The sequence below is a fragment of the Molossus molossus genome, unplaced genomic scaffold (assembly GCF_014108415.1).
Source record: "Molossus molossus isolate mMolMol1 unplaced genomic scaffold, mMolMol1.p scaffold_m16_p_2, whole genome shotgun sequence".
In the NCBI taxonomy this organism is placed as follows: domain Eukaryota; kingdom Metazoa; phylum Chordata; class Mammalia; order Chiroptera; family Molossidae; genus Molossus; species Molossus molossus.
The window spans coordinates 96,504,223-96,576,311 of NW_023425355.1; the positions used below are offsets into that span (position 1 = coordinate 96,504,223).

A 72,089-nucleotide genomic window follows, 5' to 3' on the forward strand; every position below is an offset into this window, starting at 1 on the left:
AGAAAACTTGTGTGCTTTTGATGGGAATGCAGATTGGTGCAGCCACTATGGAAAATTGTATAGAGGTTCCTCAAAAAATTAAAAAATGGAACTGCCTTATGACCCAGCGATTCTACTTCTGGGTATATAGCTGACGAAACCCAAAACACTAATTGGAAGAAATATATGCATCCCTATGTTCATTGCAGCGTTATTTGTAATAGGCAAGAAGCAACCCAAGTGCCGATCAGAAGACAAGTGGATAAAAATTATATATATATGTATATGTATATATATATGTATATGTATATATGTATATATTTTACTCAGCCATAACAATAATGAAATCTTACCATTTGCAACAGTATGAATGGACCTAGAGGGTATTATGCTAAGTTAAATAAATCAGAGAAAGACAAATGCCATATTATTTCAATTATATGTAGAATCTAAAGAAAAAATAAAGGAACAAACAAAACAGAAACAGACTTCTAGATACAGAGAATAGATTGATGGTTTCCAAAAGCGGAGGGGTTGGGGTACTGGGTTATATAGGTGAAGGAATTAAGTAGCACACATTGGTAGTTACAAAATAGTCACCGGGATGTAAAGTACAACATAGGGAATATAGTCAATAATACTGTAATAACTGTGCATGGTGCCAAGTGGGTACTGAAAATATCAGGGTAACACTTTGTAAAGCACATGATTGTCTAGCCATTATGCTGTACACCTGAAATTAATACAAAATTATATTAACTATAACCTTTAATTGAAAAATAAAATTAAAAGAAAAATTGGAATGTCATAACACACCTTTGGCATATGATTGTGTACTCATGTGACCACAAATTAGTTCTGTCTACAAGAAGTGAAAACTAGGCTTGGATGGAAACTGTAATTTGTAAACAGAGTCATCTGGGAAGAAATATCTAATGTAATGGAAAGTGGTTAGTTTATAACTGTAAACGAGTTGAGAGTAAAACAGGCACAGAACAGTTTGGAACTTAATGCAGCCTCTGCTTTTCTTACTTCCTGATACTTTTCTTATTAGCTTTTTCCCTACTGGTATGATTTTGTGTTTGTTTCTTAGAGGTAGGATATCTGAGGGGGTTCAGTATGGATATTATTTGTGTTCCCCCAAAATACATATGTTGAAGCCCTAACAATGTGATTATATTGGTAGATGGGGTTTCTAAGGAAGTAATTAAGGTTAAATGAGATTACAGGGGTGGGACCCTGATACAATAGGATTAATGTGTTTATAAGAAGAGACATCAGCAAGCTTGCTCACTTTCTCTGTGCACGCACAAAGAAGTCATGTGCGCACACACAGGGAGAACATATCTGCAAGCCAGGAAGAGAGCCTGAAATTAGAACATGACCCTACTGAACCTTGATTTCCGACTTCTAGTCTCCAGAACTATGTCAAAATAAATTTCTGTTGTTTAAGTCTCTTACTCTATAGTATTTTGTTATGGCAGCCCCAGAAGACTAAGCCAATGGGAGTTGCAAGTTGTGTCCAAGAAGAGGAATTACAATTTAGAAATATCTCATATTTATGGGCCTGAAACAATGAACTTTCTACTATGAAACAATTAAATAACTTTACTTACTTGAATGCAGAGTAACCATATAATATTGCCTTACTAAAATAGAAAAGTCACTTGACTTTTTTCAGAGTTTTCAAAGCCAAATCCTAAAATGATTTTCTGCACAGCATCTTACTAACAGATTACTACTTGAGTAATACAAAAAATTGACTGTCTATTAAATATGAAATGTCTTATTAATCTACTTTCTTTTTTATTTAATTGTTCTTTAATATCTTACAATGTTTTCTAAACATTGTGTGTTCTCATTTTCTTCCTAAACCCTAAATATTAGGCTTGCTCATTCCTGTGTTACTTCACTTGAGCATTTGCTCTAGATGAAATCACTCCTTCTTTGATTTATCATTTATGGGCTGGCGATTTCTGAATTTCTAACTGTAGCCTGAGTGTGTCTAGAAATTCCAGATTCCTTTACTCAGTTGTTTATCTAATGATCATCTCCACTAAGGTGTCCAGGGAACCTCAAACGCATAATGTCCAAAACTGAACTCACTGTCATTTCCCCTCACTAACCTGTTCCTCCTTCTTTACCTGTCTAAGGAAATGGTATCAACAGCTTATTAATAATGCAAAGCAAAAACTATACAAACACCCATTTGGCTTATCCTGGACTCTTCCCTTTCTCTTGCTTTCCATAGCCAATAGGACACTAAATCTGACCTACAAGGTGTCCCAAAAAGTATATACACACTTTGAATAATTATAAATTCCAACGGGTTAAATCTGAAAAGAAAGAAACATCAGTTGAGCTACCAGCTGTTAAGTGTGTACACATTTTTTGGGACACCCTATATTTTATCACATGTTTATTTCTAACACTGTCCACTGCTCTCCATCTCTACTGTCACCATTGTAACACAAGTATAAGAGGATATTAAATGGGCTATTTACAATTGCAAATGAATTTCTTATTGTGGTCTGTAGTTACAAAAGTCATCAACAATCAGAGCCTGACACTACCTCAAGAGCATACTACAAGCTGGCAAAATTGCAACTACAAATCCCTTCTAGGAAGGATACTGGTTCATTTAGTCCTGGGTCACTAACAGACAGAGGTAAGTTTTGATGAGGAAGTTGATCCCCTGTTGTAGCTTCGAGTTATTAAAGTTTCTATGAGTCATGAAGTATTAATACCTGGCAACTGTGGAGAAAGTGAAGATGACCTGTAGATACGACCCAGCCTAAGAACCATCCAAGATTCTGAGTGCTCTCGAGTGAGGAATGGGATTACACTCAACTGGATTCCCTCAGTTGCCTTGTTACTTCCAATCCTTCACACAAGCAGTTCTAGCTCCTTCAGTCTACCCCCACACTTCAGTCTCAGTATTGGCATAAGGGCTTGGGCTATACAGTAATATCAAATAAACCTGGGTTTGAATTTTGGCCCCCAAATTCAACTCTGATGTTGAGCAATTGTATACTCCTGTCATGTCTAGCATTCCTCATCTGAAGGATTATGGGCATAGTAGTAACTACCTTGTGGGGTGATTGTGGGGATTAAGTAGAATAATGTATGCAAGAGGAATCCTGGAACAGAGAAGCTGCTCAAGAAATGGTCATTATTATAAATACCCTACTGCCGTTCCTCTTCTGTGTCCATGCTTCTTACCTATGTAAGGCACCTACAGGTCAGGTTTGTACATCTACAAGATGCAAATTAGAGTACTCATGCATTAGGAAAGTTGTGAGAATTAAGTGAGATAATGTATTCCAAGTCCTGACTAGACAGGTTCTGAATAGATTATTTAACCCACAGGGACCAATGTCAGAACCTCTACACAGAACAAAAAGCAAGCTGAGTCGTGAGCAAGCAAACACTGGTGCACATGTAAATGGTGGGCACTCACATACATATTGCACACAGACATGCACATGCACTGAGGGGCTGTGTCCACAGGATCTCCCCCTACCTGGTCAGGAAAAGCTCAGGACCTAGGTGAACCTGGCTGTAAATGGCAAGCACACTAAGACTCCAGCTGAGAGATGCTATAGAAGAAAAATAGGTCGTCTCATTTCTACATTCATTCATTCATTCCATCTGGTCTCACTTTTTGAGATCTTTCTAGAGGCCACCATGCCCTATTGAGTTAGCAAGGAGCCTCACACCACACCTAAAGAGTGGGGGCCCACTCAAGAGGAACTTATTATGTTTACATGCAACGTGCAGTTGGATGAGGAGAGTCTGGAGGTGGGGTAAAGTCAGGAAGGAGACTGATACATAAATCTAGATAGGAAACCCTATAAGTCAGAGTGGTAGTAATGGGAACTGTGACATTAATGACCCAAAAGAGGAAAAAACAATGTCTGTGGTATCAGGGGAAGTGAGCCAAAATTCCTGACTCTATCATCTGTCAGGGATTTGATATCAGGCCAGTTATTGTGCCTGTCACAGCATGAGGTGACTCATATTTACATTGGACATTCTAATGAAAGGGACCACCTAGAGATAATGCACATTAAGAATGGCAAAAGGAAGTTACTTATTGTTGATATTATCAATAATAATAAGCTGAATCTAGAAGAACAAAGTAGGAGGGATCACATTACCAGATTTCAGGTTATATTTCAAAGCCACTGTAATCAAAACAGCTTGGTACTGGCACAAGAACAGGCAGATAGATCAATGGAACAGAATAGAGAACCCAGAAATTGACCCAAGACAATATGCTCAATTAATATTTGACAAAGGTGGCAAGAGCATACAGTGGAGTAAAGACTGCCTCTTTAATAAATGGTGTTGGGAAAATTGGACAGCTACATGGAAAAAAATGAAACCAGACCATCAACTTACACCATACACAACAATAAACTCAAAATGGACAAAAGACTTAAATGTGACTCATGAATCTGTAAAAATTCTAGAAGAAAATGCAGGTAACAAAATCTCAGACATCATACATTGCAGAATTTTCACTGATACAACATCTAAGGCAAGAGAAACAAAGTAAAAAATGAACACATGGGACTACATCAAACTAAAAAGCTTCTGCACAGCAAAACAAACAACCATAAAAAATGGAAAGGGAACCCACTGTATGGGAGAGCATAATTGCCAATTTTGCATCAGATAAGAGGTTAATCTCCAAAATACATAGAGTGCTCATACAACTCAACAAAAGGAAGACAAAGAACCCAATTAAAAAATGGGCAGAAGAACTAAATAGACACCTCTCCACACAGGACATACAAATGGCTAAGAGACATATGAAGAAATAGTCAGCATCACTAATCATCAGAGAGATGCAAATTAAAACAACAATGAGGTATCACCTCACACCTGCCAGAATGGCCACCATCAACAAATCATCAAACAAGTGTTGGTGAAGGTGTGGAGAAAAGGGGACTCTAGTACACTGCTGGTGGGAATGTAGACTGGTGCACCCCATATGGAAAACAATATGGTGTTACCTCAAAAAATTAAAAATTGAACTGCCATTTGACCCAGTGATCCCACTTCTAGGGATATAACCTAAGAAGCTTGAAACACCAATCAGCAAGAATATATGTACCCCTATGTTCATAGCAACATTATTTACAATAGCTAAGATCTGGAAACAACCCAAGTGTCCATCAGTAGATGAGTGGATTAAAAAGCTGTGGGATATGTACACAATGGAATACTATGCAGCTGTAAGAAAGAAAGATCTCTTATCCTTTGAGATGGCATGGAAGGACCTGGAGAGTATTTTGCTCAGTGAAACAAGCCAAGCAGAGAAAGACAAATATCACATGATCTCACTTATTTGTGGAATATAATGAACTAAACAAACTGCTGAACAAAATTAACCCAGAGACATAGAGGTGGGGTACAGACTGACAAGCCTCAGAGGAGGGGGCTTTTGTGGGGGAAGAGATAAACCACAGAACTTACATGCATGTATGCATGAACGATGAACATAGACAACAGAGCTGGGGATGGAGTGGGGGGGGTGAAGGGAAGGAGAGTGTCAATGGGGGAAAAATGATAAACATCTGTAACAAAAACAAATTAATAAAAGAAAAATAATAAGCTGAATCTAAGATATATGATGAGGAAAGAAACCCAACAATTGTTTATTGGTTAAGAATAAATGTTGTTTTAGTTAACAACTAAGGGATCTTTAATGTAATTGCTTATTTTATTTTCAGGAGGCAGATTTCCACCTCTTTCTCAGAGTCATTCCAATTCTTAAACAGAAAGCATGAAGAACTAGAATTCCCAGTGGAAAAGGATTTGGGCATGTCCAGCAGTAACTGAGGAGGGTCTCTAAAGCCTACCAGTGGTATGAAACTAGGGTGCACAAGAGCATAAGGGCTGATTTCATGGGTATAGTATTTGGCACCTTTTGTTCATATTATCCCTGATGTCACTTGAGGTGAGTCAGCACCGTGAAGACCCCAGAGAACCTTGGGGTGAATTTTGGGAAGCACCATCACTCCTGTGATAATTTAGAGTTGGCTAATTGGCTCACTTTGGGGTTTTGAGGGGACTTATGATTATAAGAAGAGTCTGTGGGAAGCTCAGTATGGGATTACCTTTCAATCTCTTCCAAGACACAAATTCCATGGACAATATCCAGCCTTCCCACAATTCTGAGGGCTGGCTGTACCCTTGTTTAATCTGTGGCCAGTGTGTTGAGAGAGACTGATCTTAGCAAGGCTTCTGCAGGCATTTCAAATCCAATGATTCTGCAGAGAGTGAACCAAAGGGCCCCTCCAGAGGCACCCAAGAGAAGAGCAAGGCAGCCAACCTGCATCTCTTCCTGCATTCGTAATCTTATCACTTGCTGAAACCAGAACCCTGAGAGGCCCACTTAATTTATTTCTTCCCCTCACTGCCCAAATGTAGCAATCCCAAAGGTTTGTTGATTGTCTCTTCTAATCAGCTCTGATATCCATTCTCTTTTCCTGTTTTTTTCTCCCATCACTCTATCTCAGGTCACCACTCTCATTAGCCTAGATGAGGGCAACAGCCTCTAAACAAATCTCCTACCCCACACTCTCCCATTCCCCCACAATCAAACGACTGCAGTCAAACTACTAATCAGGCCAGTCCCTTGTTGAAAACCATTCAGTAATGTCCCATTTAGTGGCTTTGAGATAATATTCAACCAATCTTATATATCATAAAATTATTTCATCAGGCAAGCTTTTGCTTCCTATTTAAGATTCAGGAAAAATTACCTTGATTTCAACTGAAAAATGAATAATTTTAAATTATTAATCCTAAACATAAATTTGGCTCTCATACTCAGTTGAATATATTGCTCATTTTTAAAAATCCATGTAAATTAATGATTGAACTTTTATTGCAGCATTGTTTGTAGAGGAGGAAATTATTTGGACATATACTGTACCCAGCCAAAAGATGGATGCCTGAAGAGATTATCATAAAACCACTGCAAAGAATGCCATTCGGCCTTTATAAAGAAAACATTAAAGGTACAGGTTGATGAAGTTTTATTGCTAATTAGGAAAAAGAACAAAGTAGAAATTGTGTATAGAATGATATAATTTTTATGAATAAAACAAAACATATCTATAAAGATATACCCAGTAATTTACTTATAGATGGTGATTATAGATATCCATGCACATGTTCTTATAGGACAGGTAGAAAATACTAATAGGAGCATTGTTTGTTCTGTAAAAATGGAAAGAGCAAAAGTCCAGATGACCAGGAGAAAAGTAAATTGCAAATACTAAAAGAAATCATAACAAAATTTAAATGAGCTACAGCTACATTTACCAACATGGTTAAACATCAGGTGAAAAAGGTGAAAAGGATTAAGAAGTACACATTGCCAGTTATAAAGATAGTCACAGGGCTGTACAGTACAGCATAGGAAATAAGGTCAATACTATTGTAATAACTATGTATGGTTTCAGACTTCTCAGGTGAACACTTCATAAAGTATATAAATGTCTAATCACTATGTTGTATACCTGAAGCTAATATAATATTGTATGTCATCTGTAATGGGAAAATAAATTAATTTAAAACATTAATATAAAAATAAATTCACTCAAAAATCCGATATAATGTGTATGGACACAGAAATGGCACATCATCCTCAGTCACCTGGTTGGTGGGCAGAAGGCAATGCAGCAAAGAGCATGCACTGCCCCCAGACTGGATTATGGCTAGGCTTCCCCAACAGGAGGCTTTGGTAGGCTCTGGATATAAAGAACACTTCAGTTAGAAAGTGACTGTTGGGAAGAAATTTTGTTTGCTGCATTGCATTCCTATAAAATCTCATCAGAATGGAGAAGCTATTTGAAAGAATATAGGTAATTTTGCAGTCCTCTAGGCACACGGATTCACAAACAGCAAAAATAAAACAACAAACAACAACAACAACAAAACAGCTGAACTCAAATGAACCTGCTCTAACCCAGGGTCATTGGTATGTACTGTTGAATTCCCAGAGAGCCTCATGACAAGCCTGGCAGACTAGACGGGAGTGATTAGTCTTTTCTTTTTTTTTTTCAGAAGACAAATCACAGGACACAGATGCTAGAAAAATCATCAAGGTCAAGGAGCTTGTAAGTGACACAGGCTGGGCCAAAACTCATGTTTCCAGGCCTGAGATAAGTGCTCATCTCTCTATACCAGGCAGCCTCCTTGTACACATGTACAGAGGACTTGGCCTTATTGGGTGCAATGCAGCTGGCAATTCTGCTTTCTGAACAGGTCACAGTGCTCCACCCCAGAACTTGTTCACCAAACATAGAACTTATTCCACAAATTCTGCCAAGGGTTGGGAGACCTCAAGGGGCTAGACAGGACTCCTTCCCTCAGTACATTTAGTCTGAGGTCCTCACAAGCAAGCATTTACTCTTTTCCAGACAAACTGGTAAAAAGTATTCACTTGCTTTTTATAAGTTCAGGCAAAAACCTGTGCAAAAATTTTTCCGTCATGTATTCCTCCATTCCTTATTAAACGTCACTCTCACACATTGCTGAAACACCTCGAGTGGCAAAGGCTGTGCTTTCTGTGTGATAAGCACTTTTCACTTATTATCTTATATAATTCTCACAATCCTATGAGGCCAGTACTTTAAACAACCCCACTTTAAAGATGAGAAAAGGGAGACTCACAAACAAGTAAATAAAATAGCAACAGAATGATAGATACAGAAAACAGACTGACAGCTGTCAGAGGGGAGGGGAGTTTGGAACTGGGTGAAAAAGGTAAATGGATTAAGAAAAAGAAAGAAAGAAAGAAAGAAAGAAAGAAAGAAAGAAAGAAAGAAAGAAAGAAAGAAAGAAAGAAAGAAAGAAAGGAAGGAAGGAAGGAAGGAAGGAAACTCATGGACACAGACAACAGTATGGTGATTACCAGAGGGGAAGGTAGAAGTGGGTAAAGGGGGGATAAATGGTGACAAAAGGAAACTTGACTTTGGGTGGTGAACACACAATGCAATTTACAGATGATGTAGTATTATAGAATTGTACACCTGAAACCTATATAATTTTATTAACCAACATCACCAAAATTAATTCAATAATTTTCTTAAAAGAAAGATACTCAGTGTTTGCCCTAAATACTCCTTTCTCAGAGGGGGCAAATATTGACTTATTGCCCTTTGAGACAGACCAAGAAAAGCTTCAGGGACAGAAAGGCCTGTGAGCAGGCAGATGGAATTTAGACACTTGGAGAAAAGAAGAAAGGCAATTTGGACAGAGGAAATAGTGAACAAAGGAGTGGATAAAGTTCTGAATATGCTCCGAATTACATTCAGATTAGCGAATGAAAGATAGAAGCAAAATGAATCAGGTATTCAGGTAGACTAGAGCTCAGAAACCTCAGAGCTACCCTACACTCCTCCACCCTCTCCCCATTCCCACCTCACTGGAACTCTAAAGCTTGTCGATCATCACCCTTAAAATGCCTTTCTGCCTCTCCATCCCCATGGCAACCACCTTAAGTCTCATTTTCATTCCCTCTTGCTTCTTATTTTAATTGCTTCCTAAGTGACCTTCCAGACCATATTCGTCTCTTATGTAAGGCTGTACAAACGAAAATCCAATCTAGTCGGTGCTCTGCTTAATAATCCCGTCAATATATAACATTTGAAAGGCTTTGTGCCTCTTGCACACTGTTTGCTTTTGCAGTTCTACGTCCTCTCATGCCATGTTATCTGAGTCTCGGATGGACCCACGAATTAATTAGTATACATATGAATTCCTTCTGAAACAGGGCGAGTGAATGAATGCGCTGTGTAAACCAAGACAGGAAAGAAGAGCTGGGAATGGCTGATTCTTTCCAAGAATACACCCCCCCCCCCCCCCCCCACACACACACACACCACCACCACCACCACCACCACCACCACCACCACCACCACCACACAAACACACCCAGCCTGCTTTCCGTGGGAATGGAGAAAAAGACACATTCCTTCCCAAGACCCGAGAGCCAATCTTGTACTAGACTGAAAAATACAAGATCCCTGTTCATTTTCCTCTGCATACCCCTGACCTTGCCCATCCCTAGCCGACATTTGGACTCTAGTCCCACCCCTGCAGGGTCCAGCCCCCTTTCCTATCTGACAGCGGAAATCGGGTGGAGGAACCACCCACTTCCTTTTGAGAGTTAGGGGAGTGCGTGGCAGGAGAGGCGGAGCCAAGTCTGCGGAGCATTCTCGCGCGCTAGCTGCTGGGGCGAGTGCAGGTGGCGGTTGTTCACGCAAGTCGGCTTGCGTGGGAGTGAGCGCTGTAGCTGAGAACGTCTGGCTTCTTGCTACAAAGACTATTGACGTTGGTGGCTTCAGCGGTAGCCCCTTCTTAAGGTAGAGGTAGTTGCTTTCTGTAGAGGTTATAGGCATCCTTCCCTAGGACTGCTGTAGGCTCAGCGCCCCTAGCAAGAGACATGCCACGGGGACGAAAGAGTAGGCGCCGCCGTAACGCAAGGGCCGCAGAAGAGAACCGCAACAATCGTAAGATACAGGCCTCAGAAGCCTCAGAAACCCCGATGGCCGCTTCTGTGGTCCCCAGCACCCCCCAGGACGACCTTAGCGGCCCGGAGGAAGACCCAAGCACTCCAGAGGAGGCCTCCACCACCCCTCAGGAAGCCTCCAGTACTGCTCAAGCGCAAAAGCCCTCGGTAGCCCGGAGCAATTTTCAAGGCACCAAGAAAAGTCTCCTGATGTCCATATTAGCCCTCATCTTCATCATGGGCAACAGCGCCAAGGAGGCTCTGGTCTGGAAAGTGCTGGGGAAGTTGGGGATGCAGCCTGGCCGGCAGCACAGCATCTTTGGCGATCCAAAGAAGGTCGTCACAGAAGAGTTTGTGCGCAGAGGGTACCTGATTTACAAGCCGGTGCCCCGTAGCAGTCCCGTAGAGTACGAGTTCTTCTGGGGACCTCGAGCACACGTGGAGTCAAGCAAGCTGAAAGTAATGCATTTTGTGGCAAGGGTGCGTAACCGATGCTCCAAGGACTGGCCATGTAATTACGATTGGGATTCGGATGATGATGCAGAAGTTGAGGCTATCCTCAACTCAGGTGCTGCAGGTTACTCCGCCCCTTAGGGAAATCTGGCACAGACCTTTGGCCCTTGGGTGGTGGTGAGGGGGGTTGTAAATAGCTTCACAGGTACCCCAAGGAGCATATCACCTGGGTTCTCAGTTGACTATTATGGGGGAAGAGGGTGCACTGTGTTTGGTATTTGTGATCAGTGCTAATAATTTGAAGTGTGAAAAAGAGCGTTTGCTTTGGATATTGTAAAATTTTATTCATTTTAATACAATGTTGATTAAGGTCACAATATGTTTAAAATATGATTGAAGAAAAGATATTTTTCCTGTTTTGTCATTGAGATTTAATATAACAGTTTTGCTAATGTTATACAATGAAGTATTTCCATCACATTCCGTAATCTGGTACCTATTTTATATCATTGAATAGGCTGTTCTTTGAAACTTTGAAATAACCAGTAAAATGTGAAAGAAGGATGGGGGGATTCATTTATGTCTGACCTTTCTGAAAACCTTTGTGTCTGCTGTTGTGTAAAGAAGACTTAAAACTACCGTGATTTTGCTTAGTTATTGGAGAATATAGGGGGAAAAATAAAAGCCTAATGATGAGGACACCTTGCTCATTTACTGACCACCAGTTATGAGTGAATCATCAGTATACATTCTGAAAATACTCCTTAGTACACAGCCTTCAGTTCTAAAGAATGTTATAGATTATGTGGGAGAGACAAATATGTAAACTGGCAGTGTGGTAAGTGTTGTAATAGGGATGAGCTTGGGATGAATTGAAAATGTAGAAAAGCAAATGTGACCTGTCTTGGGTTGGGACAGGAAATAGGACATCATAGGGAGCTATGAAAATCCAATAGTTAGATTGGGGGAATTTGAAAGGGGCATCAGAGCATACTGTGAAAATATTGTGCATTGGGTACTTTTTGGATATCTAACCCAGCTTGGAGGAGATAGAATTGGCAAAGGGAAGGGAGCATCATAGGGTGCAGTGAAAATAGTAAATATACTTAAATTAGGTTGACAGGAGGGCAGAGGAAAGAGGGGTGGTTGCAGTAAAAAGGACCTTATGAAGGACTACAGAAATTAAAGAGATGTGACTATCAGAAAATTCTTGGTGATATGACAACCTGATGTCTGAAAATACTATTGGAGTTGGGAAAAAGAGTAAATATGGAAGAACTAAAAGCAGCATGGACCTTAGAGAAAACATAATATTCACTGAACTATTAAGGTTATGTCAAGGGAAAGTGGAGAAAAATAAATGAGGTGGAAAGAGGTGAACAGTGTTTAGAATATCGAAGTATAGGAGGTTGGCTAGTTATAATGAGAACACAAAGGATTAATAACAATGATAATTCTGGAATAAGAAAAAATGTCTCCAGAAAAGCACAGATTCGAAGGAGGCAGAGAGAAGATTAGACCTGGGCCTTGTCTGAAAGGTAACCTGGCATTTATCTCAGGAACTACTGTTTGTTAGGGTGGACAAATTGTTTTAAAAGTGTAGTGTCTATGTATCCAGGGCTTTGGGCAGAATTAGCACTCCGACCGTCTCCTTCAGCCAGTTTGGTAAATCCAGAGGGCTCTCTGGCATGGTGGTGGTCCATGGTATATACTAGGTCATGTGGTACCAGCTTTCTACCATCCTCCAGCTTTCATACTCACCTCATTGTACCACGGGATTCAATGCCCTTCCCATCCATCCTATCACCAGGGTCTTCGGAAGCCTCTACATCACCTTGCAGCAAATGTGGAGATGTGGGAGTCATCCCTCACATCTTTATCAGCTACAGGCAAAGAGCACACCTAAGGAGCTCTGGCCAGCCCCAAAGTGACCTCCTTTAGCCCCAGGACTCAGCACTTTATGAACTAATTCCACTAATAGGGAACACCACGGAAGGGTGCCTCACCTAGCTTTGTGGGGCTCAGAGGCAGCAGTTACCACACACCAAAGAGGAGCTGGGGTACCTTCTCATGGCTTTGCCTCCAGTCAGTTCTACTCTGCTTCCAGCTATGAGCAGAGTTGGCTAGCAAATGACTTTCTGAACGAAGGCTCAGGGGCCCATAGACATAAGCCTGAAGGCAAAGGAGGCCTCAAATGAAAGTAGGCACTAGGACCCCCCAGCAGCTTCAAATTCATTCAACAAACAAGAAAATAGAGAAAGCCTTCTATGACTCAGGCAGTGACAGAAACTGGGCTGCAAAAAATCAAAGGGCAGGGGTCTGGCCTTGGAGGGGCCATATTTGTCAAGACCACCTCCAGATGTGGACAGGTGTGAATCTGAGGTTCAGATTAGTAAGTGACTTCCCTGTCTAGAGCCACAAGGGTGGCAAGTGACCTATCTCAGACAAGACCCCAAGTCCATTCCCTGTAAAGCCAGAGCGCCTCCCTGGAGGCCACACTGCCACCGTCCCTCTCTGCCTGCCAATGCACTCACAAGGTCTCTGTCTTCAAAGGAAGCTGGTGAAGTCAGTGGAACAGGCCTCAGTAACCTCAAATGCAGCCTCAAATTTTCTCGGGGACAAAACTGACTTCAAAATGTCCCCCTTTTATAGAAAGAGGCTCATAGAAGTCAGATGGGCCCCGGCCAGGTAACTCAGTTGGTTAGAGCATCTTCCAAGGTTGCAAGTTTCATCCCTGGTCAGGGCACATACAAGAAACAACCATAAACGAGCAGAACAACATAAATGATGCATGAATAAGCAAAACATATAATCGATGTTTCTCTCTCTGTCTCTCCCTCTCTCTCACATCAATAAATAAAAATGAAAAACAAAAGTCAGCCAGCCAGGTCAGTCAATTAGCAAGTGGAGAGCCTTCAGAGCAAAGGTGTACTGAGCATCTCCTCTGTACCACATATTATCTCTGCCAGGTCAGTAAAATTACCCCTCCCCATTTTATAGGAAGCACCAGCTAGCTCAGGGGAAGAAACAATGTCCTTCTAGATCCTGCCTGAATCCATGTTTTCTTTGGCTCTGGTGGGGCAAATCACCCACATGTCTAAAAGGGTTAATTGCAAATGTGGGTCAAGAAGCTTAATTCAGCCAGAGAACCAGGATAGAGGGGGAAAGGGTGGGAGCATACCACAGGCTGCACTGTAAAAGGACTGCTGGACTCCTGAGGGCCTCAGGCAGGAGGCTCCATGGGGAGGCACAAAGGATTGGGTGACCTGGCCTAACCCTGCCAGGAAGCAGTCACTGGCCCAGGCTCTTTCCCCCTCCACCCCTTGGCCTGGAGGTTTAGTGTGTCTCCCACCCCTCCCCACCCCCACAAACTGCATTGGCACAACAAACAGTTGATCTTCATTGATGAGCTCAACACTAAACAAGGGCTGGATTTCCAGTGGCTGTGAAATGGATGGCAGGGCCCAGGGACAGACAGGAAAGGGTGCTTCTGGAAGGGGGAGGAAAAAGAGAATATTCACTATTTCTTTCCATAAATTCTCACATTCTTATTGAGCTTTGTGCAGTATCCAGATGGGAACCAGGCTGGGAGCCTCTTGCTGTGTCAATCAGCAACCTAAGCTGCCCCCACCACCCAGCAGAGTTTCCACAAAGTGAGTTGAAAAGCTGCAGCTTTAGTTGCCAGCAGGCCTCTAAGCGAATTGAGTTTCTGGGTCCTAGAACCCTCCAGTTCTTTGGAAGCTCAGGTACAGAGATGCCAGAAGTCCCCAGTGCATAGCAAGACTAGCAGCTGCCGGTTCCTGCAGCCTAAATTGTGCCAGACGCTCTGATGGCTGCTTTGGTGCACCGTCTCGAACTTTTGCAGCCGCCCACAGGCCAACTTAACAGAGGCGAAACTGAGGGTCAGATATCACAAGCAGGTTGCTAGGGTCCCCTGGTTGGTCGCTGACAGGCTTGGACATAAATTCAGGGCCAGCCAGGTCTAAAGCCTGCACTGTTTTACTAAGACAGCAGACTGCATCACCAGGACTCCTGGGCCTCCACCCAGCCTTGGGAAGCCTTCAAAGTCTACCACAACCCGGGGTGAAAGTAAGAAAGAACATCCTGGGGTGGGGTGGGGTGAGGAGGCATGGGAAAATAAAATTAATAAGCCATTAGGCAGGGGATTAGATGTGGTCGTCCCTTCACGTTGATTTGTTGCGACCCCAATCACCGGGTCTTCTTGAGGGGTTGCTATGTGTGGAATGAGTATTTCTCTCCCAGACATGTATGTCTTTCCCATCACAGCACACTGCTCAGCCACTTGGGCACCCTGACAACTGCGTCGATCCTCAAATTGTAGGTCCTGGCTATATCACACAGTGGATGAACCAAACGGCAAACTTTCTGGGCCTGCGACATGTTTCGCTGATCACAGGTTCAATCCAGAAGGTACAAGGGCTGGGAGAACTCTTATCCTGAGCAGAGTAGAGTGGCTGGGGTAAGACACAGGCAGCGAGCAGTGGGTATCAAAAAGACAGGCTGAGGGGTGTCCTCCTTGGGACAGTGCCATAGCCTTGGCCTCAGCAGACAGGGGCAGAGCAGACCATAGCCGTGGGGAGAGGCAGATACGAATTCTTCCTGGGTTCACATGCGCCTCTGTGAAGTGGGTAGCAGCCAGGATCCTCTGTCTCCTTCCTTTGACAGAAGCACACAATCCCAGCCTTCTGAAGGAATTGATTTCGCAGTAGTGGTGCTGTTGGAGAACAGCGATTGCTATGAAGATGTACTGAGATCTGTACACAAATTACTCCAGGGCTTGCAGTCCCTGAAACAGTGAAACATCAAAGAGTCAAAGAGCCTTACAGAAGAATAACTCTGGAGCCATCCAGGGCTTGGAGAACAAGCTTTGGGGGAAAGAGGACTCTAGGCTTGTACCGCTCACCCCTCACAGGCATAAAGCTCACACGGGGTGGTTGAAAGCAGAAGGTAGAGCCCATTAATGTCTGGCAAAAATCAGGCCCAGTTCTTGACTGCTCAACTTTTGCCACAGCTTGTGACTAATGACACCCTTGCAAGTGTTATCTCAAAAGAGGTAATGCAGGAGAAGTGCCTGAAATCCCCCCTGGAACTCTGACCAAGGACGCTCTTGGTTCATTCTCGGCCTGCCAAGTCTCAAAAACAGCTGGGCCCACATTAGTTTGGATGTTGAGCTTATCTAACAATTTATCCATTCACTCATTCAACACATGTTTTCAAAGGTCTATTTGTGCTGCCCGCAGTTCCCGTTGCCTGGGAAACATATATGAACAAATCACAAGATCTCTTGCACGGAAACAGAAAATAAAAGGTAAATCTTTTTGAGAACAAATTATACAGTGCCTCAGGAGGTCATGAGTGCTCTGGTTGATTGGCGCGAGGGGGGGCTTGTAAGCCCACAGAGAACAGAGAAAGGTGCATTGGAAATGCGAGGAAAGAAAAGGAGCATTACATTCAAAGCTAAAGGGTGGTCAGGGTTGTCTTCGTTGGAGGGGTGACATTTCAGCAAAGAAAGGAAGAAGGTGAAGGCATTCACTTTACTGATATGTGTATACACACACACACACACACACACACACACACACACACCAGTGAGTGCAAAGGCTCCTAGACCCAGGAGCATGAAGCAGGTCTGAGGAACGGTGGAGAGGCCAGTGTGACTGGCATGTTATAAGGAAAGGGACAAGAGTTGTAGGAGATAAGGTCAAAGAGATTAACAGAACCCCACATTATGCAGGGTCTAGTAGGCCATTTTAAGAAACAGGGCCCCTGATGCCAATGGAATGTGGGGGCAGGAGGAGGGAGGGACAGAGCAGAGGAGTAGCATCATTTGACTCCCCTTTCCACAGGACCACTTTGAATGCTTACTCCACTGAGAACAAAGTGAAAGCAGGCAATGATGGGGACACGGAGACCAGGTAGGAAGCCATAGCTTTAAGTCCGGCTAGAGATGACAATTTGGATCATCCTGGTAACAGTAGATATGGTGAGAACGGCTCAGTTTCTGGGTGTAGTTTGAGGGTGATCGAACAGAATTCCTCATGGTTTGGGTGTGGAGTGTCAGAGAGGAGTCAAGGATGACTGCAATGCCTTTCTCCTGACCAACTAGTAGAACGGAGTGACGGTCAACTGATATGGGGGAAGGCTGTGGTTGGAGTAGGTTTCAGAGTTGTGAGGGGGGATCAAGAATTCAATTTGGATATATTGAATTAAGTAAACGTCTCTTTGACACTAGTGGGCGTTGAACGGGCAGTTGTATACAATTCAGTTGTATGCAAGTCAGAAGTTTGGCTGAAAGGTGGCGTCGAAGAAGCCGTGAGATGATAGGCAGTCTGGTAGGAGGCTGAGCGTACACAGAGAAGAGCGGAAGAGCAGAAGATCATGGACGGAGGCCTGCAGCATAAAGGAATCAGGGAGAAGAGGAGGCACTAGCTGACGAGAGTGAGAGCTGTCACCAGTGAGAGGGTAGTGCCCCGGGAGCCCTGTGAGGCAAAGTGTATCAAGGGAGAGCCAGTGGTCAACTTTGCACACAGTGCGGATGACAGGTGGAATACGAGTGAGAATGAGAAGTGACCCTTGTATGTAGTGATGCGCAGGTCCCGGGTGACCTTCATGAGAGCAGCTGCATGGGAAGACTGGGTTGTAAAGCGTGCTTTGGACAGTTAAAGAGAGACGGGGAGGAGAGGAGCCAGTGAGTACAGACAAGTCTTAAAAGGAGTTTTGCTGCAAAGGGGAGGAAAGAAACTGCGTAGCCTCTGGTGCAGGAAGAGGCAGTCAGGAGAAGATTTACTTCCGATGGAAGAAATAACATTGTGCTGCAGGGAGGTGGTCAGAGGAGAGGAGTGAAATCATCAGCACAGGGGAGGCAGAGAGAAGTGCTGGAGCAGTCACTTTGGGTGGGCAGGAGGGCACTTGGACCTTGCATAAAGAGGAGAGCTATGGCATGCACAAGGAGTTGCAAACCCAGTGGGTACTGGATCATGGGGAGGTCAGCTAGAGTTTCTTGGCCCCCGCCCCAACCTCCTCTAGCTGAGGTCAGGCACCTTGCCTCCCTGATGCACCTCCATGTCTACTGAGCATCAGTTATGTGCCAGGCACGCTTCAGAGCACCTTAGTAACATTAAGTACTCCAAACATCTCAACGTAGGTGATGTGGTGCTTTCCATTTTACAAGTAGGAGATGTGCTGCACAAGGTGGTCAGATGGACTGGCAAGGGCACTTACCAACAATGGAGGAGTCAAGTTTTGAGCCCAAACAGGCTGATTCTCAAGGCAGACTTATAACCGTGGGCTCCGACTGGCTGGCAACCCAAAGTGGCAACTCAAAGTGTGCCATTGCGCTTGCTGCCCCTCACCACTGGGGACAAGGCTCCCCACTGAACCACAACTGCTTGGAAGGACCATGTGATACCCAGTCCATCTGTCTGAGCACAGGCCTCAGGGTCTGTATGACAATGCTACTCCAGTGCTGGAGCTAATGCTGAGTTTTAGAGTGAACGTGACAGAGCCCTGGTGATCTTGACTTGTTTAAACCAGACCTCGCCTCTGGAGGCTGGCCCAGCGCCAAGTGGAAGTGAAGTCCCAGAGCCACAAGCTGTCCTCCCCTTAACTATAAGAACATCCTTATCACAGGACATACACCCCTGGGAACATTAGCAACTCTGATCAAACTAAAAGCCACTGTGCCATTTGGGACACTATGCTTTACACTGCTGGGTACACACACACACACACACACACACACACACACACAAACTGTACACCTGTGGGGGCTTTCTCCCATTGGCTTCATTCTGATGTCTCCCCACTGCCTACCGAACCTCTCTGGCAAAAGATCCCATCTGATATCACCCCAAGCGTGAGCTTCACCATGAGGAAGAGGCCCATCTGCAGGCAAAGTCCAGGGCCAGATAAGGCTTTCATAAGATTGGGCCTCACAGGTCACAGGGTCCAGGCCTACCCCAGGGGAAGAATAATCATGTGGCTGATCTGAGCCCGTGAGAATGAGTTCAGACTCCGTGACGAGAAACAAACAAGAGAAGAAGAGATGGCACTGGGGCCATGGGACACCCATTTGGAGTGCGGCTTGTTTGTAGATGGGCTCCTGCAAGGCACACACCCACCTTCTACCCACTCCAATAGCCCTGCCCCAGATATGTCGCTCCAGGCATTGCTGCAAATGGACATTGAGTGTTGACTCACTGTGTTTTCCACTCAAACAATGTTTTCGTTCACATGTTTGAAACAGTGTTCCTCTTTTCAGAGAGGAGCTCCTGCAAGATGCTCCCCAGCCCTGCTGCACAGACTGCAATTTAGGCTATGGGTGAACTGATCCTGACTCATCACCGCTCCATAGGAAGTCTTAAGGTAGGAGGAGCCTCTAGGATTTTGCCTTAGGCACTTTTGAAGTCCTGACAAGATAAACAAGTTCTGGGCTCCAGTGGAGCAGCAGTTGAGATAAGCTATGCAAGTTGAATGGGAACATGCAGCTCCCACAACCAAGGTAATAGCTAAGGGACCTAGTCAAAGTTAGCTAACTTGTGTCAGCTTCAGGACCACTAACAGAAACATGGATGGCGCCTCCCCGCTTAACAGACACATTGTGCAAAATCAGTCAGCTGACCTTCACAAAGCCCTTGGACTGCGGCTTCTCAAACCATCTGCCCTGAAGGACGGTGAAGGACGAGTACTTTTTCTTTACCAAGTCAGTCACTCACGGATCGATCAGCACACATGTACAACCTAAGGGAAATGAACTAATATAAGAAGAGGAATGACAAAGCACAAGCCCTGATGTGCTGACCATCACAAAGATTCTCACTTCATGCGACGGAATTTCCTGGACATGTACTTTCAAACTCTGTGCTTGCCGCAGATCAGATCGGTGGCACAGTTTTGCGAAGCAGAGAGTCCACAGTCAGGCTGCAGGTTCACCCTTCTGCTCTGGCACACTGCCTGGCCCATCAGACACATTCCATCCGTGGGGAGGGGATAGCAAGGGGATTATTTCCAAATATGGTTCTTACCGTGAAGAGGATTAAATAACAAGAAATTGCCAGTAAAAAGAAGACATATTAATGTTTCAATTGCCGACAGAGTGTCCAGAGTTGTGTTCACAAGAAGCAGTTCGGGTGTTCAAGGAGAAGATGTCCCAGTGGTCAAGACTTCCACTGGGCCTGGCAGTCCAGGAAGGAGGAAATTTACTTTGTAGCTTTTTTTTTTTTTTATCCTCACCCGAGGACATTTTTCCACTTTTTGTACAGATAGAGTGGGAGGGAGAGAGAGGAAGAGAGAGAGAGAGGGAAACATCGATGTGAAAGGGACACATCGAGTGGCTGCCACCCGCACGACCAACCAGGGCCGGGGACAAACTGCAACCGAGGTACGTGCCCTTAGCGGGAACCGAACCCGGGTCTCTCCGGACCACAGGGGGACGCTCTAACCGCTGAGCCAAACCGGCCAGGTCTACTTTGTAGCTTTTTGTGTTTCAGGCTAGTAGGGAACCTTCATGCTCATTGACACATTTTGGCAAACCCCAAAGTATAAAGGAAATATTAGCCTTAATCCCCACATCCAGCGGTTACCTGTGCTAACGTTTGTGTGTATACTTTCAATGCGTAGGCAGGAAGATGGTAATAATGAATGCAGTAAAACTTACCATCACAGCTAAATATCTGTATATATACTGCATGCTATACATACATATTTGTAAACATTTACACGAGTCTTCTATATTTTGATACAAATGTGTACTGTGATCAGGGTCTCCTCTATTATCACGGTTGACGTCATCAGCCCTCCTGGCAGATTCCCACAGTTGTGTCCAGGAGTCTGATGACGGTGACACAGATTGCTATCAAGAACTGTGTGTGCACTACAGTCTCCAATGAGCAATCTTGGAGTCTCTGAGACAGCTTCAGTGTAGCCTCCAAGTTAAGGTGGTGACTCTGCTGATGTGGACATTATCCCCAAGCACTTGACACAGCTGCCAGGGCCCAAATCGATGCCAGTGGCCAGCTGCATTTTGTGTGGAGGAGAGTGGGGCGGCCCTGTCCTCAAGCCTGAACGCCAGTGTGGTCCCTAAAGTCCCCTCTCAGAATACCAGGCCCCTCCCCTCCAATCAAGGTTATCTGCAAAGAAGTCCCAATCTCTAATGCAATGCACCACCGGGCCATTAAAAGATCCAACACCCTGATCTGGGCAGTTACAGCACACATACACCACACACACACACACACACACACACACACCAAAAACAGATGAGAAAAACACACACACAGACACTCACTCTCACACCCACAAAACACACTCATGCACAAACATCCAATTTCTCTCTCTCTCTCTCTCCCTCTCTCTCTCTCTCATATCTTCCCCAGACACGGCAAGGTAAGAATGTGCACAGTGGGCTCATGGTTCCAGGTTCTGAGCAGCAGTTATTGTGCGTAGGTGGTGACTACATATTACCTGTAGCCCTGGGGCACAGAAGGTCCCAATTCCTGGCACTCAGCCTGGAAGTCTCCCAAAGCCAGAGATAAGGCAACATGCTTCTCAGCTTCTTCTGTGCACTGTTACCTACTTCCTCTTCCTGTGGTGAGGTCTCCCTCCCATCGAATGACTCTCATGGAATGTAACTATGAAGAGAAAGCAGATATACCTGCTGCTCAAACAGCAGTCTCAGGAATGCTGCCTCAGAAAGAAGAAGACTCGGTGTACATGTGCAGGGGTGACTAAAGAGTACAAACAATCCACGTGCCAGGACAAGAATAGGTGTTCTCCATGCAAAGCAACAGACAGGTGCCTGGGAGGAGAGAGAGGAGAGAGGAGGGATGACCATAGAGTCCTGCCCTGTGACACGCAGCTGACAACCCAGCAAATATTTCCCTGAAACTCCCAAGGGATCACCTGGCACACCTTTTTTCCCTCCAGCTCTGGATAAGGAGACCGATTCTGGAGAAAGCCTCAGTCAATGGCATGTCCACCTTTGATTGGAGGATTGAGACCTGTAGCTAACAAGTGCATGTGCTGAAAACCCCTAGAGATGGTCAACAGCAGAGGCCCTTAATCATCAGCTCATGCTGCTTACAGAGGAGGAATGGCCCTTCCTCCTCACCATATGGCTAATGCCCTTAAAGCCTTCTGCTCTTTCTAGAGAGACTCTCACAGGGTAGGGTGCAGAACTGTAAATGTTGGGAATGAAGCTTTCCAACAATTATCTGAGGCCCATGGACCAGAACTGTGACTCTTTGCTTTCCCAGCTAGGTTTCTAATCCGAACCTATGTTCCTTGACAAGTCCTGGCAGGAATTACATGGATCAGCGATGACATTAGGTGAGAACAAAACCAAGAAGTAGAAGAATAAAAACCACATGATTATATCAATCAATAGGTGCCGAAAAGCCTTCGACAAAATCCAGCACCCATTTCTGATAAAACGCTCAGCAACGTGGGAATAGAGGGATCATATCTTGACATAATAAAGGCCATATATGACAGACCTACAGCCAACATCATACTCAATGGGCAAAAACTAAAAGCATTTCCCTTAAGAACAGGAACAGGACAAGGATGCTTACTTTCGCCACTCTTATTTAACATAGTACTGGAAGTCTTAGCCCCAGCAATCACACAGGAAGAAAAAAATAAAAGGATTCCTAATTGAAAGAAGGAAGTGAAACTGTCATTATTCGCAGATGACATACTATACGTAGGAAACCCCAAAGACTCCATCAAAAATTTACTAGGCTTAATAAATGAATTTGGCAAAGTACCAGGATACAAAATTAACGTCAAATCATTGATGGCATTCTGATACACCAATGATGAACACACAGAAAGAGAAATTAAGAAAACAATCCCATTTACCATCGCGGCAAAACAATTAAGATACCTAGGAATAAACTTAACCAAAGAAACAAAGGACCTATTCGCAGAAAACTACAGGTCATTGAAAAAAGAACTAGATGAAGATATAAAAAAGTGGAAGCACATACCTTGTTCACGGATTGGAATAATTAACATCAATAAAATGTCCTTACTACCCAAAGCACTCTATAGATTCAATGCAAGCCCCATCAAAATACCAACGACATATTTCACAGAAGTAGAAAAAATACTTCAAGAGTTCATATGGTACCAAAAAAGACCTCGAATAGCCACAGCAATCTTGAAAAGAACAAAGTAGGAGGGATCACATTACCAGATTTCAGGTTATACTTCAAAGCCACTGTAATCAAGGCACAAGATTATCAAAGCCACTGGTACTGGCACAAGAACAGGCAAATGGAGCAGTGGAACAGAACAGAGAACCCAGAAATGGACCCAAGGCAATAAGCTCAAATAATATTTGACAAAGGTGGCAAGAGCATACAGTGGAGTCAAGATGGCCTCTTTAATAAATGGTGTTGGGAAAATTGGAAAGCTACATGCAAAAAAATGAAACTAGACCATCAACTTACACCACACACAGGAATAAACTCAAAATGGATAAAAGACTTAAATGGGACTCATGAATCCATAAAAATCCTAGAACAATCTGTAGGCAACAAAATTTCAGACATCATACGCTGCAGAATTTTCACTGATACATCACCTAAGGCAACAGAAACAACGGAGGAAATGAAAACATGGGACTACATCAAACTCAAAAGCTTCTGCACAGGAAAAGATACAATCATCAAAATGGAAAGGCAACACACTGTATGGGAGAGCATCAATTCCAATGATATATCAGATAAGGGATTAATTTCCAATATATATAGAGTGCTCATACAACTCAACAAAAGAAAAGTGAACAGCCCTATTAAAAAATGGGCAGAGGAAATAAATAGATACCTCTCCACACAGGACATACAAATGGCTAAGAGACATATGAAGAAATGGTCAACATCACTAATCATCAGAGAGATGCAAATTTAAAATAACAATGAGGTATCACCTTACACCTGCCAGAATGGCCATCATCAACAAATCATCAAACAACAAGTGCTGGCGAGGGTGTGGAGAAAAGGGAACCTTAGTGCACTGCTGGTGGGAATGCAGACTTGTGCAGCCACAATGGAAAACACTATGGTGTTACCTCAGAAAATTAAAAATTGAACTTCCACTTGACCCAGTGATCCCACTTCTAGGAATATACCCTAAGAAGCCTGAAACACCAATCAGAAAGAATATATGTACCCCCATGTTTATAACAGCACTATTTACAAGAGCTAAGTCTGGAAACAGTCCAAATGTCCATCAGAAGACGAATGGATCAAAAAGCTGTGGTACATGTACACAATGGAGTACTATGCAGCTATAAGAAAGAAAGATCTCTTATCCTTTGAGACGAAATGGAGGGACCTGGAAAGTGTTATCCTAAGCGAAACACATCAAACAGAGTAAGACAAGTATTATATGATCTCACTTAGTTGTGGAATATAATGAACATAACAGTCTGAGGAATGGGGTAGTCCCAGAGACGTGGAAGTGGGGTACAGACTGACAATCCCCAGAAGAGGGGGTTGTGGGGGAGAGATAACCCATAGAACTTATATGCATTTGTGCATGAACAATGGACATGGACAACAAGGTTTGGGACTGGGCAGGGATGGGGGGTGGAATCAGTGAGGGAAAAAGGAGAAACATCTGCAACAAAAATTAATGAATTAATTATATTAAAAAAAAAAACACCAAGAAGTAAATTTAATAAAATACCTCTGAATTATGTGTTTTAAGAAAATTGTCAGGACTGTGAATGCCAGGAAAGGGAAAGAAGCCGTACCTAGAGTAGACCCAGTTAGATGGCTATGCTAGAGTTTTCTTCAAAGCAACCCACAATGCACTACAACATTGATGTCCCCACATGCATGCTGAAAACACCTCCAAGAGTGCAGTTGGTACCAAAGTGGAGATCAAAAGCAATGGGGGAACTAGTGGGGTGCACCATATTTACCACACCAAGAACCCATGGACTGAGTAGCCCTCCCCTTCCACTGTGTACTGCTTTGTTGGAGGGAACAATCACCAGCCACAGTCATGTTCCGGGCTTTTGGATGCTAATGGTGGTAGCAAATTTAGGGGCTGTCGCGTCTCTCTCCTAAGGCAAAGAAGTCAAGGTTGAACTGGCTGTTGCAAATTCCTAGTCTATATATTTACTCCCCATCCTCCAGTCTCACCATAGCTCTGGCAAACTACAGAGGGTGCTCATCTAATAAGGATATGGGTAGGAAATCCCTATCATTCTCTGGCCCATAGATTCATGAGTCTGGACCTTACTGCCAGTTAGATCTCTGCACAGCAAGAGTAAAACTTGCGTGGGTCACACACTGTGGTGCTTGGGAATAGAAGACTTGGGACATCTATCCTCAGACTGGTAGCGTCAACCAGCAAGCCATTAGGTATGGTACTATCTTCTTGACTGTGTTGTGGGAGTCCTAGAGCTAAGGAACATCAGTAATTACACTGAGGCAATTGCCATTCACCTTTTGATAAACATTCTCTCTTTCGGTGACCACACACACACACACACACACACAAATACCTGCACACACACACACACACACCTGCACACAAACACACACATACACCTGCCCTCAACACCCTGGTTTAAGAGCATCCACTTTCTCAATTCTCATGGGTTGGGGCTGCAGGTACCAATTACATATTTTTGGAAAGATCGGAACTTGACATCAAAAGGTTTGACTACCTCATTTTTGCTGGGCTGTGTGACAGTGGGCAAAACCTTTCACTTTTGAAGTCTCAGCATCTCCACTGCAAAGTGGATGTAACAATGATAATACCTACTCGGTGAGATGGCTAGGAAGGTGAAATGAGGTGCAGCGCATGCAACTGCTTTGTGCAGTGTAAGGGTAGGGGCTAAGCAGCTAGTATGAGTCCTATCATCGCTAAATAAAATAATAGACAGGAAAGAGTACTATGGTGCTGGTCCACATTCCCACCAATGTGGGAAGAAGGCCTATCTGTCCAGTGTCATTCTTCTGGAAACCACAGCAGAGACTGTGGCCCGAGAGTGAGTCCAGGGATCAATCCTCTCACCATGATCTTAGTGGAACGCAAGTTCCATGGGTACAGGCTTTTGTTGGTTTATTTGTTTTATTTGCTGATATAAACCAGGTGCCTAGAAAGGTACCACAGGCACATTCAACAGTCATTAAACACTGGGTGTGTGAGTCAGTGAATCCTCTTGAGCATCTAGTAAAAACGATGTCAATGATAGGGATAGTAAACACTTTCATATGATTGGCATATCATCACAAAGAAACCAGGTGACAGTAGAATATTACCTCACTCATCTTCAAATGAAGGATACGGAATTATTTTAAAACATAAAGACCACTGAGGCTGAGGGGCACGTGCAATGAATCATTAAGCTGAGGGTCAATTGTGTAATAGCAAATGCAGGGCACTTGCTAGGATGCTCTGAAGGTGGTGTGAGATTCTCCCCCTGATCCTGGGGCAGATTCTTGAATGAGCAAGGAATGCTATTCATAGCTCCAGCTTGTATTAAATGAGCATCTATGACATTCTGAGTGTGTATTTATATTATTTATGTCATAAAATGTCACCCTCACAACAACCATATCTGATAGGGTTTATAACTGCCCACTTCCCAGATCACATACTTAGAATTCAGAGAGGTTAGCTAGCTTATACACTGCCGTGAAATGTTTCTACCAAATGGCAGATTGAAGATTTAACACCAGTCCTGGCAAGAAGAGAGCAGATGATATTCACTTCAACAAAGAAATGGACGGGCTGTTTTCTCTTTTGGCACCGGATCAAGGAGCAAAGGAGAACCCCATGAGGGAACTTTGCATCCTCAAGCTCTGCCTCAACATCTGTGTGGAAGACAGTGGGGACAAACTGACCCAGGAAACCAAGATCCTGGATCAGCTCACAGGCCAGACTCCTGTATTCTCCAAAGCCAGATACACAGTCAGATCCTTTGGCATTAGGAGAAATGAAAAGATTGCTGTCCACTGCACAGTCCCTGGGGCCAGGGCAGAAGAAATCTTGGAGAAGGATCTAGAGGGTATGAATTATGAAAACATAACTGGCCAGATACCAGAAACTTTGGTTTTGGGACCCAGGAACACATCCATCTGAGGATTAAATGTGACCAAACATTGGTCTCTACAGCCTGGACTTCTACGTGGTGCTGGGTAGGCCAGGTTTCAGAATCACAGACAAGAGTCGCAGGACAGGTTCCAGCAGAAGTATGATGGGATCATCCTTCCTGGCAAATAAATTCCCATTTCTATTCAAAAGGTCAATAATATATTTTCAGTGAAATGGAAAGAAAGAAAGGGAGGGAGGGGGAGGGAGAGGGAGGGAAGAAAGAGAGAGAGAAAGAGAGAGAGAGAGAGAGAAGAAAGAAGGAAGGAAGGGAGGGAGGGAGGGAAGGAAGAAAGGGAGGGGAGGGAGGGAGGGAGGGGGAGGGAGGGAGGAAGGAAGGAAGGAAGGAAGGAAGGCCCAGAGAAGATGAAGGGGTTAGGCAGGGTATTGAGGGACTCTAAGCCACATAATCAACCACATGCAATGTGTGAATCTTTTAAAATCCTAATTTGATCAAACAAATTGTATAAATACGTTTAGGAGACAATTGGGGAGATAGAAACATTATTGGGTAGTAAGTAGATGATGTTAAATCAGTCGTGGTCGTTCCCCTGGGTGTGATATTGTACCGTCCTTATCTATAAAAGTATATTTCTGGATGCAATGAGTTGATGCCTACACTTTGATTCACAGAACCCCAGGAAATAAATGGGTATAATGGAATATACATGAAGCACAAACTGAAAAACGTTAATGATTGTTGAAGTTGATGACTCTTGAACTTAATGGGTACACAGAGTGCATTACTCTATTCCTTCTGCTTTCATGTGTTTGAATTTTCCATAATAATAAAAAAATGAAATGCTTGAATTACTAAGGGCAATGTGGGGGCAAGAGATGAGGAACAGAAAAAAAAAGGAAATAGTCACATTCATAGGAACAAACTGGCAAGTGAAATATGAAAATGACTGAATTATCAGTCACATACTCATAGATGTCATGCCAATTGCATATTCTGGCAGATATAAGCCATTCTTAAACAAATGGTGCTGGAAATGATTCTGCAATTTAGAACAAAGTTTATTTACTCAGAGAAAGACATTTGAAAGAACGGGATATCTTCCCGATTTCTTGAACACGTTATTTCTTAAAAAATTACTATTTTGTTCTTGTTGAAGGACCTATAAGCAAATTATGTATAAAACAATATGCACCTCTGGTAAAATGTTGAGGGAGGGCGGTGTGCTTGAAATCCTCTTCCGAAAAGGGAACCAGGTGACAGGAATTACTATATTTCTTACATGTAAACTTAGTAGAGAAAATCATCTGGGTGCAGACGGTTTTTCAGGGGTCAGAAGCAAGGGCGCACGTCTTAATCTAAGTCATCACCATCTTCAGGGCACTAGAAATATAGTAAAGAATCTTTCATTGGTTAGGAACTTCTGCAAAGGGCATCCTCTGTCTCTGGGGATCCATTATCCTGGTACAGGAGGTGGCAATTTTTCCATAGTGCCCCACCAAATACCAAACCTCTGTTCATTGCTGTGCCACTCACTGGTAGAACACAATGCTGACTGAGACAAGTCCCAAAATTGTGTGTGTGTGTGTGTGTGTGTGTGTAGATGGGATGGGCCCTCCCTGGACAGGGGAGATGAGAAGATGTCCCGTCTATAGAAACTATCTTTTAAAGAAAATAATACAGAAAAGTGATTCAAAAAAGGTGTCATTATTTTCTTTTTTATTGTTGTTGAAAATGATACAGATGTCCCCCTTTTTATTGGGGTGTAATAATTTTCTAATTCTCATTGAATATATAACATAGACAAAGCTCTGTTTAAGGCACCAGCAAAACTGGGACCACTCGCCTGTCCCCCTCCCTCCAAGAAGAGATAGGCAGACGCAGAAATAATCAATCTTTATGTACATAAAGATTGTTAAATATCCAAGAATTTAACATCAGAAATTGGTATTACATTTTCGCATACAGGTTTGGGGACTATAAATTTGTTTTCTATGATGTATGTGTGTGCACATGGATATGTAGGATTCTGTGAACATGGGTGAGTGGTGAGTGTGGGTGAGTATGCATATGGGCCGGTGTGTATGTGCATGGGTTGTGGGCATGTGTGTGAGTACACATGTAGGTGTGCGTATGTATGTATGTGTGGCAGGCTGCATACGTGCATATGTGTGTAGGGTCAACAGAGAACTATATCCTTTTCTCAAGGGTTCTTGAAAGTCATGATCTGGCCTGAGATTCAACCTCTGGAGCTGTATCTGGAACCAGGATCACAACTGCCGCCACCACCACCGCCGCCAGATAAAGTCCACTTATGGGGGACCTACCGCAGCTAGGTGCTTTCCGAACATCATTTCTGAACATCCTCATGACCACCAGGTGACCCCAGCAGTAAAATCCCAAGTCACAGCTAAGGAAAGTGACATCTGTAGGGCTGCAATTCACACCTTTTGCCAGATACCAAAGGTCTGCTCCATCCAGGGCACCACGACACAATGACAGAAGGGTTTTCTGGGTTCTCTGATGGCAGAGCAGTGAGGAGGACCCTCATCAGGGGACGCATTGAAGGGGGGATATTGAACTGTGAGACTGGAGATAAGCAACTTTGTTTGATGAATTCCATGCTAGAGTTCCATAGTTGGGCCAATCTGTCACCAGTTCCTCCTTCGACAGCAGTGTAACTGTCTGGTGTGCAGGATAGGAAAAGAGAATGCGGGCAGGCCAGTCCTCCTCAACCTCTCAAGTGAGAGAAATATAGTTTCCTCTGACTCACACAGACAGGTTCCTGGGGGCTATCTGTCTGGGGATCGGGCCTCCGGGCAGGCTGATTTGAAATGCTTCCAAAGGGATATCATGCTTCCAAGAGCTGGCCCCTGTGGGCCAGAAGCTGAACCTGAGTGTGGGAAGGGGAAAAGAGGGCTGGAATTCGGGCTGCTCTCTCCTCCCCCAAACCCAGGAGGGTTCCTTTAACCCTCAGGGCTGCTGACTTCCTTCCTTGTCTAGGTGGTTTGTGGCTAAGTGGAGCCATATTTATAGAGTGCTCTATGATTCTTTGGTGAACGTTTGTTTTATGAATGAATGATCAAATTTATTAGCAATGAGTAACCAACCCGACTTCATTAATTTTTTTTTTGATAATACAAGTTCATGAGGATTTCATTGCCGTATTTTAAACACCCCCAAAACCCATAATAAATGCACGGGTAATAAAATATCTTCTCACTATGAAAAAAACCCCACAAAATGTAACAAAGGCACATGACCATAATTTGTGGAAACAAAGAAAGAGGACAGGTAGTCAGATATTATCTCATCGCCATAAATTCCCAGTGTTTGTATTGCAATATATTGGTTTCCCTTTTATGTTCCATGAATATGCATGTTTCAGATGGCTAAGACCATGCAAGAAATAGGATTTCATGCCCTGATCTTTTTACTTTATATTGATTTGTGAATATAGGCATATGAGTCCTCACAGAGAGAAACTATCAAGTCGCATTTGCACACACATTAGACACACTGCGGTTTTCAAAATGATAAAATTTGATGCAGGCCGACCTGTCCGTCCCCGAAAATCCAGAGCATTTGATCTCTGTGGGTCTGATGGGCTCTGATGGCACATGGAAGGAGCCTCAAGTCTCTCAATCACTGGCAAACTGTGGGGTGTGGCTCGGAGGAGAGGAAAGGAAGATGGCCTAGGGTTGCCACCTAACACTGGAGCCTCTTGCTCATTTCCCCATCCAGCTCATACAGAGGGCGCCAACCCTGCTCCTTGGTCCTGAAAATGGTTAAAAATGGAGCTGCAATAAGAAAAATCCTAATGAGGAATCAAGGAATGAAGTGAGAGCTGAAGAGAATCGATCCTGATTTCCAGAGCCCCTTCCACCTCTAAATGAGAGCCTGCATGGGAAAGAAACACGAGACCTCATCCATGCAAAGATGATATTCAAAATATTTCGCAAATGGTATGGTGTTTTACATCAATACATGCATCAGCATTGAAGTGATAAAAATCAAAATATATTCCTTTTTGTCTCCTGAATAAACTGAAGCTTAACAGCCAAGCTCTATTAAAGTTCTAGGCACTGCTTGATATGATTTCTAAACTCTTTTGCGTCTCTGTCCCTACAGGGAGGCTGCTGAGGTCCAAGTATTCACTCTACTTTCATTATTTCATTGTCTAGTACTTTAGAATGTTACATCTCTCTGCTGGTTATTTGAAGTAAGATGGTAAACATCAACTTCACTGGGAAAAGACTTTTGAATATTTACTTTACTGCTGTTCATGTGCCAACCGGAGATAACTGAACATGATGACTTATTGCCAAACCGAAGCATTTGCAAAATTCCCTGACAGGTGGGCTAAGATACCGGACTTGCTCCCCACCCTGTCACTGGTAATATCTTTTCAAATACAAAACATGTTCATCTGAGTATTTTCTCATTAACTCCATTCTCTCAAGCAAAGACAATAATGTTTGGTGAGTTATTTCAGGTGGCGTGCCTTCCAAATGTCACATTTCAAGTAAAATTTTGCAAAGCTTTTTGGTTGAAACACTTGCAGGATGACCAAACAACTGATTGGCTCAGGATTAACCCCAATCCAGCACCAAAGGTCCTGTGTCCTGGGAAACCTCTTCCTGGGGCATGAGAAGCCCCAGGTTTTACAGATGGATGCAGGAGGTTGCCTGGAGGTCACGGGGAAGCACACAACTCATGGCAGCTCCCCAGATAGGTGCGGAAAGCAACAGAGCTCTTAGTGTCAAATAGATACCTCATGGATTACAGCCTTCCCTAGCTGCTGAGCTGTTTCATCCCCTGACTATTGATGTTGAGAGGCATGATTTGAGGTTCACAGTAATGGATCGGGTGTTCTTGCATCACTTTGCGTGATGTGAGCTGAGTGTACAACTTAAGCATCTGTAATGCTGAGTGTAAGTCACCAGCCTGGCACTCATTTGACTCACGGGGAACAACTTTGGAAACCATTTCCAGGTATTTGATCCACCAATACACAGGCAGATGTATGAAATGAAGTTGTTGAAGTATATTCTTTGCAGCTTCAGTTGAGATGACAAAAAGTAGAAAACAGCCCAATCATCTACCTAATGAAACTGGTTAAGATGATCAAGGTCCAATCTCATGCATCCATTCAAATGTAAAGAACCTCTAAGTTCTTGTATAAAAAAACTATAATTACCATATTTCACTTTTTGAATGATTTGTTAAATAAATATTGTATAGATTTAAGGTGTAGAACATGATGGATTGATTTGCATATACATACTGAAATGAGTACTACAGTCAGACTAATTAACATGTGTCCTCAGTCACAGAGTGTGTGTGTGTGTGTGTGTGTGTGTGTGTGTGTGGGGAGAGGCCCTGAAATCTACTCTCAGCAAATTTGCAGTATTTCAGTGCTAAGTGTGGTTATTGGGTTCATTAGAGGTCCAGACTTATACATTTTACTCAATTGAAATTTTGTGATTCTTTTTTTTTTTTTATCCTCACCGGAGGACATTTTTGCATTTTTTGTTCAGACAGAGCGGGAGGGCGAGAGAGGAAGAGAGAGTGAGAGAAACATCGATGTGAAGGGACACATCGAGTGGTTGCCACCCGCACGACCAACCAGGGCTGGGGACAAACTGCAACCGAGGTACGTGCCCTTAGCGGGAACCGAACCCGGGTCTCTCTGTACCGCAGGCCGACGCTCTAACCGCTGAGCCAAACCGGCCAGGGCAAAATTTTGTAATTCTTTATGTTCTGATTTGGAATGCTTTCTAGGACACCCTGTTCCTTTTTGTTTGTTTGTTTGTTTCAAAACACTTTAAAGCACAATGTTTATTATTGCTGCCATTTGTGTTAAAAATGAACTAGACGGTACCCATTTAGATTTGTACTTCCGTAGAATAGTTCTGGAAGGATTCTCATGAAACTTAAAATAAAAGTGGCTCTCACTGGCAGGGAGATGGAGAATGGGGTCAGGAGAGGGAGGAAAATATTTCACTATATACAGTTGTGTCCATTTTGGATTTTCTGCCTGTGCTTCCTAAAATTAAATAATTGTGTGGATTTTCATGTCAGATATAGACACTGTCTTGTTCTTTTCAGAATCTTACATGGTTGAAAGGATAATACAAACTACTGCATTTTTCCCCCCACAATTATGTGAGGTGAGCCAGGCAACAGTTCACCTTATATATTACATCTCTTTTATTCTCCCACAAATTCAGAAGATTCATGGCTCTTATATTTAACATCAGAGTTTAGATAATCATCCAAAATTGGTGGTCTCTTGATTCCTCATGTTTTTGCTTTTTTAGTTTAAAAATCTTAAAATTTTAGATATCAAAATTGTACCCATTGGCAACTTGAACAAGAATCAGCAATAATTGAAATTTACAAAAATAAAAGGAAAAAGAAAATTAGTAGTATCAATTATGAAATGTCAGGATAATGAAGTAGTGACTTGCTCCAAAGCACTGCGTGCTTCATAAAGAATGGAAAACAAAACTGTACTTGCCCCCATGAGGCAGGTCAAACCCACAGTCAATAAGCTCGGTGGATGTTTCTCAGAAGTCCCAGTAATAGGATGTCCATTTAGAGGGGTCAGCATGACATGTAATGATTAATGTGAGAATTTATATCATTACTTTACCACTACTCACAGGTACTATTATATACACTTGCTGACATGTAAATATTTCAGTATTAAAAAATAGTATGGCTACCCGTGTGTACTGTCTGTGTATCAGCTGCACATTCCTGCCCTTCTGCTGAGTCCCCTTGGAAGCCTCTCTTTCGGAGTCTCTCCATAGTCAGACCTGAGGGCACCCTCCAGTTATGGTTCTAGCATTCACACTCCTCCTCCACTGGGACATGCAGTCTGTTGGCTTCTTCCATGAATAAAGTTTCCTGACTCCCTCATGCAATTATCAGTATTTACTCAGAACTGTGTGGAAATATAGTGAACCGAGTACATGCCCCCTTTGCACCCTATCTTACAAAGAGCTAAAGCAAATAAGTGATAAGGAGACAGAACATATAGCACTGTGTCAAAAGTTCTGGAGGCTCCAAGGCCAGCCTTTCTCATCTGGGAAATTACCAAAATATCTAGAACAAAGGAACTGTGTAACTTAAACCCCCTATTATTAGCATTTATAGTCTTTCTTTACTTTCCATGTGTACCAACTGTTGTCATTTGTATTAAGATAGTGCTACTTTAACTTTTAATACTGTGCATATTGGGATCATGTTTTCTAAGAATTTAGATAATGAAAATGAGAATGATTATAGTATCTATGCCAGCATAACTCTAAAGAAGGGCTATTGTGCTTTTTTAATGACAGATGGAAGTATCCATACAAACGGATTAGAGAATTAAATGACCAAAAGAGAATATACTACATTAAATCCTGAAGACAATTTTGTGTCAGGCATGGTGTACAATGGGATGTGAACACAATCAAGACTCTCTATAAAGGACGCCAATGTTCACTTGAAAACAGAGGCCGTTGTATTAGCTTGGATATTCCATACTAAATCAACATTCATTATCATTTCCTTTCTTTGATCTCTATAAAACTGAAAAAAGTTACATATCCAGATTCAGTGATTATAAAAACAGATAGATTAACAAAAATGGAAAGTCTGACCACAGTAGTATTGAATCCTTACAGTGTAGAGTTGACTCTGTCAGGTCTTACCCATAATCATAGTTTCTGCAGTATATCAGTAATTTGTCAATTTATAGCAATAACATAAAAAGTTCCCCATAGCTCTTTTGTACTTTGATTTAAACAATGAAGTTTCAAACCATCTTCTTGGATCTTATAAATATCTTAATGAAACCACAGACACATAAAGCAAATGATTGTTCATATCTTGTCCAAATACAAACTAGATTTTGCTCATCTATCTGCATATTGCAAATGCAGGGCAAATTAAAATTTGGCAAATTCCATTCAGTCTACAAACTTCTTACCAAAAGAAGAAAAAGAAAATATATTAGTTCTTAAATGCCCTGTACAATTTGTCCACAATACTGATAAAAGGAGTATGATTTGGTGACCTGAAAATTTGAAGCTTACATAATGAAAGTTGTGGTTACTTTTTAATTTTCTCAAGTCATTCAGGAAACATGTAATGCGATTTTAACGAGAAATGGGTCTACAAGATGGCTGTCATTGATGCCAACCTTAGAAAAGATGCTAAAATGTCAGCCAGCCCATAAAATTATATTGTCAATGTGTGGAACAAGAAGAATGTCCTCCTAATATTTGAAAATATATTGAAGATGAAAATAAATTACAGTAAAGCAGAAATTTATAGGCTGTTTCTCAAAACATGTTTGAAGAGTTCATGAGGAGCCTAGGAAAGTATCCACTGACAGCACCTGATTTTTCAATGTTATCTGAAGGTTGCAACAAAAACTGATGTAGCTAAAAATATTACTTTTTTCTTTTTTTTTTGAAATAAGACTGCTTCAGTAATCAAAAAGTAAAAGTCACCAGCAAAGGGTAACCAAATTTAACAGAACCCCTTGACTTCTTCACTAAAAATGTCACATATGGAATCCAACTTCAATTTTGCAAGTTCAAATTTCGTCTGAGCTATAAAAACATCTTTCCTGAGAAAGAGTGATTTTATGTATAAAGACATCCAATGAGCTTAACAGTGTTTGGAAATTCTGAATAGTTTAGACATGGACAGCCTATAACATGAATTTATAGATGTGAAGAACATGACTGAAAGACAAAAGACTCCTATAGATAGGCTCTGGCTGGGTATCTCAGTTGGTTAGAGCATCGCTCCAATATGCCAGGGTTGTGAGTTCAATCCCCAGTCAGGGCACATACAAGAATCAACCAAAGAATGCATAAATGGGTGGAACAACAAATTGATTTCTCTCTCTCTTTCTATCTAATCAATTAAAAAATTTTAAAACATAATAAAGATGCCTATAGATAGCAAGTGGATAACATTATTGGAGACATAGAAACCAACTCCTACAAATTAAAAATCTGCTGTTTCTAGTAAGTAAAATCCATGCTTAATTGCTTTTGTTGACAGGACTGATACCAGGAATCAGTTTAATGGGGGCTTCATAAGAGCAGAGTTGCAAGTCACAGTAAACTTTAAGTTTGATTGCATGCTGTTTAACCATGACATAAAAGTGGGGGGAAAGTATGTTCTAAAGGCTGCAGGCAGTTTAGAGAAGAGATAATAAAAAAGGAAAAAGAAAGAAAATATCCCCCTGTATCATGGGATAAAATGAAGCAAGTTATTGTTTGTTTTCACTAAATTTAGGTAATAACTGTATAATTATTCTTGCTTTATTTGCATTCTCTTAATAAAACATACTTGTAAATATTAAGAATATTAATATTAATAAAAAACAATAATATATCCAACAAAATTTTTTTAATCCAACAAAGTTTTTATTGATTTTTAGAGAGAGGAAGGGAGAGGGAAAGAGATAGAAACATGGATGAGTGAGAACAACGATTGGCCGCTTCCTGCATGCCCCCCACTGAGAATCGGGCCCACAACCTGGGCATGTGCTCCAACCAGGATTCAAACCAGTGACCTCTTGGTGCATGGGTCGACACTCAACCACTGAGCTACACCAGCTGGGCTGATTTGTAAGATTTTTTTTTTGATAGGTATGATATTTCATTGTGACTTTATTTTTATTTATTTATTTTTGTTACAGATGTTTCTCCTTTTTCTCTCACTGATTCCCACTTCCCCCTCCCTTCCCACCCTGTCCCCAGCTTTGTTGTCCATGTCCATTGGTCATGCATACATGCATATAAGTTTTGTGATTTCTCTCTCCCCCCACCCCCTCTTCTGGGGATTTTCAGTCTGTACCTTCCATGTCTCTGGGACTACCCTGTTCTTCAAAATGTTATGTTCATTATATTCCACAAATAAGTGAGATCATATGATACTTGTCTTTCTCTGTTTGGCTTGTTTCGCTTAGGATAATACTCTCCAGGTCCCTCCATGTCATATCAAAGGATAAGAGCTCTTTTTCTTTCTTATAGTGTAAGATTTTTAAATAGTTGTCTTCTCATTTCGGTAGACAGGTTTTGCAACAGAGACTATTAGTCTAAGTTGCAAAGATACACACATCATCTTGTTTTGAAGTTCCCTGAATATTTAATTGTTGAAAATTGTGTTACTATACTGTAGATATTATTTAAAATTCTGATATTTCTGAGTTTTTTCACTTGTTCTTTGAACTCAGATAAAATATTTTTAAATTTTATATTATTTCAAATGCATTATTGTGTAAAACTCATGCACAATAATCATTTAATTTGTTCATCATTGATGACTATCAATGTTACTTATTTGATTCGTGAATATAACAGAAAAAGACTGTTATTCTGTGGAATGTGTGCATTTAGAAATTTAAACTTTTAGACATATATAACTTTTGAGGACCATTTGCATTCAACATTTACATCATGTGTGAAAATACAACAATTCTGGTTGAGAGTGGAATCTTGGGTCAGATGACCAGGGTGAATCTTAACTATACTATTTATTAGCTGTGTGAGATTGGGCAAATGGCTTCATCTCATCTGTAAAATGGGAAAGTGAATAGTAACCACCTCATTAAACTGTTTTGTTTTGTTTTTTTCATTTAGTCAACTGATGATTTTGAAGGTTTAGTATGTGTCAGGCTTTCTTCTAGGCACCATGAATATAGCAGTAAGCATAGAGAAAACCTCCCTTGGGCCACGTGGACTGTATTGAAGGAGACATGGTGTAAACATATATTATAAAATGGAGAACAAAAACAAGAGGGATAAAGAAAATGTGCCTGAAAAAGGAAAATAGATTGACAGGGTTTTGCTACCTTAGATGGCTGTTTAAGGAAGGACTGTCTGGATATTTAAGCAGAAATCTGAATGATAATACAAAAAGGCAAAATATGGGGAAGAAATGGTCCAGGTAGAGTAATGAGTGCAAAAACCCTGAGATGAAAATATGCTTATGTTTTGAGAGGAGCACAGAGTTTACATATATTTTGCCTTTACTATATAGCAGGCTCTGTTCTGAGCACTTGATATTTATTATCTATTGACATGTCTCCACAACTATAAAAGTTAGGTGCTACTGTTAATATTGGCCTCGTTTTATAGATGAGGAATTCAAGATAGAGTGTGTTTAAGTAACCTGATGAAGGTTACATAGCTAGTGGTGGACAAGCAGGATGAAAATGCATGCTTGAATCCACAGGCTGTGGTCTTAACTACCAAGTGCCTCCTTTATGCCGGTGGCACTTCCCATATGACTGACAAAAGAAGAAAGGCCCAGAAAGGGACATGATTTGCCAACATTCACACAGCAAATCAGGAGAGATGTTGGGACCAACATCTAATCTTAGAGCTGAAACGGATTGTCACTGAGTCCCCTGTTATTGCAAACCTTGTGCCAGACATCAGGCAAGAGGAGTAGAGATGACCCAGAGAGAACAAGCCCTTGACCTCACATTAGAAATGATTTATTTAGCACAACTTTAATTCTTGTGGTTAATGTCTCTCCCCTGTTACACCCCATTTCCCCCCATACTATTCCTATCCTTTCCTGGCTATCACTGTTTGGTGATATATCTGTCTCCCCTGCTGAAGTGTGAGCCCCAGTGAGCTCCCTGGTGGCAGGGAGTAAGTTTGTCTCACTCAGCCTGGCACTCTATAGACACACAGCTTTTGATAAATTTCCAGGTGTTTGTCCCACTGATAAATACATAGATGTGTGAAATAATACAAGGATATTCTTTGCAGCATTGATTATAATGACAAAAAGTAGGAAATAACAATTATCATATGGTAACTGGTTGACATGATCAAGGTCAGAAAACTTATGCAGCCATTAAAATATTAGACTTTATATATTTTTAAACGATAATCACCATGCTATATTTTACTTTATTTCTTTCTAAGACTCTTGCTAAGTTACCATGGGTTTATAGGTAAGAGTTGCTAATAACTCACAGAGTTTTAAAGCTTGCAAAAAACTTTGGGGACAATCTAAACAAACCACCTCTTTTCTTACTTGGGTCAAATGAGTTAAAAATGATGTGTAACTTGCATAAGAATACCTGTCTCTGAACTCCCAGGCAGTTGTAATATTCCCTATATTATGAGGACCAGGATGCCCTGGTAACGGGGAAACAGGTAAACATACAGGTGAGGCCCCTGGTTCCATTTGAGAGGCTTTTGTCCCTATTTTTTTTTTTTTTTAGCCAAACAAGCCTTTACTATAAAGAAACTTACTTGTTTGGGCAGGCACTGATGTAATTCTTCACTGTGGTAGGGTAATCCAGGCTTGGGGCTAAATATCATTATTTCAAGGCCTTGACCTGTAGTGTGGGGATGGGCTAAAGGGTATCCCCACACTAATAGGATACAAAAGCCCTATAAGACAAACATCTGCCCAAAAGGCTGCATCTCATTATGGAGGAAGAACCATGACTCAGTATTAAGAAAAGTTGGTAAATGAACAAATTTCCCATGTGCAAAAAAGGGCAATCATCAGGAATTATTCAGCCACTCTCCTCACCTTTTCCATCACCCTGGATGTTGCCCTCTATATCAGGTCACTCACCCAGTGCCAATCATGGAGCCTCACTCATTGTCAGATCCAGCCATAATTTCTCTGCTGCCTGCCACCTCCCTCAGACCAGAATTATCAGCAGGTTTCCAATGCCCTTGTTACACTTTTGTCTTTGGGAAGAGTTCTGTTGGCAACAGTTAGAGCCACACACTTGCTGATATCTCTTAGCTTTGCTGTCCTTAGGGATCCAGACCCAGCCTAAAGGATGCACATACTGAGATATAACAGGCAATGGAGATAAAATATTTTCAGAGAAACTTGGCAGTCAGAAGGTCTGGCACAGAATAAGAGAATCCCAGGACCTGAGTTCTGCTCCTAGCTCTGCCACTGATCCCGTGTGACCTTGAGCAAGTCACGTCATCTCTGCCTGGGCCAGTGTATTCTTAAAGCCGTAAACAAATCTGAATAAAAGTTCTGTAGGGATCCTCCCAACTCTTAGATTGTACAAGTCCACCAATTCAGAGGATTCAGAGGTATTACCTGGATATTATTCCAGTATAAACAGAGGAATCAAATGAGTTCCTAGGTTGCAGCCAAACCTGGTAGTTAGGCGCCTGGGCTCAGTCCTTTATGCCCCAGTTCTCTCTCTTAATTATTGTGTGACTTGAGGAAAGACATTTGAATTCTTTGTGCTTCATATTCCTTGTTTTTCGAGTAGAGCCAACATTAAGACAGATCCCAGCGAAGTACCTATAGCTCAGGAGAAAAACTCAGTGAGGTAAGGAGAGACCTGGTCGAGGAGGATTTATAGAAAGAAGTCTACCTGGGTGATGTCCTTGTAGTATGTAGGAAAATGGGTTTCCAGAGACCTAGCAGTTACCATATCCTAAGGCTACCTGGGGAACAAAGGGAATGGTTGTACACTGAAAAGTGGGCAAAAAAAAATTACCTCTTTAGTTCCAACCATATGCCCTGTTCTGTCTTACAAACACTAAATGCTTTACAAACACTATTGCGTTTAGACCTCCCAACAGCCCTGAGGGCTGTTCACAAGGTTTTGTGACTGGCCCAATGTCACCTGTTAGTAAATGGTGGATCTGGGATGTGATTTCAATTCAAGTCTGTCTGGTGCCCCAAAGTCATCTTCTCCTCCTGTCTAGGCCTGCCTCACCACACCTCCATCACAGAGAAGTAGAAATTGCAGGCCAGTCCATTTAATTTTCTATCAGAGGTGTGGCAAGAAGCTTTAAAAGATAAGTTTGCAAGTAGAATAAAAGTGTATCAGCCTGACCTCACCAGTTAGGCTCAGCGGTTAGAGCGTTGGCCTGTGGTCCAGAGAGACCCTGGTTCGGTTCCCCCTAAGGGCACATACCTCAGTTGCAGTTTGTCCCAGGCCCTGGTTGGGGTGGTGTGGGTGGCAACCAGTCTATGTGTCCCTCTCACATCGATGTTTCTCTCTCTCTCCCTCCCTCCCACTCTATCTGAAGATAAATAGAAAAATATCCTCGAGTGAGGATTAAAAAAAATGATAAAGGAACTGCATGTAGTGCAGAAACAACAGAAGGTGGACATTGTGAATCAATATTGAAACCACCTAGGAACCGGATCATAATAGGCAAACTCCACCCCAAAAGGCAGGTGGGAGAGATCTGTGGTTCAGGGGCTGGTATTGTGGGCATTCTTGGAAGACCAGGTGGAAGGTGAGTGGTGACCATAGTACTGAAGCTGGAAGGAAAACCTGTTGTAATGATCTGACTATCTGAATCAGCCACTGGCATAGAGGCACATTCACCTGTAGCATGGGCAATTTTGTGTTATCAGTTGATAGATCACTCATTCCACATTACCTGCATCCAGATTTGTCAAAGGCTGTCTGCCTTCTGCACCATTCTGGTATAGGCTTTCTTAAATAGCAACATCAGGAAAAGCAAAAAAAAAAAAAAAAAAATTATTATTGGTATTGGATTGTAATGGAAAGTGCATGGGCTTTGGGGACCTGGGTTTGAATACTGGCTCCATTGGGAGGAGGGTGTCAATGGGGGAAAAAGGAGAAACATCTGTAACAAAAATAAATTAATTAAATCCTGGAAAAAAAACTGCATGACATATTGCCCATTCAAAAATTTAAATTAAGAAAAAAAAAAAAAAAAGAATACTGGCTCCACTACTTAAAATACTAAGCAAATCACTTTTTCATCCTGAATTTCCTTTTTTCAATCTGTCAAGTATGTTCAGTAATGACTGTCTCCCAGGACTGTTGTACAGACTCAGTGAGGTAATAGAGATAAAGCAGTTACCATAGTGACTGGCCTATCTTGGTACTCTTGAAACATTATTACCCTTTTCTCTCTTTAATTGGCAATAACTACATCATTCCTGTCAAGTTTGAAACAAACACCTGCTTGTTAAAGATATGCAGGGACCTGCTCTGTTTTCTGTCTTATATGATGGAGTCCATCCGAGGTCACTCTTCTTTACCTTCTCTACCTTTGTGGCCTTAGGAACAGGATGCCCCCAACTAACCATATAACTTAGCTAGTATGTTCAAAGCTCTTGGCTGCAAGTGACAGGGTCCCAACTCAACTACCTTTAGCAAAACAAAGGGCTTTATTGGCTCAGATAATTGGGAACTTTGGGGTGCCAGTCACAGCTCAATCCACAAGGTTCAAATGATGCTCTTCAGACTTTCTCCCCATCCAATTTTATTTTTCTCCTCACGGTATGGCATCAACCTATCAGAGCCCCAGATTCATGCCCTCCTAGCCTAGAGACTCCAGCATGGGTTGGGGAGTGGGAAGCAAAGGTAGGGAGCAAGACACTTCTTTCTCCCAGTGTCTATATATATTCAATTTAGCAATGAACTCTGATTGCACAGGACCCTGTTAGGTCCTATGGCCATTCCTCAGAAGAATCAGTCTTGTAGGAGGCCTGTGGGTGGAGGAGTGAAGGAATTGAGAATTCTAATCTGGCCTAGCATGAGTAATATACCCAACTCTGGTGGGTGTGAGGAGCAAGGCAAACTGACTAACAGCCCCACTAGAACCATAAAGAATGGAGGAAGGGCTAGAGTGCTAAGCAGACAAACTACAGTTCTCCACTAAACACAGCCACACATATCACTCTTCTGTTGCACAGTCATGATGTGCCATGTACTATAAAACACTGTGGAATGGTAAAGCAGTCTCCTGGGAAGGTAAACTAATATGGTACACCATGGAGAGGTGATACACAGTTGTAAGGTAAGAGAGACTGTTGGGAGCTTAGGGGCACTGTGTGAGGGACAGTGTTGCCACACACACATCAGAGAGCCCAGCTCTGTGTTTCAGCTTCTGCTCTCCCTTGCCTCCTAATCTCTCATGACTATCAATTCTTAGGCCTGTGCTCTTTTCTTTACATTGCACCTGAGACCCCCTCAACACAATCTGGCTATTTCCCCGCTGAGCACCTCCTTTCTTAAGCCACCCCCTGATGCCGCACAGCATTTGATACACTGTATTTGAGGAAGAGAACACTGATCACACTGTATTATAGCACTGGGCACTTAATGAGGGCTTGATGGATGAATGGGTGAGAACAAATTACTGAAAGGATGAACAGAGCAAATAAGTGAACTCATCTTCACATTTAACAACTATTTATTAACACAGAAATGAATAAGGCTTGGCCCCTGCTCTCAGAATGGTTGGTGCAGAGGGGCGGACAATCACAAAGCTGCGGTAGAATCACAGTAGAATAAGTACTATCACTGAGGTACAGACAAAGTATTTTGGAGGCACTGTGAGAGGAATACACGGGTGATGGAGAAACAATTTTCCAGTTTATACCTGCCTATAGCATTCAGCAAAGGCTCCAGAGCTGAATCCTGAAGGAGGAGAAGCCACCAGGTGAACAGTGAAAGAAGGAGTCCTACAGGCTGGGACTCAGAGATGCAGGTAAGGTCAGGTAATTGAGGGCTTCAGGGAACCAGCATGAATGATAGAAGGGAAAAAAGAAAGTAAGGAATGAGTAGAACCATCAAACACAAACCCATAGTTCTACTGTGGAAATTTAAAGGTTTTGTTTCTCCATGGAGAGGAAGGTGAGAGGTCCTAAGGTGTGGATCCCTGTCACTTCCTCAATCAGGCCATCGGGCTCAAACACCAAGGCTAGAGCTTCACAGTTGTGATCTAATATCCCTAAGCCACTAGGCTGTCAAAAGCCCCCTTTCAGAAGGGAATCATTTGTATGAATGCAGTTCTAAATGGGAGAGTCCCTACTATATTCATCTTTCTCAGATGCTGTTGATTCTGCCTAAGAAATAGCTCTACTTCCTTCAGAAAATCAAATGGTGTGTGGAACCTGAAAGGGCAAAGTAGGCTAGGGTTGAGGCCTTGCAGTGATCTCATAACTGAATTGCAAAATGATGGTTATTAAAGTCTCTATTAATTTTTTTTTACAAAATTCTATTTATGTATAACATAAAACTCAAAAAATATATATATTTACAAACCCCTTTGTCTTATTATTCCTGTCTCCTCCATTTACTTCTTTCATACCCGTATGTACTTTAATATGCTTAAATTAAAAAAACTTTTATGTTTAATTTTAGGATTTTTCTATTTAAATATATTTAATGTTTTTCACTTCTGACTTATTTAAATGTTATTTTTAAAGGTCTTAAAAATGTATCCTTTTTGATTAACTAGTTTTTATTTAAGTCTCTCAAATTCAACTTGTCTAAAGTTCTTCGTATACTTTTAAACCCTCTAGTTTTCCTTTTTAAAATTTAAATTTTAAAATAAATTTTGTATTTTGTGTTCTAAACATTCCTTTTAAAACTTTTCTCTAAATTTGAATTTTCATTCATTCTATATTTTTTAAAACTCTTTCTTAAATAATCAATAAACTTTCATGAATTTTGCTAACCTTTGATTTTCAACACATATTTTATGCTCTAATTTTAAAGCTTTGGTTAACATTTTGCTTAAAATTTTAAGTTTCCTTTTCTTAACTTTTTAATTTTAAAGCTGATTCTTTCACTTGAACTTTTTGAGTATACTTTCATTTTTAATCTTTTTTGTTTTACTCATTCCCCCTTCTTTAAACTAAGGATTTCTAAAATATTTTTAAGACTTATTTTAATAATTTTGAAGTTTTAAATTAAAAAAAAACTCTTAATTTTTTAAAACATTTAAAAATAACAACTTAAAAATTTTAAACATTTAAAAACATTTTTCTTTTAAAAGAAACATTTTAAAATAAAAGAAACATTTTTCTCTATTATGGAAGAAAAATGTTTTAAAAATATATTTTTTTAAAGCTTTATAAAATCTCTTTTAAAATATTATCCCCCCCCCTCTTTTTTTTTCCAAACTATTTGGATCAGCCACAGCTGGAATACCAATTGTGAAGTTTTTTGCTGATGAATACTTCCTGGCTTCCCACAGTATTTTTATAGAAACAAATGACATAGTAGTGCCATAACATCCCTATTCCCACTCTCCCCACCTAAAACACTCTTTTAATTATGCTTTACGTGACCATTTTCGACCACTCCTCCCTCTTCCCATTTAAGGCTGAATGGTCACTAGTTAGTATTGTTTTTCCCACAGGCCATGGTAAAATGTTCTTTATATAAAGGTGCTAATTGTCATATAGGTACTGTTATCATTGTCCATTCCAGGAGGTTTTTGTGATATTTCAAGAGGTGCTCATTGTTGTATAGGTATTATCATTGTCCATTCCAGGCAGGTTTGTGTCATTGCAGAATCCTTACCTATTTATTTTACTTTGTTCTGGTAAGTGGTCTGATAAGACTAGTCTCTCTCTAGACCCTGTTTGTGATAGAACAGTAAATACCCTTCACTGTAGAGTAAGTCCTCAATGGTAGCCTTGGTGATGACGGCATCATCGCAGCTGAACCACTGGTCCTTTTGTTGCCGGATAAAGCTGGTGTAGTGTCCACTTTCCAAAGTTCCATGGTGATTAATCACTGCAAACAAGGAATACTTATTCTCATTAGGTGTACAATCTGTTGGTGGTTGGCCAGCTTTCATTCTGCTGTCTTTAGTGGAAGCCAAAAACGGAGTCATGTCCAGCTCCAAGGGAAAGGAGATAAAAGTATTAATCTTTCGTCTCTGTTTGCCTACATGTTCAAACCGCTTTAGATGAAAACAGGCCACAATGGGTAATTTCTTCATTGTGAGCTGTTTGGTAGATTCCTGGTAGCTTTGGCAACTACTACATTTGATTTTGGCACTGCTTCCTAGGTGTTCTGGCCTTGTAAACCACTGTAGGCAGTCTGTGAGTGAGGGGATTCCTGGTATGTGGTCATTCCTACTCACTGTGCCGTCAGCCCTCTCTGGACTCTGGGAACTGAACGTGGCACAAGAGCCAGGCAAGTCCAAACTAATGTCCCAGCATGGGTCTATTGTGGTGGAGACGCTATGGCAAGCTTGACATGTGACATCTGACTGCAAGCCACCTGTAAAAATTTGGTCTATGATGCAGTTACAGCAGTTGGGGTTACTGGCTTCCAGCCCAACACCATCATCTTTGCTGTGTCTATGCAGCACATCTAATATCGCAATAAGGAACTCGTGGGCATCCTGCTGCCTGTACCCTGCTAAGTGTTCTGCATGAATCCATATCAGGTGCAGTAACTTATAGGGAATGTGAGGAGTTCGGCTCCCAGAATACATTGCATGAAAAAGTGAAGACATTTCACAAACAAGACACAAGCTGGGGCTTGTCATTATACATTTGTGCTTGTCAGAGAGAAAGAAATCTTTTAGTAGAGGAATATGGGTAAGTGCCTGGACAATACAATTCATAAAGCAAGTGTTCCCAAGATTGATTAGCCCTCTCAGGCCTACAGTATACACTGACTTTTTTCTCCTCTTTTTCTTGGGTTTCACCAATTTTGGCTCTTGTTCCTTTGACTCACAGGTTGATTGCTTCTCTTCAACACCTGATTCCATACACTGTTGTTGAGAAACATCTGTTGAGGTGGAAGTTAATAATTTCAAAACTTTCTCTTTTGTTTCTTTGGCAATCTGTTCTATGTCTTTGTCATATACGTAATCCTTACACATAAAGCAATATATAACCCCATGGTAGAGGTCTACAGCTAAATTGTGCTGTTTTGTTTCTGCATGTTTATGAATATGCTTTTCAGTAAAGCAGCCAAAAAAGACACAGGAGAGACAAGAGTGGAGTCTGTTCATATGGGTACTACATACATGACAGATGCACGACTTTGCCTTACGCTTCCTAGTTTCTGGGGTCCCACTCCAAACGAAACGCTGGTAGATCAACCGAAGGTTCTTCTGCCAGTTCTTCGCTACTTTAAAGCTCTCCACATGAGAGCAGCCTGTGGGACCCTGATCAAACTCCACCTCCAGCAGCCAGTCCCCAAAGCCACCTCGATCCCCAGAGGCGCCTAAGTCACCAAAACAGTTTTGCCGCATCTGGGGCCTGGGAGCGGGCCGGGATCTACGCCGAGATCTACGCCAGGGCCTGGGCCGGGAAGGCAGAGGGGGAGGAGGGGCGGGGGGCGGGGGTGGGGCCGAGAGCCCGGGCGGGCCTCGGGAGCGAGCCCAGGGCTGGGGCCGCGGGCGGGGCTTGCGGCGCGGGCAAAGGGGCGAGGAGCTGCTGTGCCAGTGAGGGGGTACTGAAGGGAGCACCTTCTCGTCGCCGCGGCTGCTGTTCCTCCACGTCAAGTTCTCAGGCGCGAGCTTACGCTCTTGTAATGGCTCCAGCTTCAGCTCGTCAGCTTCCGGGCCTGCACACGCCTTCGTCGCCCTCACCGCCGCCGCCTCCTCCAGCATCTCCCCCGCCTTCTCAGCCGCCTCCTCGGGTGAGGCTCCGCCCCTACCTCCCGAGCTCCAGCGGACCAGAGAGGCGGAGGGCAAGGAAGCTTCTCGAACTTGGGCCATCAGCTCACCACCGGGCTTGGGGAGAAATCGAGCTGCGGCTGTGAATGGGAAGAGACGGGCTGCTGTGAATGCTCGGGCTGGCTTCCAGCCGCGGCGGGCCATGCTGCCCCCGCGACCCTCCCGCCGGCCCTGGAGCTGAGCCGCGGACGCTGCAGACTCCGCCCCCTCTATTCAGAGGTTCCCAAGCTAGTGTGGAGACCGACGGAGGCGGTTACCTGCTTTAAATGAGATCGGACGGTGCCCGGGGCGGAGGGGGATGGTGCGGGGTGGGGGGGAGGCAGAAGGAGAGTGGAAAAGGTGGGGGCGGGGGTAAGGCCTGAGCTTTAGGGTGGAAAGAGACGGAATCTTTAAAAAACGCGCTACCCTCTGACTGCCTTTCCTGCGCCTTGAGCAGCCTCCCTTTGGTACAGTTTCCTCTGACGTTCATTCCTTATATCCTAAAACACACTTGGGTCAACATTTTACCTTAAAAATGGCCTAAAGGGGGCCAACTATGGAAAATGGGCTCGGGGAAGAAAATGGCCCCCTGCTTCCACCTTACCTATGCTTCTGGGGCTGTCCGTGTTCCACCTTCCGCCCCCACCTCCAAGCGCAGTCCTTTGGTCAGCCACGCTCTTGCGCCCTCTCACGCTCCTTCGCGCTTGTGTTCCCTCACACCTCGTTTCTTGCTTCAGCACCCTCATTCCCTGATCCCTCCGAGAACTCCGAATCTTTCTCACGCCCTCCACGCGTTCGCCAACCCCCATCTTCAGCACTCTACCCTCAAACTCTCTGCCCCTTCCCACCCCCGGCCGCGCAGCGCCCCCAGCCCCAATGTTTGTTTAAAGGTCCGCGTTACCTTGGGCCCCGGGCGCGTGATTCAGAACGTCAGCGGCTGCTGCTGTCCAGGCGCTCGCTCCTCAACCAGCCTTCTCTCCTGACCTCTCCTCGGGGCTGGTCACAAGGGGGCCGCCCCCTAGCCCCTCCCCTCTCGACGTGCGGCCCCCGGCCCCGGATTCTGCCCTCCTGCAGTGATGAATGGCACCGCTGTCCCGCGCAGACAAACCTCTTCCTGAAACAGATTCCACTGGAAGTAACCACAGCGACGGATTCTAGAGAAAGCTTCTGAAATGGAGGTTCTGGCCTCACCTGGCTCCAGGCCCGCGCGCTCTGCAGAAAAAAAGATTCGTTGGGGAAGGGGGTTGCAGGGATGGCAACTCTCTGGCAGGAAGCCCTCAGGGAACCATCGGGGTAAGATATCTAGGAGTTGAGTGGAGAAAGGAATGCTATTCTGGAGAATGGGGAGAGGAAAAATAAGCAAGGACTTGAAGAGAGCCCCAGGCACTTACTAGCTGTGTGAGTTCAGATAAAACACCTAACCTCTGAGCCTTAGTTGTTTCATTTATTATACAAAAGTGGCAATAATAACCCTAACCTGTTATGAACACTAAATCAGTATATATAAACTAAAAGATCTTTATGGCAAGCTCTATCTTTTACATCTGTCACTCTCCAACTTAAAATCAGCCTATAGCATAATACCTGATACTTAAAAGTATAGCAAAAGAGAACACTTCTCTCTTTTGAAGGTTTCTCAAAGTTGTTGCTCAGTTCACTGGATTTATCCCTCCTAACCATTCATGTACGTGAGCATGCAATCAACAAATGTACATGGATCCCTTAACTGTACTACTGTGCTAGTGTATGCTGTGAGAAAAGCAGAGTAAAACAAATTGTATCCTCCAGGAGATTTTTCCTTCCCTCTAACAGATACAACATTCAAGGACACAACCCATATGAAATTGCTACTTTCAGAACTTGTTGCCCTCCCTGTCCAATTCCAGGAATATTTCTGCTTATCACTGAGGGTATATTTAATGCTACATTTAATGTCTCAGGGACCATCTTTATAAACCTCATGATTATAATTTAGTTTTCTCAGGCTTGAGAGTGGTATCTTGTAGGTGCCTTCCTAAAATGTCAGTGATTTTAGGGAGTCAAAGAGAGTCAATAATCTATGTGAATTTTCAGGATATACACAAATCAACATGATCTTGGAGAGAAGAAACACCATAACTGTCCTATAGCCCAGAATGACTATAGGTTAAGAGGTTCAAATAACAGTATCCTTCAGAGGAATATGTTTTCAGGAACATTTGCCTGGTATACAAGAGAGCAATTCTCATATTTTTCTATCATTAGTAGCTGTGTTTATAACTTTAAGCAAGCTACACATCATCTTTAGAACTCAGTTTCCTCAAGTCAGAAAAGAGCTGGTTTGGCCTGGCCAGTGTGGCTCAGTGGTTGAGTGTGGACCCATGCACCAAGAGGTCACCGGTTCAATTCCCGGTGAGGGAACATGCCGAGGTTGTGGGCCCGATCCCCAGTGGGGGGCATGCAGTAAGTGGCCAATCGATGTTCTCTCTCATTGTACCTATCTCCCTTCCTCTCTCTCTAAAAGTCAATAAAGGAAAAAATAAATTAAAAAAAAAAAAGAAAAGAAAAGAGCTGTTTTGACCTGTTAACAGTTGTTACCATAAATTCATGGCAACTTAGAAGGAATCCCAATGAGGCTTCCAGTTCATAAATACTTGGCCCCCAAGTGAGCTAGGGGCCATACAGCTGACTGGATAGGCCACTGCCACTCTTATGGTTCTAAATGCCACAACATTACACCAGAGAAGGAAGGCTTACTGTTTTCAGGCTAGAGTTTTTAGTTCCACTGGATGCAGGTAAGCTCAGCACAGGAGCCTTGAGAAGGAGCCTCAAACCATGGGATGATGCGATCAAACTGCGGTGCCTTTTGGGACATTAGTTTTACTTCCTCCTTAGTTTTCAAAGGACTTTGGGTAAAATATGAATCGTAGCAAGGACAGCAGAGTTTTTCAACACTGAAACTTGAACCTGTGTAAATATTAGAGATTTAGATGTGAGATTTGGAAAGATTACACTAGAGAGTGGAGGAGCATGCACACAAGGTGGCAGTGAGGTGAGAGAAGCAGGAACGGAATCATCATTGGGTGCTCAGGAGGATTTTGAAGAGAGACAGGGTCAGAAAGAGGAAATGGTGTGACCTGCTAGTGAGTGGGTAGGTGACATGGGAAGGTGAAGACTTCTGGTGGCTGGAGGGGCAGTCCCTCCTACCTCCCTGGCTGCTTCCCCTCCCTCCAAATAACCCTTTTTTTTTTTTTTGAGTGACCCTACTTTGGCAAAAATCTGGAGCGGGGTAAGGAAAGCTCAGTGGCCCTGGAAGTCCCAGCAGTGCCACCCCTGCCTGCAAAATAGCCAGTCATCACCCCTACATACTGGCCTATTCCATCCAGACCAAACCTTGTGATTTGGATCTACCTATTAACAATAGACTTCTCAGGGCTACAACAGGGAGAGGAAGCAGGTCCTCAGGATTCCATGATGACTCCAAAATCACCCCAGAGGTCCTGCTTCAATTGCATCCCCAGGTTGGCTTCAGTCTGGACCACTCTCCCAGGATCTGGCCTCCCTCCTGATTTCCCCCTGCTTTACACCCAACTCAAGTGTCACCTCTTCCAGGAGGCCTCCTCTGATCCCCCAGATCTAAAGGGGGTCCCTCAAGAGTATAGCAGCACTACACAAGCAGGACCCTGCTAGACCCAGCCTCCCTAAAGAGGGTCCTGTTAATTCTCTTATTTTGGACCCTGCCCTAGCCCCTCACCCTCTCCTAACCCTAGCCCCTTTTCAGCAAAGGGAAGCCTGACTAAAGAGACCACCCACAAAGAAAGATGTCCTGTGGAAGTGTAGCTGGGAAACATGACCAAATCTCAATCATATAGAAGTACCTGGAGGAAAAGCTTTTTGAAATTGCAGACTAATTTATGAAGGAAAATACATTTTTCCCTTAAATGAGGGCATTTGCTCAGCCAGAGCTAACAGAAAAGCTGCTCATTTTGGATTAGACCTAGATGGAAATGCTGACTCGGTTATTTGCTGGCTGTGTAACTAGAGTGAGGCCCAATAATTTGTTTCTGACAGTTGACCAGCTAATGTTCGTGCTGAATGCTTGTGCTTCTGTTATGGGGACTAGACTTTGAGAACCACTGCTGTGAGTTAATGTATAAAGAATCACAGGTCAAGGCCATCTGGTCTTATGGTTTTCTAACTGCAGCAGGTTTGGGTGGAGTGGAATAAGAAACAGAAGGATCTGGAAAAAGCCTGCTTCTGTGCTCGTGATGCCTCAGGACATTTAAAACAGGCCCCCTGCAACCTTATGCAGCATCTTTCTCCAAACCTGGGCCACTTCTCAATCACCTCGCTTCTTTGAAGCCAGCATTACAAAGGCACACTTGCAGCCATTGCGTGCCTCTGACTGCGTCTGCTGGGAGAGTGCTATGGACTAGGTTCAGGTCTCTTGGGACCCATATAGCCTGCCAACCTCTGGCCCCTCCCCCTCTGGATTCCTTCTGCTCCCTTTCTTCCTTGTATCCAACTCCTAGCCAGTTCATTGACCCATGGTGACTCCCTTTGGCCGCTTGGTTTTTTAAAATGGAAAACCTGCCTAACGTACTTCGACTTCCCCCCACCCCGAAATATACCCAATCTCAGCTTCACTTTTTGTCCTTCATTAGTCTAGTGCCTCAACCAAGAAGCCTCTGTATTATTGTTCCTGTCTGTGAGAAAGCATATGTGAAAACAGCGTGTAAGCCCAATCCCTTTCCTTCCCCATGGATTCCTGTTTAACAACATCTAACACAGGCATTCTCAAACTTTTGGCACCTTGGGTCCCTTTCGCAGCTGGATGTAGTCTGTGGCTCCCTTGAGAAAATAATATTGTTTTAAACAAAAGCATAAAATTACATGCACAGGATTATAACAGTTAATATACTGAAATACAGTTTAAATTTTTTTAATATTGTGATTTGATAACATATGTACTTACTTATTAATACATTAAATAACAATATCTAGTGATGGACATAATAACTACCACAATTTCTTTATTTTATTTTTTTTCTTATAGATGTTTCTCCTTTTGTTCTCCCATTGACTCCCTCCTTCCTGTCCCCCTCCCACCCCGTGCCCAGTTTTGTTATCTATGTTCATCGGTTATGCATACATGCATGTAAGTTCTGTGGTATATCCCTATCCTCCTCCCACCCCCTTCTGAGGAATGTCAGTCTGTACCTTACTTCTATGACTTTGGGTCTATTTTGTTCATCAGTTAGTTTAGTTCATTATATTCCAGAAATAAGAGAGATCATGTGATATTTCTCTGCTTGGCTTGTTTCACTTAGGATAATACTTTCCAGGTCCCTCCATGTTGTCTCAAAGAATAAGAGATCTTTTTTTCTTATAGCTGCATAGTATTTCATTGTGTACATGTACCACAGCTTTTTAAACCACTCATCTACAGATGGGCACTTGGGCTGTTTCCAGATCTTAGCTATTGTAAATAGTGCTGCTATGAACATAGGGGTATTCTTTCTGATTGGTATTTCAGGCTTCTTAGGGTATATTCCTAGAAGGAGGATCACTGGGTCAAATGGAAGTTCAATTTTTAATTTTCTGAGGTAACACCATAGTGTTTCCCATAGTGGCTGCACCAGTCTGCATTCCCACCAGCAGTGCACTAAGGTTCCCTTTTCTCCACACCCTCTCCAGCACTTGTTGTTTGATGATTTGTTGATGGTGACCATTCTAACAGGTGTGAAGTAATAACTCATTGTTGTTTTAATTTGCATCTCTCTGATGATTAGTGATGTTGACCATTTCTTCATATTTCTCTTAGCCATTTGTGTGTCCTGTTTGGAGAGGTGTCTCTTTAGGTCCTCTGCCCATTTTTTAGTTGGGTTCTTTGTCTTCCTTTTGTTGAGTTGTGCGAGTACTCTATATATTTTGGAAATTAATCCCTTATCTGATGTACCATTGGCAATTATGCTCTCCCATATAGTGGGTTCCCTTTCCATTTAAATGGTTGTTTCTTTTGCTGTGCAGAAGCTTTTGAGTTTGATGTAATCCCATGTGTTCATTTTTTCCTTTGTTTCTATTACCTTAGATGATGTATCACTGAAAATTCTGCAATGTATGATGTCTGAAATTTTCTTGCCTGCATTGTCTTCTAGGATTTTTATGGAATCACGAGTCACATTTAAATCCTTTATCCATTTTGAGTTTATTCTTGTGTATGGTGTAAGTTGATGGTCTAGCTTCATTTTTTTGCATGTAGCTGTCCAAGTTTCCCAACACCATTTATTGAAGAGGCTGTCTTGACTCCACTGTATGCTCTTGCCACCTGTGTCAAATATTAATTGAGCATAATGTCTTGGGTCAATTTCTGGATTCTCTATTCTGTTCCATTGATCTATGTGCCTTCTCTTGTGCCAGTACCAGGCTGTTTTGATTACAGTGGCTTTGTAGTATAACATGATGTCTGGGAATGTGATCCCTTCTACTTTGTTCTTCTTTTTCAAGATTGTTGTGGCTATTCGGGGCCTTTTTGGGTTCCATATAAACTTTTCGATTATTTGTTCTAGTTATGTGAAGTATATCGTTGGTAAATTGATGGGGATTGCATTGAATCTATATATAGCTTTGGGTAGTATGGACATTTTAATGATGTTAATTCTTCCAATCCACGAACAAGGTATATGCTTCCACTTTTTTATATCTTCCCCTATTTCTTCTTTCAATGACATGTAGTTTTCTGTGAAGAGATCCGTTACTTCTTTGGTTAAGTTTAATCCTAGGTATCTTAATTTTTTTGCCGCAATAACTACCACAATTTCAAAGTAGTGAGTATAAACAATACTTTGAGAAATGTGGAACAATGTAATATGAAATGAAAATATTTATTGGTGACATTTTCACATGTAATACTAATGTGACTGTGATCTCTTGCCTAGAATCATAATTGGACATGCTCAATTTAAATGAGAAGTAGATAAAAATTAACACAGGTCTTTTTTCCATTCATTTACACAGACCTCTCTGAATTCCATCTTCTGACTTCTCTTGCCTCATAATGCCCTGAGCACTGTCTGTTTAGTGCGCAAATGTATTACAAACAATCTATTAAGTGTGTTTTATGTGCTCTTCTTTTTATACCTATTAAATTGTATTCTATCCCTTGTGGTGTGAAGGTAGGTATTGTTATTCACATCTTACAGTTGGGAAAACACAGGGACAATTTCAGTCTGACCCAAGATTCCACAGATGAGAATGGGGAGTGCTGGCCTTGGAGCCTTCAGAACTTTTGACACAGTGCTATATGTTCTGTCTCCTTATCACTTATTTGCTTTAGCTCTTTGTAAGATAGGGTGCAAAGGGGGCATGTGCTCGGTTCACTATATTTCCACACAGTTCTGAGTAAATACTGATAATTGCATGAGGGAGTCAGGAAACTTTATTCATGGAAGAAGCCAACAGACTGCATGTCCCAGTGGAGGAGGAGTGTGAATGCTAGAACCATAACTGGAGGGTGCCCTCAGGTCTGACTATGGAGAGACTCCAAAAGAGAGGCTTCCAAGGGGACTCAGCAGAAGGGCAGGAATGTGCAGCTGATACACAGACAGTACACACGGGTAGCCATACTATTTTTTAATACTGAAATATTTACATGTCAGCAAGTATATATAATAGTACCTGTGAGTAGTGGTAAAGTAATGATATAAATTGTCACATAAATCATTACATGTCATGCTGACCCCTCTAAATGGACATCCTATTACTGGGACATCTGAGAAACATCCACCAAGCTTATTGACTGCGGGTTTGATCTGCCTCATGGGGGCAAGTACAGTTTTGTTTTCCATTCTTTATGAAGCACGCAGTGCTTTGGAGCAAGTCACTACTTCATTATCCTGACATTTCATAATTGATACTACTAATTTTCTTTTTCCTTTTATTTTTGTAAATTTCAATTATTGCTGATTCTTGTTCAAGTTGCCAATGAATACAATTTTGACATCTAAAATTTTAAGATTTTTAAACTAAAAAAGCAAAAACATGAGGAATCAAGAGACCACCAATTTTGGATGATTATCTAAACTCTGATGTTAAATATAAGAGCCATGAATCTTCTGAATTTGTGGGAGAATAAAAGAGATATAATATATAAGGTGAACTGTTGCCTGGCTCACCTCACATAATTGTGTGTGGGGGGGAAAAATGCAGTAGTTTGTATTATCCTTTCAACCATGTAAGATTCTGAAAAGAACAAGACAGTGTCTATATCTGACATGAAAATCCACACAATTATTTAATTTTAGGAAGCACAGGCAGAAAATCCAAAATGGACACAACTGTATATAGCGAAATATTTTCCTCCCTCTCCTGACCCCATTCTCCATCTCCCTGCCAGTGAGAGCCACTTTTATTTTAAGTTTCATGAGCATCCTTCCAGAACTATTCTACGGAAGTACAAATCTAAATGGATACCGTCTAGTTCATTTTTAACACAAATGGCAGCAATAATAAACATTGTGCTTTAAAGTGTTTTGAAACAAACAAACAAACAAACAGAACAGAACAGGGTGTCCTAGAAAGCATCCCAAATCAGAACATAAAGAATTACAAAATTTCAATTGAGTAAAATGTACAAGTCTGGACCTCTAATGAACCCAATAACCACACTTAACACTGAAATACTGCAAATTTGCTGAGAGAGTAGATTTCAGGGCCTCTCCTCACACACACACACACACAGTGACTGAGGACACATGTTAATTAGTTTGACTGTAGTACTCATTTCAGTATGTATATGCAAATCAATCCATCATGTTCTACACCTTAAATCTATACAATATTTATTTAACAAATCATTCAAAAAGTGAAATATGGTAATTATAGTTTTTTATACAAGAACTTAGAGGTTCTTTACATTTGAATGGATGCATGAGATTGGACCTTGATCATCTTAACCAGTTTCATTAGGTAGATGATTGGGCTGTTTTCTACTTTTTGTCATCTCAACTGAAGCTGCAAAGAATATACTTCAACAACTTCATTTCATACATCTGCCTGTGTATTGGTGGATCAAATACCTGGAAATGGTTTCCAAAGTTGTTCCCCGTGAGTCAAATGAGTGCCAGGCTGGTGACTTACACTCAGCATTACAGATGCTTAAGTTGTACACTCAGCTCACATCACGCAAAGTGATGCAAGAACACCCGATCCATTACTGTGAACCTCAAATCATGCCTCTCAACATCAATAGTCAGGGGATGAAACAGCTCAGCAGCTAGGGAAGGCTGTAATCCATGAGGTATCTATTTGACACTAAGAGCTCTGTTGCTTTCCGCACCTATCTGGGGAGCTGCCATGAGTTGTGTGCTTCCCCGTGACCTCCAGGCAACCTCCTGCATCCATCTGTAAAACCTGGGGCTTCTCATGCCCCAGGAAGAGGTTTCCCAGGACACAGGACCTTTGGTGCTGGATTGGGGTTAATCCTGAGCCAATCAGTTGTTTGGTCATCCTGCAAGTGTTTCAACCAAAAAGCTTTGCAAAATTTTACTTGAAATGTGACATTTGGAAGGCACGCCACCTGAAATAACTCACCAAACATTATTGTCTTTGCTTGAGAGAATGGAGTTAATGAGAAAATACTCAGATGAACATGTTTTGTATTTGAAAAGATATTACCAGTGACAGGGTGGGGAGCAAGTCCGGTATCTTAGCCCACCTGTCAGGGAATTTTGCAAATGCTTCGGTTTGGCAATAAGTCATCATGTTCAGTTATCTCCGGTTGGCACATGAACAGCAGTAAAGTAAATATTCAAAAGTCTTTTCCCAGTGAAGTTGATGTTTACCATCTTACTTCAAATAACCAGCTGAGAGATGTAACATTCTAAAGTACTAGACAATGAAATAATGAAAGTAGAGTGAATACTTGGACCTCAGCAGCCTCCCTGTAGGGACAGAGACGCAAAAGAGTTTAGAAATCATATCAAGCAGTGCCTAGAACTTTAATAGAGCTTGGCTGTTAAGCTTCAGTTTATTCAGGAGACAAAAAGGAATATATTTTGATTTTTATCACTTCAATGCTGATGCATGTATTGATGTAAACACCATACCATTTGCGAAATATTTTGAATATCATCTTTGCATGGATGAGGTCTCGTGTTTCTTTCCCATGCAGGCTCTCATTTAGAGGTGGAAGGGGCTCTGGAAATCAGGATCGATTCTCTTCAGCTCTCACTTCATTCCTTGATTCCTCATTAGGATTTTTCTTATTGCAGCTCCATTTTTAACCATTTTCAGGACCAAGGAGCAGGGTTGGCGCCCTCTGTATGAGCTGGATGGGGAAATGAGCAAGAGGCTCCAGTGTTAGGTGGCAACCCTAGGCCATCTTCCTTTCCTCTCCTCCGAGCCACACCCCACAGTTTGCCAGTGATTGAGAGACTTGAGGCTCCTTCCATGTGCCATCAGAGCCCATCAGACCCACAGAGATCAAATGCTCTGGATTTTCGGGGACGGACAGGTCGGCCTGCATCAAATTTTATCATTTTGAAAACCGCAGTGTGTCTAATGTGTGTGCAAATGCGACTTGATAGTTTCTCTCTGTGAGGACTCATATGCCTATATTCACAAATCAATATAAAGTAAAAAGATCAGGGCATGAAATCCTATTTCTTGCATGGTCTTAGCCATCTGAAACATGCATATTCATGGAACATAAAAGGGAAACCAATATATTGCAATACAAACACTGGGAATTTATGGCGATGAGATAATATCTGACTACCTGTCCTCTTTCTTTGTTTCCACAAATTATGGTCATGTGCCTTTGTTACATTTTGTGGGGTTTTTTTCATAGTGAGAAGATATTTTATTACCCGTGCATTTATTATGGGTTTTGGGGGTGTTTAAAATACGGCAATGAAATCCTCATGAACTTGTATTATCAAAAAAAAAATTAATGAAGTCGGGTTGGTTACTCATTGCTAATAAATTTGATCATTCATTCATAAAACAAACGTTCACCAAAGAATCATAGAGCACTCTATAAATATGGCTCCACTTAGCCACAAACCACCTAGACAAGGAAGGAAGTCAGCAGCCCTGAGGGTTAAAGGAACCCTCCTGGGTTTGGGGGAGGAGAGAGCAGCCCGAATTCCAGCCCTCTTTTCCCCTTCCCACACTCAGGTTCAGCTTCTGGCCCACAGGGGCCAGCTCTTGGAAGCATGATATCCCTTTGGAAGCATTTCAAATCAGCCTGCCCGGAGGCCCGATCCCCAGACAGATAGCCCCCAGGAACCTGTCTGTGTGAGTCAGAGGAAACTATATTTCTCTCACTTGAGAGGTTGAGGAGGACTGGCCTGCCCGCATTCTCTTTTCCTATCCTGCACACCAGACAGTTACACTGCTGTCGAAGGAGGAACTGGTGACAGATTGGCCCAACTATGGAACTCAAGCATGGAATTCATCAAACAAAGTTGCTTATCTCCAGTCTCACAGTTCAATATCCCCCCTTCAATGCGTCCCCTGATGAGGGTCCTCCTCACTGCTCTGCCATCAGAGAACCCAGAAAACCCTTCTGTCATTGTGTCGTGGTGCCCTGGATGGAGCAGACCTTTGGTATCTGGCAAAAGGTGTGAATTGCAGCCCTACAGATGTCACTTTCCTTAGCTGTGACTTGGGATTTTACTGCTGGGGTCACCTGGTGGTCATGAGGATGTTCAGAAATGATGTTCGGAAAGCACCTAGCTGCGGTAGGTCCCCCATAAGTGGACTTTATCTGGCGGCGGTGGTGGTGGCGGCAGTTGTGATCCTGGTTCCAGATACAGCTCCAGAGGTTGAATCTCAGGCCAGATCATGACTTTCAAGAACCCTTGAGAAAAGGATATAGTTCTCTGTTGACCCTACACACATATGCACGTATGCAGCCTGCCACACATACATACATACGCACACCTACATGTGTACTCACACACATGCCCACAACCCATGCACATACACACCGGCCCATATGCATACTCACCCACACTCACCACTCACCCATGTTCACAGAATCCTACATATCCATGTGCACACACATACATCATAGAAAACAAATTTATAGTCCCCAAACCTGTATGCGAAAATGTAATACCAATTTCTGATGTTAAATTCTTGGATATTTAACAATCTTTATGTACATAAAGATTGATTATTTCTGCGTCTGCCTATCTCTTCTTGGAGGGAGGGGGACAGGCGAGTGGTCCCAGTTTTGCTGGTGCCTTAAACAGAGCTTTGTCTATGTTATATATTCAATGAGAATTAGAAAATTATTACACCCCAATAAAAAGGGGGACATCTGTATCATTTTCAACAACAATAAAAAAAGAAAATAATGACACCTTTTTTGAATCACTTTTCTGTATTATTTTCTTTAAAAGATAGTTTCTATAGACGGGACATCTTCTCATCTCCCCTGTCCAGGGAGGGCCCATCCCATCTACACACACACACACACACACACACACAATTTTGGGACTTGTCTCAGTCAGCATTGTGTTCTACCAGTGAGTGGCACAGCAATGAACAGAGGTTTGGTATTTGGTGGGGCACTATGGAAAAATTGCCACCTCCTGTACCAGGATAATGGATCCCCAGAGACAGAGGATGCCCTTTGCAGAAGTTCCTAACCAATGAAAGATTCTTTACTATATTTCTAGTGCCCTGAAGATGGTGATGACTTAGATTAAGACGTGCGCCCTTGCTTCTGACCCCTGAAAAACCGTCTGCACCCAGATGATTTTCTCTACTAAGTTTACATGTAAGAAATATAGTAATTCCTGTCACCTGGTTCCCTTTTCGGAAGAGGATTTCAAGCACACCGCCCTCCCTCAACATTTTACCAGAGGTGCATATTGTTTTATACATAATTTGCTTATAGGTCCTTCAACAAGAACAAAATAGTAATTTTTTAAGAAATAACGTGTTCAAGAAATCGGGAAGATATCCCGTTCTTTCAAATGTCTTTCTCTGAGTAAATAAACTTTGTTCTAAATTGCAGAATCATTTCCAGCACCATTTGTTTAAGAATGGCTTATATCTGCCAGAATATGCAATTGGCATGACATCTATGAGTATGTGACTGATAATTCAGTCATTTTCATATTTCACTTGCCAGTTTGTTCCTATGAATGTGACTATTTCTTTTTTTTTCTGTTCCTCATCTCTTGCCCCCACATTGCCCTTAGTAATTCAAGCATTTCATTTTTTTCATTACAATGGAAAAATTCAAACACATGAAAGCAGAAGGAATAGAGTAATGCACTCTGTGTACCCATTAAGGTCAAGAGTCATCAACTTCAACAATCATTAACGTTTTTCAGTTTGTGCTTCATGTATATTCCATTATACCCATTTATTTCCTGGAGTTCTGTGAATCAAAGTGTAGGCATCAACTCATTGCATCCAGAAATACACTTTTATAGATAAGGACGGTACAATATCACACCCAGGGGAACGACCACGACTGATTTAACATCATCTACTTACTACCCAGTAACGTTTCTATCTCCACAATTGTCTCCTAAACGTATTTATACAATTTGTTTGATCAAATTAGGATTCTAAAAGATTCACACATTGCATGTGGTTGATTATGTGGCTTAGAGTCCCTCAATACCCTGCCTAACCCCTTCATCTTCTCTGGGCCTTCCTTCCTTCCTTCCTTCCTTCCTCCCTCCCTCCCCCTCCCTCCCTCCCTCCCCTCCCTTTCTTCCTTCCCTCCCTCCCTCCCTTCCTTCCTTCTTTCTTCTCTCTCTCTCTCTCTCTTTCTCTCTCTCTTTCTTCCCTCCCTCTCCCTCCCCCTCCCTCCCTTTCTTTCTTTCCATTTCACTGAAAATATATTATTGACCTTTTGAATAGAAATGGGAATTTATTTGCCAGGAAGGATGATCCCATCATACTTCTGCTGGAACCTGTCCTGCGACTCTTGTCTGTGATTCTGAAACCTGGCCTACCCAGCACCACGTAGAAGTCCAGGCTGTAGAGACCAATGTTTGGTCACATTTAATCCTCAGATGGATGTGTTCCTGGGTCCCAAAACCAAAGTTTCTGGTATCTGGCCAGTTATGTTTTCATAATTCATACCCTCTAGATCCTTCTCCAAGATTTCTTCTGCCCTGGCCCCAGGGACTGTGCAGTGGACAGCAATCTTTTCATTTCTCCTAATGCCAAAGGATCTGACTGTGTATCTGGCTTTGGAGAATACAGGAGTCTGGCCTGTGAGCTGATCCAGGATCTTGGTTTCCTGGGTCAGTTTGTCCCCACTGTCTTCCACACAGATGTTGAGGCAGAGCTTGAGGATGCAAAGTTCCCTCATGGGGTTCTCCTTTGCTCCTTGATCCGGTGCCAAAAGAGAAAACAGCCCGTCCATTTCTTTGTTGAAGTGAATATCATCTGCTCTCTTCTTGCCAGGACTGGTGTTAAATCTTCAATCTGCCGTTCGGTAGAAACATTTCACGGCAGTGTATAAGCTAGCTAACCTCTCTGAATTCTAAGTATGTGATCTGGGAAGTGGGCAGTTATAAACCCTATCAGATATGGTTGTTGTGAGGGTGACATTTTATGACATAAATAATATAAATACACACTCAGAATGTCATAGATGCTCATTTAATACAAGCTGGAGCTATGAATAGCATTCCTTGCTCATTCAAGAATCTGCCCCAGGATCAGGGGGAGAATCTCACACCACCTTCAGAGCATCCTAGCAAGTGCCCTGCATTTGCTATTACACAATTGACCCTCAGCTTAATGATTCATTGCACGTGCCCCTCAGCCTCAGTGGTCTTTATGTTTTAAAATAATTCCGTATCCTTCATTTGAAGATGAGTGAGGTAATATTCTACTGTCACCTGGTTTCTTTGTGATGATATGCCAATCATATGAAAGTGTTTACTATCCCTATCATTGACATCGTTTTTACTAGATGCTCAAGAGGATTCACTGACTCACACACCCAGTGTTTAATGACTGTTGAATGTGCCTGTGGTACCTTTCTAGGCACCTGGTTTATATCAGCAAATAAAACAAATAAACCAACAAAAGCCTGTACCCATGGAACTTGCGTTCCACTAAGATCATGGTGAGAGGATTGATCCCTGGACTCACTCTCGGGCCACAGTCTCTGCTGTGATTTCCAGAAGAATGACACTGGACAGATAGGCCTTCTTCCCACATTGGTGGGAATGTGGACCAGCACCATAGTACTCTTTCCTGTCTATTATTTTATTTAGCGATGATAGGACTCATACTAGCTGCTTAGCCCCGACCCCTTACACTGCACAAAGCAGTTGCATGCGCTGCACCTCATTTCACCTTCCTAGCCATCTCACTGAGTAGGTATTATCATTGTTACATCCACTTTGCAGTGGAGATGCTGAGACTCCACAAGTGAAAGGCTTTGCCCACTGTCACACAGCCCAGCAAAAGTACGGTAGCAAACCTTTTGATGTCAAGTTCCAATCTTTCCCAAAATATGTAATTGGTACCCGCAGCCCCAACCCATGAGAATTGAGATAGTGGATGCTCATAGACCAGGGTGTGGAGGGCAGGTGTGTGTGTGTGTGTGTGTGTGTGTGTGTGTTTCTGTGTGTGTGTGTGCAAGTGTGTGTGTGGGGGGGGGTCACCAAAAGAGAGAATGTTTATCAAAGGGTGAATAGCAATCGCCTCAGTGTAATTACTGATGTTCCTTAGCTCTGGGACTCCCACAACACAGTCAAGAAGTTAGTACCGCCCTGGCTGGTTTGGCTCAGCGGTTAGAGCGTCCGCCTGCGGTCCTGAGAGACCCGGGTTCGGTTCCCGCTAAGGGCATGTGCCTCGGTTGCAGTTTGTCCCCGGCCCTGGTCGGTTGTGCGGGTGGCAGCCACTCGATGTGTTCCTTTCACATCGATGTTTCTCTCTCTCTCTCTGTTCCTCTCTCTCCCTCCCACTCTACCTGAACAAAAAGTGGAAAAATGTCCTCGAGTGAGGATAAAAAAAAAAGAAGAAGAAAAAAAAGAAGTTAGTACCATACATAATGTCTTGCTGGTTGACTCTACCAATCTGAGGATAGATGGCCCAAGTCTTCCATTCCCAAGCACCACAATGTGTGACCCACTCAAATTTTACTCTTGCTGTGCAGAGATCTAACTGGCAGTAAGGTCCAGACTCATGAATCTATGGGCCAGAGAATGATAGGGGTTTCCTACCCATATCCTTATTAGATGAGCACCCTCTGTAGTTTGCCAGAGCTATGGTGAGACTGGAGGATGGGGAGTAAATATATAGACAAGGAACTTGCAACAGCCAGTTCAACCTTGACTTCTTTGCCTTAGGAGAGAGACGCGACAGCCCCTAAATTTGCTACCACCATTAGCATCCAAAAGCCAGGAACATGACTGTGGCTGGTGATTGTTCCCTCCAACAAAGCAGTACACAGTGGAAGGGGGAGCTACTCAGTCCATGGGTTCTTGGTATGGTAAATATGGTGCACCCCACTAGTTCCCCCATTGCTTTTGATCTCCACTTTGGTACCAACTGCACTCTTGGAGGTGTTTTCAGCATGCATGTGGGGACATCAATGTTGTAGTGCATTGACTGTGGGTTGCTTTGAGGAAAACTGTAGCATAGCCATCAAACTGGGTCTACTCTAGGTACGGCTTCTTTCCTTTTCCTGGCATTCACAGTCCTGACAATTTTCCTAAAACACATAATTCAGAGGTATTTTATCAACATTTATTTCTTGTTCTTTTTTTAATATAATTAATTCATTAATTTTTGTTGCAGATGTTTCTCCTTTTTCCCTCACTGATTCCACCCCCCCCCCCAGTCCCAAACCTTGTTGTCCATGTTCATTGTTCATGCACAAATGCATATAAGTGCTGTGGGTTATCTCTCCCCCACCACCCCTCTGCTGGGGATTGTCAGTCTGTACCCCACTTCAACGTCTCTAGGACTACCCCATTCCTTAGACTGTTATGTTCATTATATTCCACAACTAAGTGAGATCATATGATACGTGTCTTTCTCTGTTGTGTTTCGCTAAGGATAACACTTTCCAGGTCCCTCCATGTCGTCTCAAAGGATAAGAGATCTTTCTTTATTACAGCTGCATAGAACTCTATTGTGTACATGTACCACAGCTTTTTGATCCATTCGTCTTCTGATGGACATTTGGACTGTTTCCAGACTTAGCTCTTGTAAATAGTGCTGCTATAAACATGGGGGTACATCTATTCTTTCTGATTGGTGTTTCAGGCTTCTTAGGGTATATTCCTAGAAGTGGGATCACTGGGTCAAGTGGAAGTTCAATTTTTAATTTTTTGAGGTACCACCATAGTGTTTTCCATAGTGGCTGCACAAGTCTGCATTCCCACCAGCAGTGCACTAAGGTTCCCTTTTCTCCACACCCTCGCCAGCACTTGTTGTTTGATGATTTGTTGATGGCGGCCATTCTGGCAGGTGTGAGGTGATACCTCATTGTTGTTTTAATTTGCATCTCTCTGATGATTAGTGATGTTGACCATTTCTTCATATGTCTCTTAGCCATCTGTATGTCCTGTGTGGAGAGGTGTCTATTTATTTCCTCTGCCCATTTTTTAATAGGGTTGTTCGCTTTTCTTTTGTTGAGTTGTATGAGCACTCTATATATATTGGAAATTAATCCCTTATCTGATATATCATTGGAATTGATGCTCTCCCATACAGTGTGTTGCCTTTCCATTTTGATGATTGTATCTTTTCCTGTGCAGAAGCTTTTGAGTTTGATGTAGTCCCATGTTTTCATTTCCTCCGTTGTTTCTGTTGCCTTAGGTGATGTATCAGTGAAAATTCTGCTGTGTATGATGTCTGAAATTTTGTTGCCTACAGTTTGTTCTAGGATTTTTATGGATTCATAAGTCCCATTTAAGTCTTTTATCCATTGTGAGTTTATTCTTGTGTGTGGTGTAAGTTGATGGTCTAGTTTCATTTTTTTGCATGTAGCTTTCCAATTTTCCCAACACTATTTATTAAAGAGGCCATCTTGACTCCACTGTATGCTCTTGCCACCTTTGTCAAATATTAATTGAGCATATTGCCTTGGGTCCATTTCTGGGTTCTCTGTTCTGTTCCACTGCTCCATTTGCCTGTTCTTGTGCCTGTACCAGGCTGCCTTGATTACAGTGGCTTTGAAGTATAACCTGAAATCTGGTAATGTGATCCCTTCTTCTTTGTTCTTCTTTTCAAGATTGCTGTGGCTATTCGAGGTCTTTTTTGGTTCCACATGAAGTCTTGAAGTATTTGTTTACCTCTGTGAAATATGTCGTTGGTATTTTGATGGGGATTGCATTGAATCTATCAATTGCTTTGGGTAGTAGGGACATTTTATTGATGCTAATTATTCCAATCCGTGAACACCGTATGTGCTTCCACTTTTTGATATCTTCCTCTAGTTCTTTTTTCAATGACCTGTAGTTTTCTGCGAATAGGTCCTTTGTTTCTTTGGTTAAGTTTATTCCTAGGTATCTTAATTGTTTTACCGTGATGGTAAATGGGATTGTTATCTTAGTTTCTCTTTCTGTGAGTTCATCATTGGTGTATCAGAATGTTGTCAATTATTTGACGTTAATTTTGTATCCTGCTACTTTGCCAAATTTATTTATTAAGTCCAGCAAATTTTTGATGGAGTCTGGGGTTTCCTACGTATAGTATCATGTCATCTGCGAATAATGACAGTTTCACTTCCTCCTTTCCAATTAGGAATCCTTTTATTTTTTTTCTTCCTGTCTGATTTCTGTGGCTAAGACTTCCAGTACTAAGTTAAATAAGAGTGGCGAACGTGGGCATCCTTGTCCTGTTCCTGTTCTTAAGGGAAATGCTTTTAGTTTTTGCCCATTGAGTATGATGTTGGCTGTAGGTCTGTCATATATGGCCTTTATTATGTCGAGATATGATCCCTCTATTCCCACGTTGCTGAGCGTTTTTATCAGAAATGGGTGCTGGATTTTGTCGAAGGCTTTTTCGGCATCTATTGATGTGATCATGTGGTTTTTATTCTTCTACTTCTTGGTTTTGTTCTCACCTAATGTCATCGCTGATCCATGTAATTCCTGCCGGGACTTGTCGAGGAACATAGGTTCGCATTAGAAACCTAGCTGGGAAAGCTAAGAGTCACAGTTCTGGTCCATGGGCCTCAGATAATTGTTGGAAAGCTTCATTCCCAACATTTACAGTTCTGCACCCTACCCTGTGAGAGTCTCTCTAGAAAGAGCAGAAGACTTTAGGGGCATCAGCCATCTGGTGAGGAGGAAGGGCCGGCCATTCCTCCTCTATAAGCAGCATGAGCTGATGACTAAGGGCCTCTGCTGTTGACTTTCTCTAGGGGTTTTCAGCCCATGCACTTGTTAGCTACAGGTCTCAAGCCTCCTATCAAAGGTGGACATGCCATGGACTGAGCCTTTCTCTGGAATCAGTCTCCTTATCCAGAGCTGGTGGGAAAAAAGGTGTGCCAGGTGATCCCTTGGGAGTTTCAGGGAAATATTTGCTGGGTTGTCAGCTGCGGGTCACAGGGCAGGACTCTATGGTCATCCCTCCTCTCTCCTCTCTCCTCCCAGGCACCTGTCTGCTGCTTTGCATGCAGAACTCCTATTCCTGTCCTGAGGCGTGGATTATTTGTACTCTTTAATCGCCCCTGCACATGTACACTCAGTCTTCTTCTTTCTGAGGCAGCATTCCTGAGACTGCTGTTTGACGAGAGCAGCAGGTATATCTGCTTTCTCATCATAGTTACATTCCAAGAGAGTCATTCGATGGGAGGGACACCTCACCGCAGGAAGAGGAAGTAGGTAACAGTGCACAGAAGAAGCTGAGAAGCATGTTGCCTTATCTCCGGCTTTGGGAGACTTCCAGGCTGAGTGCCAGGAATTGGGACCTTCTGTGCCCCAGGGCTACAGGTAATATGTAGTCACCACCTACGCACAATAACTGCTGCTCAGGACCTGGAACCATGAGCCCACTGTGCACTTTCTTACCTTGCCGTGTCTGGGGAAGATATGAGAGAGAGAGAGAGGGAGAGAGAGAGAGAGACAAATTGGATGTTTGTGCATGAGTGTGTTTTGTGGGTGTGAGAGTGAGTGTCTGTGTGTGTGTTTTTCTCATCTGTTTTTGGTGTGTGTGTGTGTGTGTGTGTGTGTGTGGTGTATGTGTGCTGTAACTGCCCAGATCAGGGTGTTGGATCTTTTAATGGCCCGGTGGTGCATTGCATTAGAGATTGGGACTTCTTTGCAGATAACCTTGATTGGAGGGGAGGGGCCTGGTATTCTGAGAGGGGACTTTAGGGACCACACTGGCGTTCAGGCTTGAGGACAGGGCCGCCCCACTCTCCTCCACACAAAATGCAGCTGGCCACTGGCATCGATTTGGGCCCTGGCAGCTGTGTCAAGTGCTTGGGGATAATGTCCACATCAGCAGAGTCACCACCTTAACTTGGAGGCTACACTGAAGCTGTCTCAGAGACTCCAAGATTGCTCATTGGAGACTGTAGTGCACACACAGTTCTTGATAGCAATCTGTGTCACCGTCATCAGACTCCTGGACACAACTGTGGGAATCTGCCAGGAGGGCTGATGACGTCAACCGTGATAATAGAGGAGACCCTGATCACAGTACACATTTGTATCAAAATACAGAAGACTCGTGTAAATGTTTACAAATATGTATGTATAGCATGCAGTATATATACAGATATTTAGCTGTGATGGTAAGTTTTACTGCATTCATTATTACCATCTTCCTGCCTACGCATTGAAAGTATACACACAAACGTTAGCACAGGTAACCGCTGGATGTGGGGATTAAGGCTAATATTTCCTTTATACTTTGGGGTTTGCCAAAATGTGTCAATGAGCATGAAGGTTCCCTACTAGCCTGAAACACAAAAAGCTACAAAGTAGCCCTGGCCGGTTTGGCTCAGCGGTTAGAGCGTCCCCCTGTGGTCCGGAGAGACCCGGGTTCGGTTCCCGCTAAGGGCACGTACCTCGGTTGCAGTTTGTCCCCGGCCCTGGTTGGTCGTGCGGGTGGCAGCCACTCGATGTGTCCCTTTCACATCGATGTTTCCCTCTCTCTCTCTCTTCCTCTCTCTCCCTCCCACTCTATCTGTACAAAAAGTGGAAAAATGTCCTCGGGTGAGGATAAAAAAAAAAAAAAAAGCTACAAAGTAAATTTCCTCCTTCCTGGACTGCCAGGCCCAGTGGAAGTCTTGACCACTGGGACATCTTCTCCTTGAACACCCGAACTGCTTCTTGTGAACACAACTCTGGACACTCTGTCGGCAATTGAAACATTAATATGTCTTCTTTTTACTGGCAATTTCTTGTTATTTAATCCTCTTCACGGTAAGAACCATATTTGGAAATAATCCCCTTGCTATCCCCTCCCCAGGGATGGAATGTGTCTGATGGGCCAGGCAGTGTGCCAGAGCAGAAGGGTGAACCTGCAGCCTGACTGTGGACTCTCTGCTTCGCGAAACTGTGCCACCGATCTGATCTGCGGCAAGCACAGAGTTTGAAAGTACATGTCCAGGAAATTCCGTCGCATGAAGTGAGAATCTTTGTGATGGTCAGCACATCAGGGCTTGTGCTTTGTCATTCCTCTTCTTATATTAGTTCATTTCCCTTAGGTTGTACATGTGTGCTGATCGATCCGTGAGTGACTGACTTGGTAAAGAAAAAGTACTCGTCCTTCACCGTCCTTCAGGGCAGATGGTTTGAGAAGCCGCAGTCCAAGGGCTTTGTGAAGGTCAGCTGACTGATTTTGCACAATGTGTCTGTTAAGCGGGGAGGCGCCATCCATGTTTCTGTTAGTGGTCCTGAAGCTGACACAAGTTAGCTAACTTTGTCTAGGTCCCTTAGCTATTACCTTGGTTGTGGGAGCTGCAAGTTCCCATTCAACTTGCATAGCTTATCTCAACTGCTGCTCCACTGGAGCCCAGAACTTGTTTATCTTGTCAGGACTTCAAAAGTGCCTAAGGCAAAATCCTAGAGGCTCCTCCTACCTTAAGACTTCCTATGGAGCAGTGATGAGTCAGGATCAGTTCACCCATAGCCTAAATTGCAGTCTGTGCAGCAGGGCTGGGGAGCATCTTGCAGGAGCTCCTCTCTGAAAAGAGGAACACTGTTTCAAACATGTGAACGAAAACATTGTTTGAGTGGAAAACACAGTGAGTCAACACTCAATGTCCATTTGCAGCAATGCCTGGAGCGACATATCTGGGGCAGGGCTATTGGAGTGGGTAGAAGGTGGGTGTGTGCCTTGCAGGAGCCCATCTACAAACAAGCCGCACTCCAAATGGGTGTCCCATGGCCCCAGTGCCATCTCTTCTTCTCTTGTTTGTTTCTCGTCACGGAGTCTGAACTCATTCTCACGGGCTCAGATCAGCCACATGATTATTCTTCCCCTGGGGTAGGCCTGGACCCTGTGACCTGTGAGGCCCAATCTTATGAAAGCCTTATCTGGCCCTGGACTTTGCCTGCAGATGGGCCTCTTCCTCATGGTGAAGCTCACGCTTGGGGTGATATCAGATGGGATCTTTTGCCAGAGAGGTTCGGTAGGCAGTGGGGAGACATCAGAATGAAGCCAATGGGAGAAAGCCCCCACAGGTGTACAGTTTGTGTGTGTGTGTGTGTGTGTGTACCCAGCAGTGTAAAGCATAGTGTCCCAAATGGCACAGTGGCTTTTAGTTTGATCAGAGTTGCTAATGTTCCCAGGGGTGTATGTCCTGTGATAAGGATGTTCTAATAGTTAAGGGGAGGACAGCTTGTGGCTCTGGGACTTCACTTCCACTTGGCGCTGGGCCAGCCTCCAGAGGCGAGGTCTGGTTTAAACAAGTCAAGATCACCAGGGCTCTGTCACGTTCACTCTAAAACTCAGCATTAGCTCCAGCACTGGAGTAGCATTGTCATGCAGACCCTGAGGCCTGTGCTCAGACAGACGGACTGGCTATCACATGGTCCTTCCAAGCAGTTGTGGTTCAGTGGGGAGCCTTGTCCCCAGTGGTGAGGGGCAGCAAGCGCAATGGCACACTTTGAGTTGCCACTTTGGGTTGCCAGCCAGTCGGAGCCCACGGTTATAAGTCTGCCTTGAGAATCAGCCTGTTTGGGCTCAAAACTTGACTCCTCCATTGTTGGTAAGTGCCCTTGCCAGTCCATCTGACCACCTTGTGCAGCACATCTCCTACTTGTAAAATGGAAAGCACCACATCACCTACGTTGAGATGTTTGGAGTACTTAATGTTACTAAGGTGCTCTGAAGCGTGCCTGGCACATAACTGATGCTCAGTAGACATGGAGGTGCATCAGGGAGGCAAGGTGCCTGACCTCAGCTAGAGGAGGTTGGGGCGGGGGCCAAGAAACTCTAGCTGACCTCCCCATGATCCAGTACCCACTGGGTTTGCAACTCCTTGTGCATGCCATAGCTCTCCTCTTTATGCAAGGACCAAGTGCCCTCCTGCCCACCCAAAGTGACTGCTCCAACACTTCTCTCTGCCTCCCCTGTGCTGATGATTTCACTCCTCTCCTCTGACCACCTCCCTGCAGCACAATGTTATTTCTTCCATCGGAAGTAAATCTTCTCCTGACTGCCTCTTCCTGCACCAGAGGCTACGCAGTTTCTTTCCTCCCCTTTGCAGCAAAACTCCTTTTAAGACTTGTCTGTACTCACTGGCTCCTCTCCTCTCCGTCTCTCTTTAACTGTCCAAAGCACGCTTTACAACCCAGTCTTCCCATGCAGCTGCTCTCATGAAGGTCACCCGGGACCTCCGCATCACTACATACAAGGGTCACTTCTCATTCTCACTCGTATTTCACCTGTCATCCGCACTGTGTGCATAGTTGACCACTGGCTCTCCCTTGATACACTTTGCCTCACAGGGCTCCCGGGGCACTACCCTCTCACTGGTGACATCTCTCACTCTCCTCAGCTAGTGCCTCCTCTTCTCCCTGATTCCTTTATGCTGCAGGCCTCCGTCCATGATCTTCTGCTCTTCCGCTCTTCTCTGTGTACGCTCAGCCTCCTACCAGACTGCCGATCATCTCACGGCTTCTTCGACGCCACCTTTCAGCCAAACTTCTGACTTGCATACAACTGAATTGTATACAACTGCCCGTTCAACGCACACTAGTGTCAAAGAGACATTTACTTAATTCAATATATCCAAATTGAATTCTTGATCCCCCCTCACAACTCTGAAACCTACTCCAACCACAGCCTTCCCCCATATCAGTTGACCGTCACTCCGTTCTACTAGTTGGTCAGGAGAAAGGCATTGCAGTCATCCTTGACTCCTCTCTGACACTCCACACCCAAACCATGAGGAATTCTGTTCGGTCACCCTCAAACTACACCCAGAAACTGAGCCGTTCTCACCATATCTACTGTTACCAGGATGATCCAAATTGTCATCTCTAGCCGGACTCATAGCTATGGCTTCCTACCTGGTCTCCGTGTCCCCATCATTGCCTGCTTTCACTTTGTTCTCAGTGGAGTAAGCATTCAAAGTGGTCCTGTGGAAAGGGGAGTCAAATGATGCTACTCCTCTGCTCTGTCCCTCCCTCCTCCTGCCCCCACATTCCATTGCCATCAGGAG

At 43.0% G+C, this 72,089-nt stretch overlaps 2 protein-coding genes, 1 long non-coding RNA gene and 1 pseudogene across 3 annotated transcripts; 3 read left to right on the forward strand and 1 right to left on the reverse strand.

Annotated features, from left to right (window-relative positions):
• Positions 1-5,731: 5,731 nt before the first annotated feature.
• On the forward strand, positions 5,732-8,118 carry LOC118636151. The gene is made up of 3 exons (XR_004960624.1): positions 5,732-5,854; positions 6,887-7,013; positions 8,065-8,118. It is a non-coding gene; the product is annotated as an uncharacterized LOC118636151 (long non-coding RNA).
• Positions 8,119-10,240: 2,122 nt separating this feature from the next.
• On the forward strand, positions 10,241-11,345 carry MAGEH1 (MAGE family member H1). Its single transcript, XM_036271181.1, has one exon. It carries the CDS (start codon positions 10,448-10,450, stop codon positions 11,105-11,107), a length of 660 nt encoding a protein of 219 aa, XP_036127074.1. The 5' UTR covers positions 10,241-10,447; the 3' UTR covers positions 11,108-11,345.
• Positions 11,346-19,553: 8,208 nt separating this feature from the next.
• Positions 19,554-27,232, forward strand: LOC118635425 (annotated as a pseudogene).
• A 17,940-nt stretch (positions 27,233-45,172) lies between these two features.
• USP51 (ubiquitin specific peptidase 51) lies at positions 45,173-48,441 on the reverse strand. Its single transcript, XM_036271170.1, has 2 exons — positions 48,384-48,441; positions 45,173-47,583 (listed from the first exon to the last, which is right to left on the reverse strand). Exon 2 carries the CDS (start codon positions 47,543-47,545, stop codon positions 45,425-45,427), a length of 2,121 nt encoding a protein of 706 aa, XP_036127063.1. The 5' UTR covers positions 47,546-47,583; positions 48,384-48,441; the 3' UTR covers positions 45,173-45,424.
• Positions 48,442-72,089: the final 23,648 nt, after the last annotated feature.

Excerpts from the sequence above, each read along its gene's own strand:
- USP51 (XM_036271170.1), bottom strand. The coding sequence starts at position 47,545 with ATGGCCCAAGTTCGAGAAGCTTCCTTGCCCTCCGCCTCTCTGGTCCGC.
- MAGEH1 (XM_036271181.1), top strand. The coding sequence starts at position 10,448 with ATGCCACGGGGACGAAAGAGTAGGCGCCGCCGTAACGCAAGGGCCGCA.